Here is a 72,089-nt window from a genome sequence, read left to right on the forward strand (position 1 = left end):
GGGCGAGTCTACAGAGATGTTCAGACATTCTATCCCATGGTCATCAGAGGTCTACTCCAAAAATTCCCAGACTCAAGAGGAGAAAAGCATCTGCATCGATGCCTAAAATTTTTGTGAGTTGGATTCTGGCCTGGACAAACTAGGGTCTGAGCAGAATCCCGACCCTTGTTAACTGATATTGATCTCTAGAGGTGGAGGTTAGGGCGATGAAACTCAGATACCTGAGGTGCACACATACTGTACTGTGATGTTAGGTCAGGAAAAGGAGTGGGACAACATAGAGCACGCTAATGAAGGTTTAGATCGCACTTGGTGTGAAGCTAGAGGCATGCAGCGGAGTAGCTCAGCAGATGAGGGGGAGGAGGAAAATAAGGATGTTACATTGGCAATTTCCGCACAAACATGTAGTGATGTAACCATGAAAAGCACTGCATCCTCAGCCACAATTCTGGCTGTGGCCAGCAGTGGTTGCAGGTCTGCAGTTGGCAGGAATGGTTGCCTAGCCTGGGCTTTTGTTGAGACCACAAAGGATGACCCAAGTTTCGTTATCTACCAAAGTTGTAAACAAATCTGTGAGAGAAATTGAAATAATTTGACTACTACATGCATGAACCGGCACATGCACAACCAACATGCATTACTGTGGGAGTTCTACTGCGCTAAAATGCAGACTACCGGGCCTACCCAATCATCGGCTGCCAAATCAACCGTGTCTGCTGCCTCTTCCTTTTGCGTCACCATTGAAACTATTCTCACACATGTCTCCGACCGCAGAACTTACAGGTGTTTACCCGCTGAGTGAGAGTCCGTCAGCTGTTATGGAAGTGACCATGCCTGTTGTTTTTGAGCATACCACATGTTTCTAAATCCAGCATTAAATCTCCGCACACATCACTCTCACAGTCCACTGGTCAGTCATGTACACCTTACGCCACCCTCTCTCAATACAGCAGCCAGCCCTCAGTCCTGTAGTTTTTGTCATGTAAAATATAATTTCCTCCAACACATGCCAAAGTGAAGAGCTTGAACTTCCCCATATCTAAACCTTTGGCAACGAAAATGCTGCCTTTCCACCTGGTGGGTATAGTAGGTTTCTGAAACTGGATGGCTGTTTCAGTCTCCCAGTACCAGTTGCCCTGTTGCCATTATTTCTCTAGTAAAGCTGTGCCTCCATCCCATCAACATGTCGTAGACAACAATACCTTTTCCTTGAAAAACTCTGTGTCTCCCAGGGTACATTTCACCACTGACACCTTGACGAACAAGCATGGGTAGGGATGTTACAGCTCACGGACTGGGCACTGGGTTACTCTGGTGGCTGCCGGGGAAGGGGCTGCTTTCCACATCTTGAAATCACCAAGGCTTGCGGGACAAACCTCATACTTCATTGCTTCTGCTTTCAACACCTCCTCTAGGGCCTCCACCTGCGCCATCAACCTCTCCCTTAATTTAACATGTGTTCCAAGAGGGCAGAGAGCATCCCCCACCTCCATACAGCACAGCCAGGACTCAACGAATCAGACTATGCTGAAATTAATATGCATTGGAGAAGCAAGTCAAACAGCAGAAGACTTGTGAAGTAATATATAGGGTGAGTTTGACAAATGTCTGTCTCCATTGATCCTGGAGTAAGAGAAGGCCATGTGTGATAATGGTGTAAACCTGTTGGTGGCCCTACGCCTGAGCCATATCACACATGTGCCTTGCATGGCTCACTTCATCAACCTGGTTGTACAGAAATTTATAGCCCACTATCCCAACCTGGATGCACTTCTGCAGAAGGCACAGTTGCTGCGTGTTTACTTTCGCCATTCGCATCCCACAGCTAATTGACTTGAAATGCTGCAAATGTTTTTCGGCCTATCGGTTAACTGGTTGATATGTGATGTGGCAACATGGTGGAATTCCACTTTGCAAATATTGCAGTGACTGTGGCAGCAGCAAGTCCTGGTGCACCATACCATAAGACATAGCCTGGGAGTATGCAGTGTGAATGTGGTGCAAATCACGATTGTAGAGTGGGAACAGATGAAGGACCTCTGCACTAGAGATGAGACACCCCCTAGAGTTAGAGTTCAGTTTGGTTCATCGAACAGAGGATAAGTTCGTCGAACGTTCGACGAACCAATTCGAAACCCATTGAAAACAATGGCAGGCATACACAAACACATAAAAACACATTATACATGTACACATACAGTTAACAAACATTGCCATTACACTTGCAGGTCCCCGCGACACGTCCTGCACTCTGTCTCCCGCCGCTTTTCCTTCCGATAATCGCTGCGTCCTCCCGGTAACCAGCACTGATGATAGGACCTTCCGTGACATCAAAATAGCATGTGACCAGTCACGTGCGTATTATCTCATTGGCTACAGACTGGTCACATGGCTAGACGTCATGCTAGGTCCTATCAGTGCATCTCTCCGGTACGCGGTACTGGTCACATGGCTAGACGTCATGCTAGGTCCTGTCAGTGCATCTCTCCGGTACGCGGTGCTCATTTGTGCATCTCCGTGTATCGGCGAAATGCTCTGGCACATGGTCGCCTTCCCCGTTTCTGCATGTGGGCGCTCTTTACAGAGTCAGCCCCCATGCAAGGACTGGCTGCCACAGCTGTTGAATTGCGGCATCGGGAATCACGTGATCGGAGCACCGTTGCTATAGTAACCGCCTGTCAGCGCTGATGTCACCGCTTACAGCCCACAGCCTCTGCTCACTCACTGAGTGATTGGACTGCACAGGGAGCAGCAGCGTCTTCCTCCCATGCAGTGCTGTCTGATGTAGCAGAGCTGCATGGGTTGAAGGAGAAAGAAGACAATACCAGGATCATGGAGGGGTGACAAGGAATAATAAACATGGAGTCTCTAAGTGTGTCTGTGCATTTATTTCTATTAAAGTAGTTTTACTGTGTGGTGTTTTTTTAACCCTTTATAGGAGATTCTTAATGGCCGGGTCAAACTTGCCTGACATTAAGAATCTCTGGCTTAATACTAGCTAGTAAAACAAAGCTAGTATTAACTCATTATTACCCAGGAAGCCACCCGGCTTCAGGGCAGCTGGAAGAGTTGGATACAGCGCCACATGATGGCGCTTCTATGAACGCGCCATTTTCTGGGGCGGATGCGGACTGCAATTCGCAGCAGTGGGGCCCAGAAAGCTCAGGCCAACCTGTGCTGCGGATTCCAATCCCCATCTGCCTATTTGGACTTGGCTAGACACAAAAATGGGGCGAAGCCCATGTCGATTTTTTTTAAATTATTTTATGAAATTCATGAAATATTTAAAAAAAGGGCTTCCCTATTTTTTTAGTTCTCAGCCGGGTACAAATAGGCAGCTGGGGGTTGGTGGCAGCCGTACCTGCCTGCTGTACCTGGCTAGCATACAAAAATATGGCGAAGCCCACGTCATTTTTTTGGGGGGAAAAATACTCCTGCATACAGTCCTGGATGGAGTATGCTGAGCCTTGTAGTTCTGCAGCTGCTGTCTGCTCTCCTGCATACAGACAGACAGCAGACAGCAGCTGCAGAACTACAAGGCTCAGCATACTCCATGCAGGACTGCAGCAAAAAGAAAAAAATATCCAGCAGCAACGTCTTCATAGGGAAAATAATTTCTTAAAATTCCATTTTATTGAAAACTAATTAAAAAACATAGTGCACCAAGTTATAAACACGCGGTTGACACGTTTCAGAAGTTGGACTTCCTTAATCATAACCATAACACCATTGTTGTTATGGTTATGATTAAGGAAGTCCAACTTCTGAAACGTGTCAACCGCGTGTTTATAACTTGCTGCACTAAGTTTTTTAATTAGTTTTCAATAAAATGGAATTTTAAGTAAAATATTTTACCTATGAAGACGTTGCTGCTGGATATTTTTTTCTATTTGCTGCAATCCTGTTTGAGCTCCCTTATTCCATGCACCGTGTGACCTTCTCTACAACATGAATTTACCAGCATAATATCATACGGTGAGCTGTATTTTTTCTTTTTTTACTTGTGTCCATCCAGGACTGTATGCAGGAGTTTTCTGCCCCCCCCAAATAATTATGTGGGCTTCGCCATGTTTTTGTATGCTAACCAGGTGCAGCAGGCAGCTACGGGCTGCCCCCAACCCCCAGCTGCCTATTTGTACCCGGCTGGGAACCAAAAGTATAGGGAAGCCCTTTTTTTTTTAATTATTTCATGAATTTCATGAAATAATTAAAAAAAAAATGACTTGGGCTTCGCCTAATTTTTGTGTCCAGCCAGGTTCAACTAGGCAGCCTGGGATTGGAATCCAACTCTTCCAGCTGCCCTGTTGATGGGTGGCTCGCTGGGTAATAATGGGGTAAAGGCTAGCTGTATATTATCAAATTACCCTTAGCCCAAAATTCATGGTGTCACGCCAATATTAGACATGGGCACCATGAATTTCTAGTACAGATAAAAAAACACAACACACAGAAAAATATTTTTATTAGAAATAAAACACAACACAATTAGTGACTCCATCTTTATTGAAATAAAGAACCCCTCTCCGCAGTTATCATGGGTCAAGGGTTCCGCGCCATCCAATCTGGATCCAATATCATCTGATCGGTTTGCTTGAAAGCAAAGCGATCAGATGATGTGTCAGGTTCAAGGGCCTGAATCACATGACACAGCAGCTGATTGTATAAACGGGTTTTATATAATCAGCTGATGCATCAGTGCAAAAAAAAAAAAAATAAACTACACACTTCTGTGCAGACTCCTGTCCGACAGCATCAGCTGATAGTTTAGTCGGCCGGGCAGTAAAAAGCCGGACTCACCGCTCGACTTCTAGTGTCAGCTGATTCCGTCAGGTGACCGCATCAGCTGATCATCGCCAGGTCTGAGAGAGAAAATAGAGAAAAAAGAGAGAGGAAAGAGAAGAGAGAGAGAATAGAGAGAGAAGAGGAGAGGAGAGAAGAGAGAGAAAAGAGTAGAGAAGAGAGAGGAGAGAGAAGAGAGAGAGAGGAGAGAGAAAGAAAGAGAGAAAGAGAGAGAAAGAGAGAGAGAAAGAAAGAGAAAGAGAGAGAGAGAGACAAAGAGAGAAAGAGAGAGAGAGAAAGAGAGAACAAGAGAGAGAGAACAAGGGAGAGAGAACAAGAAAGAAAAGAGTGGAGAGGGAGAGAGAAAAGAGAGAAAAGAGAAGAGAGAGGGAGAGAGAGAAAAGAGGAGAGAAGAGGAAAGAAGAGAGAGAGAAAGAGAGAACAAGAGAGAGAGAACAAGGGAGAGAGAACAAGAAAGAAAAGAGTGGAGAGGGAGAGAGAAAAGAGAGAAAAGAGAAGAGAGAGGGAGAGAGAGAAAAGAGGAGAGAAGAGGAAAGAAGAGAGAGAGAAGAGGAGAGAAGAGGAGAGAAGAGGAGAGAAGAGGAGAGAAGAGGAGAGAAGAGGAGAGAAGACTGAGAGAAGAGGAGAGAAGAGAGAGAGGAGAGAGAAGAGAGAGGGGGAGAGAGAGAGAGAGAGAAGAGAGAGAGAAGAGAGAGGAGAAAGAGAGAGAAAGAGAGAGAGAACAAGAGAGAGAGAAAAAAATAGAGAGAACAAGAGAGAGAGAACAAGAGAGAGAAGAGAGAGAGAGAGAGAGGAGAGAGGAATGCAGCCTCATTCCATGAACTGCTCCGATTTTAGAGGTGTGGCTCGCGGCTCTCAGTTGATGTCCGGCTCCTCCCCTCAGTGCATATTTAAATTAAATTAAATTATAATTATAAATAAATAATAATTCTAATTTAAAATAAAAAAAAAATAAACATTTTTACCGGGGCAGCCGGGACTTGAACTCGTGAACTAATGCTTCTTAGGCGGTAGCTCTAACTATTGAGACACTGGCTCTAATGAGAAACATAGGAAGATTTGGTTTGCTTGACGTCTGCATTGCAGAGTGAATTCTCTGGTGACAGCGCGGCTCACTTCAGGTGCTACGCGGAGAGGAAACAGAGCGCTCGTGTTCTATGGGGCTTCCTGTCATCTTCATGTAGCAGAGCTGACTGTGTCGTGTGGATTATTTCAGACCTGGATTGTTGTTTGGGGATTAATCAAGAGGTAAATGAGGTTTTTTTTTGTCTTTTATTCCAAATAAAGGATTTTTAGCTGTGTGTGTTTCTTTACTTTCACTTACAGGTTAATCATGGAAGGTGTCTCGGGGAGACGCTTGTCATGATTAACCCCATTATTACCTCGATTGCCACCACACCAGGGAAATTTGGGATGAGTTGTGTAGAGTCCCGGAACTGCTGCATCTAATGGATGTGGCAATACCGGGCGGCTGCTGGGTGATATTGTTAGGGTGGTGGGCTCCCCATAACGTGGCGCTCCCCATCCTGGCAATACCAGCCTCCAGCTGTGTAGCTTTATCCTGGCTGGTATCAGTATTGGGGGGAACCACTTTTTTTTTAAATTATTTATTTATTTATTTTACTGCACAATATGGACCCGCCCACCAGCGGCTGTGATTGGTTGCAGTGAGACAGCTGTCACTCATCGTGGGGGCGTGTCTGACTACAACCAATCATGGGCGAAGGTGGGTGGGGAAGGCACAGAATACATGATTGAATAATGAAGCGGCAGCCATTTTCAAAAGAGGAAAAGCCGCCGGAGATTTGTGACAGCCGTGCAGCGAGGAGCCCATGATCGGTGAGTACGAAAGAGAGAGGGATTGTGCTGGGGATGCAGGACACATGCAGATATGCAACGTGCGCACATACTTACTGTGAAAAGCCACGCTTTTGGTGATCGAACCGTTTTTGAACGTAACTCGAACTGCCGAACTTTTAGCAAATCGTTCGAGTTCGTCGAACGACTCGAACACCCCCTAAAATTATTTGAACATGAAATTGGCGAACCGTTCGACTCGAACATCGCTCATCTCTACTCTGCTGCCTTCCACACAGTTTTGAAATGGCTTCAAAGACGATTAGCTCTGACTATGCCATCATCAGTATCACTATTGCGCTCCTCTACATGTTGGAGCACACTTGAATAGTCTGCAGGAGGATGTCGTGATCCCAGAGGAAGAGGAGAAAGCAGAGGAGGATTAGGAATGGATACCATTTCCTTTAAGGTCTGGTTAGTCATTGCACAGGCAGGTGTTCAGGGAGAAGCGAAGAACAAGGCAGGATCAGGCAGGTTCATGGTAGCAGACAAACTGGTAGGGAAGATGCAGAAGTAGAGGAAGAAATGGAGGAGGAAGAGGAAGAGGTGATGGGCGCATAAAACTCAGTAGACAAAGAGGATAGATCCTGTCTCTATTGTCCATGATTGGTGGGAGGGGACTGATGAGGCAAGCTTGAGCATTACCCCCCCAGCAATATAACATGGACTTGAACCTCATGGAAGCATCTGACATATTAGAGCCTTCTTGCAGCACTATCTGCAACATGATGTCCGTAATGTTAGGATTAAAAATAGTGCTGACTACTGAGTTGCCACTCTATTAGATCCATTATACAAGAGTAAATTTAGCAAAATTCTTCCCCCCTGGAAAGGGACACATGGATGCTGGATTACTGAAACAAGCCTGTAGACTATTTTAATAGTAGTTTTCCACAAGACAGCAGTGAGACACATAGCGTGGCAGTTCTAGAAATCCAACCACGGGAACATTGCGTCGACAATGCAGAAACATTAGTAGCATCAGCAGTTCAAGTACTAGAACCAATTTCTATGAGATTTGGCATACATTAGACCATTGCATGCATCTATAGAACAGAGTAGAAGTCTGACACATAGTGAATGACTGGAGAAGATGCTGCAGGAGTATCTAGAGCTCAATACCATTGCCATAAGGGGGAGACTGGACCCTTTTGCATTTTGGTCTTCAAAAATAGAAGAGTGGCCTGAGTTCACCAGTCATGCCTTTAAAGTTTTGGCCAGCCCAGCAACGAGCATTCTCTCAGAACATGTCTTCAGTAGCTCGGGTGCTCGAGGCTCGGGCCGAGCATCCCAAGATACTCGTGTACTTGGCCCGAGCACCGAGCCCAATGTTATCCTATGGGAGACCCGAGTATTTTTATGAAATGACCCCCGGCAGCATGTAGAAACCCTAAAAATGTCACAAAAGTCTCAGAAGAGTGCTCAAATGACATGGCAACAGCATGGGGAAGACCCCTTGAAGCAAGCATTTATCACTCAAAAGTCACAGCTGTGAACAATTTTGTCCGAGTTTTACGCCATTTTTACGGACTCACCAGAAAACCTCCCAAAATGACACCAAAATGAATTTTCCTGGTGGAAATGTTAAGGGCACATACCCAATAGTGAGATAGAGCTGGTGTATGTTACTTTTTGAGATTAATACATGAAAGATTTTACGTAAAACATTGTGTGGCACTCCGATGTCCAAAACGCACGTTTTGTGCTTTTTACTAGCGATGTCGGTCATTTTTTTTTTCATTCTATCTCCCGTCGGTCGGTCTCGCTCTGTCGGTCTCTCTCTGTCTTGTCTGTCCCCCTCTCACAGTCTGTCGGTCATTCTCCCCCCTCTCTCTTACTTACCGTTCCCCGATCACTGCCGCGGCGCTGCACAGCTGTTCACTAAACTCCGGTGGCTTTTCCTCTTTTGAAAAAGCCGGCCGCTCATTAATCAATCTCATATTCCCTGCTTTCCTGCTTTTCGGCGCCTATGATTGGTTGCAGTGAGACACGCCCCCACGCTGAGTGACAGGTGTCTCACTGCACCCAAACACAGCAGCCGGTGTGTGTGTGTATACTGTGCAGTGAAATAAATAATTAAATAATTAAAAAAAACGGCGTGCGGTCCCCCCAATTTTAATACCAGCCAGATAAAGCCATACGGTTGAAGGCTGGTATTCTCAGGATGGGGAGCTCCACGTTATGGGGAGCCCCCCAGCCTAACAATATCAGCCAACAGCCGCCCAGAATTGCCGCATACATTATATGCGACAGTTCTGGGACTGTACCCGGCTCTTCCCGATTTACCCTAGTGCGTTGGCAAATCGGGGTAATAAGGAGTTAATGGCAGCCCATAGCTGCCACTAAATCCTAGATTAATCATGTCAGGCGTCTATGAGACACCCTCCATGATTAATCTGTAAATTACAGTTAAAAAACACACACACCCGAAAAATCCTTTTTTAGAAATAAAAAACACTAACAAAGTCCCTCATCACCAATTTATTAACCCCGACAAACCCTCCATGTCCGGCGTAATCCACGGACCTCCAGCGTCGCGTCCAGCTGTGCTGCATGAAGGTGACAGGAGCTGCAGAATACACCGCCGCTCCGGTCACCTCCACGCAGCTAATGAGATGAGTATAGCAATTAGCTGAGCTGTCACTGAGGTTACCTGGATCCAGCGGTGGCCGCGGGTAACCTCAGTGACAGCTCAGCTGATCGCGCTACTCACCGCCGCTCCGGTCAGCTTCACACAGCAACTGAGGTGAGTATAGCAATCAGCTGAGCTGTCACTGAGGTTACCTGGATCCAGCGGTGGATGCAGCGATGGCCGCGGGTAACCTCAGTGACAGCTCAGCTGATCGCGCTACTCACCGCCGCTCCGGTCAGCTCCATGCACCAACTGAGGTGAGTATAGCGATCAGCTGAGCTGTCACTGAGGTTAATCGCGGCCACCGCTGGATCCAGCGGTGGCCGGGAGTTACCTGACTGACAGCAGCTGATCACGCTACTCACCTCAGTTGCTGTGTGAAGCTGACAGAAGCGGCGGTGTATTCTGCAGCTCCTGTCACCTGAATGTAGCAGAGCTGGACGCGACGCTGGAGGACTGTGGATTACGCCGGACATGGAGGGTTTGTCGGGGTTAATAAATTGGTGATGAGGGACTTTGTTATTGTTTTATTTCTAATAAAGGATTTTTCGGGTGTCTGTGTTTTTTAACTGTAATTTACAGATTAATCATGGACGGAATCTCGGGGAGACGCCTGACATGATTAATCTAGGATTTAGTGGCAGCTATGGGCTGCCATTAACTCCTTATTACCCCGATTTGCCAACGCACTAGGGTAAATCGGGAAGAGCCGGGTACAGTCCCAGAACTGTCGCATCTAATGTATGCGGCAATTCTGGGCGGCTGCTGACTGATATTGTTAGGGTGGGGGGCTCCCCATAACGTGGAGCTCCCCATCCTGAGAATACCAGCCTTCAGCCGTATGGCTTTATCTGGCTGGTATTAAAATTGGGGGGACCGCACGCCGGTTTTTTTAATTATTTATTTATTTATTTTACTGCACAGTATAGACACGCCCACCGGCTGCTGTGATTGGGTGCAGTGAGACACCTGTCACTCAGCGTGGGGGCGTGTCTCACTGCAACCAATCATAGGCGCCTGTGGGCGTGGAAAGCAGGGAATATGAGATGGCTGTGTACAGAGCACAGCGCGCCCGCCGGTATAAAGGCTCGGTCACGCTGTGCAGGCCGGCCAATCACTGCAATTCCACAACTAACAGGGCTGTGGCATTGCAGTGGTCTGCCAGCCAATCCCTGCATGAGGGCTGGCTCTCAAAAGAGCGCCAACATGCAAAGATGAAGACCACGAGTACAGCACGAGTATCGCGAAATTACTCGGTACCCGCCGAGCAGCCCGAGTACAGTGATACTCGTGCGAGTACCAAGTAGTAACAAGCATACTCGCTCATCACTAGTCTTCAGTGCTGCTGGTGATGTATTATTGGATAACCACATCCGGCTGTCCCCTGAAAGCCTAGACCATCTAACGTTCAAGAACAAGTCATGGATGTTCGATGACTTTTCCACCCCAGTGTCAGACTGTGCAGACTAGGCGATGGTGTAGTGGCAGGGTTCTGGGAGCACCAGCCCTATGCCTGTCTGTCATCTTGCTGTGCTAATGAAGGTAGAAATGTTGGTACAGGGCTTGTTACACAGCCAGTCCCAAGCATTCATATTGCTTTGTTGGACTATTTGTAGTTTGTGCCAATGGTTGACACCTTTCCTGTTGTCTGACCTTCATTTTTGGAAATGTAGAGACTGCAAATAGGATCATCATATTGTCTTTCATCTGTAGTACCAGGTTTCTGGGAGCAAGAGGCCTATGTCTTTCTGTCATCTTACTGTCTCTGGTGAATGTAGAAATGTTGGGTCAGGCCTTGTTACAGGGCCGGTCCAAAGTATCCATGTTGCTTTGTTGGACTATTTGAAGTCTGTACCAATTGTTGCCACTTTTCCTGTTGCCTGTCCTTAATATTTGGAAATGTGGAGACTCCAAGTAAGGTCACCAAATTGTCTTTTGGAACACCATCCTAAGTCTGAACTGGGTGCAAAAACCTAAAAAAACATCACTATGGGGAGATAAGGTATGCACACCAGTGACTATGTAAGGGGAATACATGAAATAGCAGAAATTGCTGTGTGAATACTGACTTGAAAAATCCAATAGCTATTTGTAAGAATGAAATGTGAAAAATGGAACCTGCATTACTGCCATGAACATATGAATCAAGAGAAATTTAGCTACTGAATTGATCAATGCAATAGAGCCCCAACACTACGCCAAAGTATTTCTCTACGTTGGGGTCCCTAGCTTGTGTGTGTCCTCTCATGTAGTTAAAAAACTTACCGTGTATGGGAAGCTGAGACCCAGGCTATTTATGCGTATGATATGGATTGGCAATAGGTGTGGTTGGGGAGGGTTCACAAACAAAAATTTTTCACATTTTCACTCTTACATATAGCTATTGGATTTTTCAAGTCAGTATTCACACAGCAGTTTCTGCTATTTCATGTATTCCCCTTACATAGTCACTGGTGTGCATACCTTATCTCCCCATAGTGATGTTTTTTTAGGTTTTTGCACCCAGTTCAGACTTAGAATGGTGTTCCAAACGTTATTCCTTATTGTTAGTAGTTTTTCGTTTGTGAACCCCCAACCACACCTATTGCCAATCCATATCATACGCATATATAGCCTGGGTCTCAGCTTCCCATACACGGTAAGTTTTTTAACTGCATGAGAGGACACACACAAGCTAGGGACCCCAACGTAGAGAAATACTTTGGCGTAGTGTTGGGGCTCTATTGCATTGATCAATTCAGTAGCTAAATTTCTCTTGATTCATATGTTCATGGCAGTAATGCAGATTCCATTTTTCACATTTTCACTCTTACATATAGCTATTGGATTTTTCAAGTCAGTATTCACACAGCAGTTTCTGCTATTTCATGTATTCCCCTTACATAGTCACTGGTGTGCATACCTTATCTTCCCATACCAAATTGTCTTTTGTCTGTAGTGCCAGGGTTCTGAAAGCAAGAGGCCTACTCCTATCACTTATGCATCTCTTGATTTTTAAAATTAAAAGGCCATCCCATATCCTTTGTGTTGCATGGACCAAAATTCCCTGCTGTGGAAACACACTATGAGGAAATATGTGTGTGTTTGTGGGAATAATTGACAACTGTCCTGCTGTCTGCCTGAAATGTTTTTAATCAAAGACTCCAAGATGAGTCTCCAAGTTGTGTCTTGTCTGTACTGACAGGGGTATGTGAGCACCAGCCCTACACCTGTCTCTCATCCTCCTCTATAGTTCTTAAGTCAATAGTCTATGAAGTTAATGGCTATGCTAAAACAATGGGGCTGCATTGTAAAATGTATTTTTGTTCTTTTAGAAGCTTATCAACTCCCTCAAAGGTGTTTTCTCTGCCTTAGGTTTGGCCTCCCATTGAATCCAATGAGGTTTGAAAAGGTTTGACGAATGGTTCGACAAACAGTTTGGTGAATGTAGCATTTGTTCAAAAAGGCTCGGCGAACCAAACTTTGAAAGGTTTGCTCATCTCTACTGAGCACCAGAGTCCGGTAGTGCTTGCTCATCACTAGTTATTATGATTCATTTTTTTTAGAACACCATTGATTTCATGTGGTTTCACGATTTCTCTCTTGCAAACAGATGATGCTCTGCTGCGTCTTCCTGAATTGCGGAGCTGACAGTGACATTATTACTCTGTGCGGGGCATCTTGCACACAGGTGATGCTCTGCTGCGCCTTCCTGAACTACAGAGCCAGCAGTGACATGTTTTCTTTGTGCAGAGCCTCTTGCATATTTGGAGATGTTCTACTGTGCTTCTCTGAACACTAGCTGGTGGTTTGACAGCACAGAATTACATGCAGATTCTGGGAGGTGCTTTTACTCAGGTGTTCCACCTTTCTGGTAATTGCTCTGCTTTATTACTGAGCATGCTCTCCCAGAACCTCGCCAGTTGTGCTCTCTGGTTCTGCAGTTGTGCTCTTGGCTTGTGTTTGTGCTTGTGTTCTGATCTAAGTTTCTTGATCCCGGACTGTTATTTAACTCCTCTCTGCCCGCTCTCTGATCTTGTCGTTACCTCCTGGCTTTGGACCTCGAACTGTTACCTGACCTCATCTCTGTCTGCTCCTTAAATCTGATTTGTACTCTCCTGGAGTTGTGACCCTCGGCCTGTGACTAAAGCGGGCTTTACACGCTACGAGATTGCTAAATAGATCTCGTTGGGGTCACGGAATTTGTGACGCACATCCGGCCGCTTTAGCGATGTCGTTGTGTGTGACACTTATGAGCGATTTTGAATCGTCACAAAAACGTTCAAAATCGCTCATCGGTGACATGCCCCCTCTTCCCAATTATCGTTGATGCTGCAGTAACGACGTTGTTTGTCGTTCCTGCGGCAGCACACATCGCTATGTGTGACGCCGCTGGAACAACAAACATCTCCTTACCTGTGTCCACCGGAATATGAGGAAGGAAGGAGGTGGGTGGGATGTTCCATTCTCTCATCTCCGCTCCTCCTTTTCTGTTGGGAGGCAGTTCAGTGACGCTGCTGTGATGTCGCTGTGACACTGAACGAACCGCCCCCTTAGTAAGGAGGTGGTTCACCGGTCACAGCGACGTCGCAGGGCAGGTATGTGCGTGTGACGCTGCCATAGCGATAATGTTCGCTACGGCAGCGATCACCACATATCGTTACAACGACGGGGGCGGGTGCTATCACGCTCGATATTGCTAGCAATTGCTAGCGATGTCGCAGCGTGTAAAGTGGCGTTTAACTGCGCTTCAGCTTACTCCCTGTGTCATGATGTGTCCTTCTGTTACCTGACCCAGGCCTGCCTGACAACCCTCCCGTCTTTACTATCCGTAAGTAGTGACTAGCATCACTTTTTGCAGTAATATCCATTTCCCCTTTGGTTTGTAATGTTTTATTGTTAGTCCATAAAAATGGCATAATACTCGGACAACATTGTTACCAGCAGTGAACTGGGAGTCAGTGATTTTTCCTGGCATCTTCCACATGCTGTTCACATTCTATTTCAGCCCTTTTTCCATCCAGTTCAGTGAGTTCCCTGCTCACCCGACATCCTGGGAGGGTCTGCCAGAAAACTTCTTGAGTTTCCCATAGACTTGCATTATGCTTGTTACTTGAGATGAGCACTTGAGTACTTTAAATTGCTCAACTTGATACCAAGAGCAGAAACAATTTAGAGCTCACTCATCACTATTATTAACTTATGGGAAAAAAAAAATGGGTTGCTAAACATAAGGTAAACAATGGTAACGGAAGACTGCTTGAAGGGTTTAAGCTGGAGAATCGCTGTGTAGAATTTAATAAAAATAAAAATTTAAAACACAGATTTCAAATTTAATTTTTTTACAGCTTCAATTATATTGTTATTTCTTAGACTGTATATAATGGGGTTAATAAAAGGAGTGAACACAGTATATAGCAGGGATAGGAGTTTACTGATATTCATGGTTTGCTCCTGTGTTGGGAAAACGTAAACGCTAAACATGGTCCAGAAGAAGATAATGACCACAATGAGGTGGGAGCTGCAGGTGGAGAAGGCTTTCTGTCTGCCGGTATTGGATGGGATCCTTAAGATAGCGACAATAATCCTGGCATATGATATGATTATTATTATGGTTGGGACCATTACTAATGGAGAAGCTAATAATGTGATTTCAAGGTGAATAATGGAAGTATCGGAGCAGGCGATGTCCAGTAAAGGATTCATGTCACAGAAGAAATGGTCCATGATATTGGGACCACAAAAAGTTAGCATTGCTGTTGTGGCCGCCTCAATCAATGTCGTAGAAAAGCCACAACACCAAGAGATGACGGCCAATTTCATACAACAAGTCCTTGTCATTATTGTAGCGTAACGGAGGGGATTACAGATGGCCACGTATCTGTCATAAGACATCACTGTGAGGAGAAGACATTCAAATGCTTCCGATGCACAAAAGAAATAAAGTTGGGTGATGCAACCAATAAAAGTAATTATTCCTCCATTATACACAATAATTTGAAGCATCTTGGGGACAATATTTGTGGATAACAAGATGTCACTTACAGACAATTGTGAGATGAAGAAATACATTGGAGTCTGGAGGTTCTTGTTAATGGACACCAGCATGATTATCAGGAGGTTTCCACATACCGTCCCACAATAAATTACCAAGAAAAGACAAAAGAGGAAAATTCTTAAGTATTTACTTGATTGAAATCCCAAGAGGAAAAAATCTGTAACAACAGTACGGTTCCTTTCCTGTGTATAGAAGGAAAAAAAGCCAGGAACACTATTTACACTGTATCAACATCAAGTCATAAAGCTATAAAAATATGGACCAACACTGAAGAGATATAAAATTTAGATTATAAATGACATTTCTTCACCAATATAATGAAGGTGCAGCTTGTGAGAAAAAAATTAGAAACCTGTGAACAAAACTCTTATTCAGCTAAAATCTGTAGTCCAAACTCTCCTGAAGCAGAAATGTAGAAGACAGCTGTCGATTTTTTGTAGAGAGCGGAACAAGTAGATGCAAAACTCATTTTGTAACAACTTATTTCCTAAAGGCTGCCTTACACGCAGCAATATCGCTAGCACCCACCCCCGTCGGTTGTGCGTCACAGGCAAAACGCTGTCCGTGGCGCACAAAATCGCTAGGCCCCATTACACGGACCTACCTGCCTAGCGACGTCGCTGTGGCCGGCGAACCCCCTCCTTCGGGGACGGTTCGTGTGGTGTCACAGCCACGTCACACGGCAGGCGGCTAATAGAAGCGGAGGGGCAGAGAGCAGCCGAAGGAATACCACGTCCACCTCATTGCTGGCTTGACGCAGGTACGGTGCTGTTCCTCGTTCCTGCAGTGTCACGCATAGCGATATGTGCTGCCACAGGAACAAAGAACAACCTGCGTCCTGCAACAGCAACGATATTTGGGATTAGAATGACGTATCAACGATCAACGATATGGTGAGTAATTTTGATCGTTAGCGGTCGCTCGTGCGTTTCACACGCAACGACGTCGCTAACGAGGCCGGATGTGCGTCATGAATTCCGTGACCCCAACGACATCTCGTTAGCGATGTTGTTGCGTGTAAAGCCACCTTAAGAATAGAGGTTTAGGCATTTTTCATTCTGCATTACCCAACATGTGTAAGGGAGAAGGAGAAGCAGGAAACGCATTCATCGTCTGCACGAGAACATCAGCATCTGTTGGTCAGAGAGGACACACAGGAATCAAAGGGTGAAGTGTGTGTTTCCTAGAGGAAAGAGATTAGAAGAGATGCTGCTTCAGGTGACACTTATGGAGCAGTTACTATTTATAAATGCCAAGAATGGAACAGAGAAGGCAAAGTTGGCATCACAAGGTCTTGTGAGGAGCAAAGTGGGCTTATAACCAGAGGTCCAGGAGAAGACCCCTATGATATCAGATACAGGAGAAGACCCCTTGATAGTAGATTCAGGAGAAAACCCCAATGATACCAGATCCAGGAGAAAATACCCATGACAACAGATGCAGTCAGAGCCCCTGACCAGTCCCAGAAGAAGATGACTAGTTGAAAAAGAAGATCCCAGACTACACCCTAGAGATGATCTTACCATCTTTGTTAGTCATTGCTTCCTGTCCATGCGTATGGTACTAAGTGAAGACTGGGGCCGCGCTTCAGAGGGCAAAGGCATCCAGCGTGCTAGATAGGAGAAGTTACCCATTAATTTGGACTTGTGGGCTCCCAGAATAGGATGGAACTTGTGTGCTGTTTTGTATTCTTTAGATAATTGACCACAGTGACAGAAAGAGCAGTGACACAGGAGCTCCACTGATACAAAGAATAGGAGTTAAGATAACATTGACTATGATTTATGTAGTGATAAAAGTAATAAAGTGTAAATAACACTGTGTTTATACTATTTATGTCTTTATTGATGAATTTTCCATTGTCCTATTGTCATTTCACACCTTAATATAAGAAAAAATTAAGGTTTTTAAGTATCCGAGTGTCATGAGGGCATTGTTTGTAGTAGCCTGACCGCTCTAAATAGGGCTTCAATGGACAGGCTTATCACTAACCATTTTGTCTACCAGATCTCAGGGGTTGCCCTGACCATCTAGAAAACTAGAAGATTAACAATGATGAATGCAATCTGTGCCATTTATGGGATATGCTAAAGGCCGCTTTACACTCTGTGATATCGGTACCGATATCGCTAGCGTGGATACCCGCCTCCAACTGTTGTGCGACACGGGCAAATCGCTGCCCATGCCGCACAACATCGCCCAGACATGTCACACATACTTACCTGCCCGGCAACATCGCTGTGACCAGCGAACCGCCTCCTTTCTAAGGGGGCGGTTCATTCAGCGTCACAGCGACGTCACAGCTGAGTCACTGAACCGCCGCCCAATAGAAGCGGAGGGGCGGAGATGAGCAGGACGAACATCCCGCCCACCTCCTTACTTCTGCATTGTGGCCGGGAGGCAGGTAAGGAGAGGTTCCTCGTTCCTGCGGTGTCACACGGAGCGATGTGTGCTGCCACAGGAACGAGGAACAACATCATTACTGCTGCAGTAACGATATTTGAGAAGGGACCCCCATGTCACCGATGAGTGATTTTGCACGTTTTTGCGACGATGCAAAATTGCTCATAGGTGTCACACACAACGGCATCGCTAATGCGACCGGATGTGCGTCACCAAATCCGTGACCCCAACGAGTTCGCATTAGCGATGTCATAGCGTGTAGAGCCCCCTTAAGTTTTTTGGATTCTAAAACTTTTGAAGTTCCTCCTGTACATCCACCATCTACAAAATTAATGATGAGTTAAAAAAACCTAAAAATTAGTCACCAAGATTGTCTACTCATTGTCTTTACATACTGATCTATAAAAATAATTGGAATAATATTTATTTCTATAGCGCCAGCATATTCCGCAGCGCCTTACAAAATATTTGGGACTTGTACAGACAATATGAGACATTACAGAATAACAAAATTCAGATACAAGGAGGAGTGAGGGCCGTGCTCGTAAGCTACAGTCTATAAAGAAATAGGGGGGCACAAAAGGTGAATGGGGGGGGAAGCTTGTCATATATGGTCCAGCCATCGATTTAATAGGGGATTCAAAACCAGCTGCGTGGACCGGTCATGAGCTAGATCCATGAAAATGAGGACAAATTACTAGATGAGTAAAGATTTATTCTGAATCTTATCATCACATCATGTCTTAGATAACTGTGATTACAATATATCTTTCTAATAATGGCATGTAGATAAATGAGGACATTGACAGGTTTTAGCCCCAATGTCAGTAAAGGCCACTTTACACGCTGCGACAACGCTTGCGTTAGCACTCGCTCCCGTCGTTCGTGCGTCACGGGCAAATCGCTGCTTGTGGTGAACAATATTGCTGGTACGCATCACACCAACTTACCTTCCTAACGACGTCGCTGTGCCCGTCGAACAAACTCTTTTTTAAGGGGGTAGTTTGTTCGGTGTCACAGCGTCGTCACACAGCCGGCGACCAATAGAAGCGGAGAAGCGTAGAGCAGCCGCATGAACGTCACTCCCACCTCATTGCCGGAGGACGCAGGAACGCTGTTGTTCATCGTTCACGGGGTGTCACACGTAGCGATGTGTGCTGCTTCAGGAATGACGAACAACCTGCGTCCAGCAAGAGCAACGATTTTTGGGAAACGAACGACGTGTCAACAAACAACAATTTTGGGCACTTTTCGGATCGTTAGCGGTCGCTGGTAAGTGTCACATGCAATGACGTCGCTAACAAGGCCTGATGTGCGTCACGAATTCCGTGACCTCAGCGATATCTCGTTAGCGATGTCGCTGCGTGTAAAGCGGCCTTTAGGGTCTGTGACAGTACTTACATCAGGGTTGTCCATGTTTTTCTACTGAAGAGAATAATGACTACTATATTTGCATGGTATTTCTCAAGCCATTTAGAATAAATTTTCAGAGTTAAAGGAAAACTCTCCAAATGAAGCAACATATGAGAGGATGTGCGGTTATCAGCCACAAAATGTATTAGAAGAAGAACCTCTATTTATACACAAGTGAATGGAGATGACATTGGGAATCTTTTTCTCCTGCGTCTCACTCCACTGAGAAAATATAATAGTAATTACATAATTGTCCCCAAGATCACTCAAGTCATGTACTCTCAAGAAAACAGAAATGAAGAAAAAATGCATTAGGAGCAAAAAATATGAATTTGCAAGCATCATTGTATAGGTTTATTTGGATGAGTTAATAATCAAACAAGTATTCGTAAGATCGCGTGTTCCTAATCGGTCGGTGTAAACATTCCGGCAATCACATGATGGATGAACAACACTAATTAATGTGAGTGATCAGATTATTTATGTCAACAAAAAAATAATGTTACCTTTTTTCTTTCGTCTTTCTATTTGCCAGTCAGTAGTTTTGGAGTGGTGCTGTTAAAATTGGAAGTAGATATGAAAGGATCATTTCAAATTCAAATTCACTGACTATGCCAATGTCACACAATGAGCATGATGAGCGTGTTCAGACTGAGGTGTGACACACAATAAAAAAAAACACAACTAAAAACACCAGACAAGGGGGGAACACTGGAGACACCATAAGAACTGTGGGATCTGGCACTAGTGAGAGGGTAGATGGACATAACTCGCCCACCCCAGGGCTTTGGGACACCCGGTGTCGGGCCGGACTAGTCCGGGGGTAGTCAGTGGTGGCAGGGCCCGACTCCGTGACCCAGGCAGGGTCAACTAATATGGCAGTAGTGGGGATGGTAATTAATAAAAAGTTTGTGGAAATATTCGTGACGCCACCTGTGGATTGCGGCTATGGAGCCGCCGCTGCTGGATGGGACCTCCGGGGCTGATGGATTAGCAGCTGGGATGGTTCTGCTCCTCACAGGTGGAGCGGTACCCCGGGGCAGCCGTTGGTGCTTATTAAAGTCTATGGTGCTTTTGAATGGATGTGGTGCAGGGCAAAATAAAGGAGGCAACACCAGGGGGTGCAGTTTCAGGGTGTTTACTCACTGTTCCAGGGCTGCAGCAAAATGGTTACCTTTGGAGTGCTGAAATTCACTGTCAGGGACCTCCGCTGATCCCGGGTAGTTCTTAAGGTAAATGTCGGTGCACCCTTGTTTGTGTCTCCTTCCTAGACTAACTTCAAAGCCTTGACCTTCATAGATAAACTTGTCTCGGCCTCCACCATAGGGTATGGTCAAGAAGGCTTGCCTTGATGGAATCGTGCCCTCCTCCCAGGGGATCTACGGTAGGTTGTGGCCCGGGGCACTTGCAAACACCCTGGGTCTCGGTGTTTACTTTTGGAAATGTCTTTCTTCCCTTAGTTTCTAGGGACCGTCCCTGGATGCAGCCTGATCCCTCCACCCAATGCTCTAGTGGAACAGGCCACAAGCTTGAAAGCCTTCCATGGCCCTGAAATCCGTTCTTTACTATCTGTGGTGTCACCTGGGCCTAGCTGGGCCCCAGGGTCTCCACTAGGAAGCTTCACTCTCTGTCGCTTTTCTGAGGTATCAACCTCCTTCTCCTTCCAACTCACTCCTCACTCACTGCTAGCTTTTCACTTCTCACTGCACTTGAACTTCCTGTGTCTGCTCTCCCTTCCTGTTGGCTCCTCCCACTTTCCCTGTTGCTAGGCCCCACCCTATGGGAGAAGAGATGGGTCTTATGGCCCCCAGCATGCACCATGGGGTTAGCTGCTACTATCCCCGGTCCCAAAATATGCCTGACAATAGGTGTAGTGTGAATTTGCCTGTGAACCGGCGTTTACCCTTGTCCTTACCCAGGATGGGACATCACACCTCTGGCTGAGGTGCAATGTCTCTGTGGCGACGGAAGCCTCAAGGGCGCCACACTCCCCCACAGCAAATCCCAGCACGTCCGCGGGCTGAAACAAGAAAACAGTGGAAGAAACTGCAAAATTTGTATATGCTTAAAACAATAAAACTGTAAAACATTTCATCCCTTTATGGGAGGTACTTTTTCTTGAACGTTGCAAACATGTAATTAAAATTTTAAAGTCTTTGGTACCCTTTTAATGTCCAGTGCATAAGTGCTATGGTATTCCCACCAGAATTCTGGTAGGGGGCACAACAGGTGCAACATATTTACATGAGGGGTTACTGACCACATCTAGTCCTGTGGTCCATATTTCTTTGCAACTTTTTTAACTTAGGGGAATAAAAGAACCAGCCACTAAGTCCAGTGGCCTGGTTAAACAATTACACATAAATTAACATTTAACTGTGGACCACCTTCAAATCCAGTGGCCCGGTAACATATCAATAGTGGGGGGGTGAAGTCTTCAAAAAGAACAGAGGGGCAGGAATGCAGGGATGGGTGACTTCTTCACAAAGAACAATGGGACAGTACAAAGGGGACGTCTTCAAAAAGGATAAGGGACAAAACGGGCTATTTACCGATCGGTATCTTCTTTTTTTTTTTAGTCTCTTGGGTAAATGCGTGGATCCCATTCTGGCATGGCTCCAGGCAACAGGTAGGCCGAGGAGATCATGGTCTGAGTCTCCCTGGTGTTGATCGCAGGTCTGCTGCGGGGTGCTGCGGCCTGGGCTGGAGTGGGACCACTTGCTAGAGTGGGGCTGCTTGCTGGCGTAGGACCGCTGGCTGGATTAGTACGGTGCCACTCTGGCTCCTCCGGGGCTGCTTCCTCCTGTAGCACATGCACATTCAGCGCGTACCAGCCACAGTTCCCCATCAGCCGCGTGTACTCGACCAGATCGCCGGGCTGGACGTCGCGCCCTGGGTGGCCTCTGGTCAGATGCTCTTCAATGTCCTGGCAGGAGACAAATACGTCCTTGCCCAGGCCAGGCTCCCGGATGAAGCCCCAGCCCTCCGCCAGTCTGAAGTCTATCACTTGGCCCCTCCTAACTGGGCCCTGGGACCCTTTGCGGGCTTTCCGGATGTGGGCCTTGGAGGCCAGGTTAGAGGCCTCGATTGCCCTCCGCTTTTCTTCCCGGAGTTCTCTCTCCCACTGGAACTGCGCCAACTGCTGCGTGCAGGCCATGTGGGCGGCAAGCGGGGTCGAGGCAGGGAGTATTAGCTGGGGCAGCCCCATATCGTGGACTGGTGCGGCATCCCAATTCTCCCCTGGTGAGGACGTACCAAGTAAGCCGACGGGAGGGCTCGGCAAGGGGCCCACTAGATGCTCGGGGCACGCGCTGTCTGGGGAGTCATCCTCGCTGTCGGGGTCCGCGGTGCTCGCCCTTGCCTCGCCGTGGTCAGCGGGGACCCCCTGCAGGCCTGCAAGGGGGGTGGGCGATATCGCTTCATAGTGCCCTGGGCTTGGACGGGTAGGGGCAGCGTACGGCTTACCCGGGTATAGCCTGCTTTCTGTGGCCCATGACCTCGGGTGCCGCCCGGTCCTCCTTGGCACGTGCCCCTCCAGCTTCTTCGTGCACCCGCCTCTTCACCTCCGCTTGTAAGGAGCTCAACCTCCGGGTGAGGAGCTCCACTTCTTCCCAGAGGAAGTTCAGCTCGGGGTCCAATTTGTTGGTCCCTGGGGTGCTTGGCTGCAGTTTGTCCACCATGCTTCTTGCCTGGTTACTGCTCGCTTCTGCACTACTCGAATGCTCGACCACGCCACTCGGCTGCACAATCTTCCCTTCTGGAGGCGGAGCCAGGGGCTGCACCAGCGCCTGGCGCCAGACTGGCACCCAGCCCACCACGGCCGGCATCACGACGCCTACGATCCAGTACATTCTAGCGATCTTCTGGTCTGGAATTTAGGATCACTTTGCCAGCCGTTCAGCTTCTTTTTACGCCATTGTCCATCCTCCGCTTTGCATAGCGGGCTTAGCTTTGCACTCTTCCGCAAGACAAGGGGGGCAGGGCCTATTTTTGCGCTCTTTCTTCAGGCACGCCCTTCTTCTTCCCGCGCTCAGCAGTCTCAATGGCGGCAGATTTACAGTAAAACAGTCTTTTATGCACAGTTCTTCAAGGCGCACAGTACCCGGTGGGACAGGGCACAAGATCCTGTTCATGACGCCAAAGTTGACTCGCCCACCCCAGGGCTCTGGGACACCCGGTGCCGGGCCGGACTAGTCCGGGGGTAGTCAGCGGTGGCAGGGCCCGGCTCCGTGACCCTGGTGGGGTCAACTAATATGACGGCTGTGGAGGTGGTGATTATAATTAAAGTTTGCAGAAGTATTCGTGACGCCACCTGTGGATTGTGGCTATGGAGCCGCCGCTGCTGGATGGGACCTCCGGGGCTGATGGATTAGCAGCTGGGATAGTTCTGCTCCCCACAGGTGGAGCGGTACCCCGGGGCAACCGTTGGTGCTTATTAAAGTCTATGGTGCTTTTGAATGGATGTGGTGCAGGGCTAAATAAAGGAGGCAACACCAGGGGGTGCAGTTTCAGGGTGTTTACTCACTGTTCCAGGGCTGCAGCAAACTGGTTGCCTTTGGACTGCTGAAATTCACTGTCAGGGACCTCCGCCGATCCTGGGTAGTTCTTAAGGTAAATGCCGGTGCACCCTTGTTTGTGTCTCTTTCCTAGACTGACTTCAAAGCCTTGACCTTCATAGATAAACTTGTCTCGGCCTTCACTATAGGGTCTGGTCAAGAAGGCTTGCCTGGATGGAATCGTGCCCTCCTCCCAGGGGATCTACGGTAGGTTGTGGCCTGGGGCGCTTGCAACCACCCTGGGCCTCGGTGTTTACTTTTGCAAATGTCTATCTTCCCTTAGTTTCTAGAGACCATCCCTGGATGCAGCCTGATCCCTCCACCCGATGCTCTAGTGGAACAGGCCACGAGCTTGAATGCCTTCCGTGGCCCTGGAATCCGTTCTTTACTGTCTGTGGTGTCACCTGGGCCTAGCTGGGTCCCAGGGTCTCCACTAGGAAGCTTCACTCTCCGTCACTTTTCTGAGGTATCAACCTCCTTCTCCTTCCAACTCACTCCTCGCTCACTGCTAGCTTCTCACTTATCACTGCACTTTAACTTCTTGTGTCTGCTCTTCCTTCCTGTTGGCTCCTCCCACTTTCCCTGTTGTTAGGCCCCACCCTATGGGAGAAGAGATGGGTCTTATGGCCCCCCAGCATGCAGCATGGGGTTAGCTGCCACTTTCCCCGGTCCCAAAATATGCCTGACAATAGGTGTAGTGTGTATTTGCCTGTGAACTGGTATTTACCCTTGTCCTTACCCAGGATGGGACATCACACCTCTGGCTTAGGTGCAATGTTTCTGTGGCGACGGAAGCCTCAGGGGCACCACAGACACCTCACCTGAGCTGCCCCTACTATCCTATCTAGTCCCTATACAGTCTCTACAACTGTTGCCGAGCAGCACCCTGGGTCCCTGCGAAAACGCTAGAGATGCCCTGACTAGTGAGAGGCAGGTGAGGTTTACTAGATGCACTGCTGCTCTAAAGAGATAAGAGGGTAGAAAAAGACAAACAGGGAATAAAGAACCAAAAATGGAGAGGATACGACTTCAGGACAATCCGTAGCAGCTCTTTCCACCAAGGCGGCTTTCATACAACTGGTTTATATAGTCAGCAAAGCTTGCTGGGAAAATGGAGATTTAAAAACAAAGGGGGTGTGACTACAAAGCAGGTGCAGCTGACCTCAACTGCAGGCAGGAAAACTGGCTTAACTACTTCAGTGCCAAAGGAAAAAAAACAACATATAAATGCAGAGCCCTAAATAGAGATAAGGGCCTCCAGTCCTCAAGCTGCCCATAGTCTCCAAAAACAGGGAGACAACCATGACAGACAAAATTTTCACCAGCAATTTGATTTATGGTGAATTTATTCAACACAAATCAAAATAATGAAAAGCCTTTGTCTGTAAAATTTGTGTATAACACTTTGAGGACTCCTAGCTGAGTATTGAACCTATTTTGTATTGCAAACACAGGTTAGTAGTGTCCAAGTGACCTCAATCTATCTTGTAAGAGGAAATAGATTAAATACACACTAAAGTTTCAGACTTTGTAGGCTACATAAATGAATTAAATGGTCAAGAGATTGATTCTTTGGGGCAAATGCCAGCAAAACAAAATGTGCAAAGAGAAGAAGCAGAAAAGACTTGGAGAGCTGAACTTATCCCAGAGCTTAGTTCTGTGACAAATGAAGATGCAATCGTTTTTTCGCCTTAAGTCCAAACATATTCCATTTATCTATTTAGACTATAGAGGTGTACTGTTTTGAATGTGAATAAAAATGGCTTGTTAATTAGGAGTGAAAAAAGTTAGAGCAATTACAAATGCATTTTATCGAGAAAACTAAAAATGATGCCTTTTTTAGAGAGGAGAAACAGGCCCACTGTTTTTAAAGATATGAAGGAACAGCTTGCAAAATGTCACATGGGGTCGAGCTCAGAACTCACCAAGTGTCAGGGCGGCATGTGTCCGTGTTCACACAGGCTCAGGCATCAACCAAGCAGTGTTCCCTTTGGTTCAGGCCTGCAGGAGTTAAATTCTGCTAGCCTGGTGATGGTCTCTGGAGTCACATGTTGTTAGAGACCTATCGCAGCTACTCCCTGCTCTTTTTAAGAGGGTATATTTAATTCCCCCATATCAATTATAGCTTGTAGCAATACCAGTCCTTATGCTGTGGTGTTCCAGTTGCTGCATATCTTCTGTGTGTTATCTGGTGTGTTGTGGAAACATTCTCATTGTCTTTTTATTGCCTCTGAGCACGTATTGTCTATACCTCTGTGAGTGCTTGCAGTGAGTTTGAGTTTTGGTTATTCCCTGACTGTATTTTTGTGTGTGATTACTCACTCTTTTCATGGCCCTCTCTGGGATGGGGTAGAGGGGGTGTTAGAACAGAGCTGGCCAGGATCAGGGCTAGGCTGGCGGTACAGGCCTCTTCACCATGGGAAGTACCTCTGAGATAAGGGACAACTAGGGCCTCCCTAGACTGAGGGAGGGCCAGTCTGGGAACCCCAATCCCCTTATTGTGCATGACATTATTATCGGCCATATTTAAATTTCTGCATAGAACCCATAGCTTCTCCTATGGGGCAGGTGGAGGCTCTGTCTTTCCAGGCGGCTGACTTAAAGGGGGGTATTTAGCAACAGGTTCAACCTTCTACCTCGGCGCAATCCTTGTTAGTTGCCAGACCACCAGAACCTAAACTGCCACTTCTGGAGCATTTTGATGTGGAGCACATCTGGTTTGTCTCCTTCTGGAGGCATGTAAATTATACTTTCACCTTTATCCTCATTGCACCGGGAGTGAGGTGCAGCAAGTAGGTTTTGTGGTCTCACTTCATAGTGGTTACCCACAAGCTTGACCTTTTTCTTTGCTTCCGGATTCCCCTGTGTTAAGGTCAATGGACAAATTTTTAACTGCGCTTGGTATCATCTACGACGATCCAGATAAGGTGTTTGCCGAGTCTAAAGCTGGTGTCACACATAGCGACAGCGACAACGACATCGCTGTTACGTCACCATTTTCTGTGACGTAACAGCGACCTTGTAAGTCGCTGTTATGATCGCTGCTTAGCTGTCAAACACAGCGACGCAGCAGCGATCATAACGTCGCTACATGTGCAGAGAGCAGGGAGCCGCGCACACTGCTTAGCGCTGGCTCCGTGCTCTCCTTGCTACAGTACACATCGGGTTAATTAACCCGATGTGTACTGCAGCTACATGTCACAGTGCAGAGAGCAGGGAGCCGCGCACACTGCTTAGCGCTGGCTCCTTGCTCTCCTAGCTACAGTACACATAGGGTTAATTACCCGCTGTGTACTGCAGCTACATGTGCACAGAGCAGGAGCCGGCACTAGCAGCAAGAGCGGTGGAGGCTGGTAACGAAGGTAAATATCGGGTAACCAGGGAAAGGTCTTCCCTTGGTTACCCGATGTTTACAGTGGTTACAGCTTTCCGCAGCTGCCAGACGCCGGCTCCTGCTCCCTGCTTGCTTCATTTCGTCGCTCTCTCGCTGTCACACACAGCGATGTGTGCTTCACAGCGGGAGAGCGACAACGAAAAAATGAAGCAGGACATTCAGCAACGAGCAATGACCTCACAGCAGGGGCCAGCTCGTTGCTGGATGTCACACACAGCGACAGCGACGGGACGTCGCTGCAACGTCACAGAAAATGGTGACGTAGCAGCGACGTCGATGTCGTCGTCGCTGAGTGTGACACCACCTTAAGATTCATTCAGTACAAAAGGGGAATTGGCCGTCTGGGGATTGCTGTGCTGAATTCCATCACTGGTCAGTGGAAACACAGTGGAACCACCTTGCTTTCAAGAAGCAGTGTTTTCAGAATGTGTCTGAGAGGGTAAAGCATGCATTCATCATGTATGAGACTCCCTTGAGTGTGCCATGGCCCTGGCAATCCGAATAGATCACCAGTTCCATCTGTGGTCTAATAAGACCAAGTTTATCTGGGAGGGGGCAATGATACCTTCTCCATCTCTGGAGGCCTTGTCCTAGTCCATGCAGTTTGGTAGAACATCCCAGAAGTGGAGCAAGTCACCTACTCCTAAGAGTGGAGGTGTATGATTTTTCTTGGGTATAAAGGGACATTTTATTAGTGCTTGTCCATTGGTGCTCTAAGATAGGTCAACCCTAGGAAAACTGTTAGGCTGAGGGAGATTAGGGGATTCCAACCTGGGTCTACCATCTCCTCCTCCATGGTATCACAGTGTCTATTATCTGCCAAGGTAAAAATAGAGGGCCAAGAGGTCTTGGTTAATGTGTTTCTTGCTAGTGGTTTTGGGGCCAATAAAATTGATGAACAGTTTGCTTGCTCCTTTGGGTTAAGGGTTGACGAGTTATCTAGTGTCTACTGTATATGGATCTTTGCCATTGACTCATCACATCTCCCCCAAGGGGTCTTCAAGGAGTGTGTACTGGGATTGTGACTTTGCACTGGGGTACACCATTCTAAGCGCATTACTTGTCATGTGCTTAACACTAGAATTACTGAGGTAGTCATTTTGACTACTTTGCATCATGTATTTCCATATAGGTGTCACGAGTCCAGTAGTTCTAGTGTTAAAGCCCTTCCTGCACATATTATGTTAGACTTTCCCTTGGTTCATATTACACAATCCGGTTGCTAGCTGGAAGGCCAAGGACATAGTTAAGTGGAGCTCTTTGTGTAAGCACTGTCTAGGGACCGCACTGTCTAGGGACCGCACGTAGTTTTATTAATTAATTATTTAAATAATTAAAATGTTGCATGGGGTCCGTCATATTTTGATACACAACCAAGATAAAGAGCACAGCTGATGGCTGTACCCTGTATCCATCTGCTTTATCTGTGCTGGGTATCACAATATGGAGGGACCTTATGCTATTTTTTTATTTATTTTTACTCCACTATAGTAACGCAGACAGCGTGTGCGATTCCATCCAATCACAGAAGCTGTCACACAGGGTGGAGCACACATTCTGATGGCAACGAATCCCAGACACCGGCACTGCTGGAGGGTGGGGGAAGCAATAAATATGTATGAGCTGTAATGAGCGGATCTGGACGTATTGTTACAGCCGCAGTGAAGGTTGGCTGTCCTGCTTTATTCCTGTTCCTTTTTCTTTTGCAGCCCTTTAGCCCTAATTAAGACCAACCCCCTTTGCACTTACTAAGCATAGGTTTTGTCTCCCAATGAATTCAATAGGGTTTTGATATGTTTGTTGGACTGTTCAGCAAACACAGGTCAATTCAGTGAACACAAACCTAACCAAACCTTGGGAGGTTCACTCCTCTCTATTCACAAAAGTAAAATAAATAATTGTTTGGTTCTAGAATGTCAGGACATGAAAGATTATACTCGTATAGCAGACAGTCTGCAGAAAGACTTCATCAGAATTTCCATGTCACCAGTAAGTGCAAGTACATTTTTGCTTTTAAAAATATACAGTCTCTCCTGATGTATAAATCAGAAGCTTAACAAAATCACTTTAAAGAATTAACATGTTCTGCCACTGATCCTTGATCACTACAAGGGGCTGCTGATAAGTCTGTGGCTGTACGAGAAAGAAACAAGATAGGGTGATGAAACTTTACATTTATTCCACACACTCTCTACTGATATCAACACACTTCTTACATCGGTATTACAAGTTCTGTAAGCCCAGCGAAAAGAAGGAATTCAGTTGTGCCTGAAATCAGGCATCCGTAGCAGCCATGACATCAGAAATGGTGTGAAATTTGGTACCTTGAGGTGTTTCTTCAGGTTTGGAAGCAGATGATAGTCGAAGGGAGCTAGATCTGGTGAATAAGTAGGGTGGTCACCAGCTGGAAGCCCAGCTCTGCCAGTTTTGCCGTGGTCACTTGTGCAGTGTGAGTGAAGGCGTTGTCATGCAGGAACAAGATCCCTTTGGACAGCTTGCTTCACATTTTGGACTTCAGAGCTGCCTTTAATTGGTCCAAAAGTTCAATGTAATACAGTGCATTGATAGTGGAAACCTTTTCAAGGTAGTCCACTAGCAGCACTCCCTCCTTATCCCAGAACACAGACACCATCCTCTTAGTATATGGAGAGAAGGTATGCACACCAGTGACTATGTAAGGGGAATATATGAAAAGCAGAAACTGCTGTGTGAATACTGACATGAAAAATCCAATAGCTATATGTAAGAATGAAAGTATGAAAAATGGAATCTGCATTACTGCCATGAACATATGAATAAAGAGAAATTTAGCTATTGAATTGATCAATGCAACAGACCCCAACACTACGCCAAAGTATTTCTCTACGTTGGGGTCCCTAGCTAGTGTGTGTCCTCTCATGCAGTTAAAAAACTTACCGTGTATGGGAAGCTGAGACCCAGGTATGGGTGTATATACCATCCCCTTAGTGGCTGATTTTTGCACCCTGAACTTCTTTGGATGAGGAGAACCAATGTGTCTCCACCCTTTTGACTGCTCCTTCTTTTCAGGGTCATAAAAATAAATCCAGGCCTCATCCATAGTAACCAGTCAATCCAGGAAGTTCTTATCAGTCCGGAAACACTGACAAATGGACCGGGAAGTTTTCCCTCGCTGCTTCTCTGATCTGTTGTCAGACATTTGGGGACCCACTTGGCAGATCGCTTCCTCCTGTCCAAATGTTCATGGATAATGACACAAACACGTTCACGGGAAATCCGCATGATGTCTGCTATTGCTTTAGCTGAAATTCGTGGATTCTCCAGTGTGAGGTTGTGCACAGCATCAACGCTCTCCAGAACATCAACCACTCTCGGGCGTCCAGGACGTTCCTCATCATTGGGACTGAAGTGGCCCATTTTAAATTTGGCAACCCAGTTCTTAACTGTAGAATATGAAGGGCATTGATCCCCCAATGTCTGCGACATATCACCATGAATATCCTTTGTGGATTTTCCTTGCAGAAACGAAGGGAATTTTGTTACTTACCGTAAATTCCTTTTCTTCTAGCTCTTATTGGGAGACCCAGACGATTGGAGACCCAGACGATTGGTGTATAGCACTGCCTCCGGAGGCCACACAAAGCAATTACACTAAAAAGTGTAAGGCCCCTCCCCTTCTGGCTATACACCCCCAGTGGGATCACTGGCTCACCAGTTTTAGTGCAAAAGCAAGAAGGAGGAAAGCCAATAACTGGTTTAAACAAATTCTCTCCGAGTAACATCGGAGAACTGAAAACCGTTCAACATGAACAACATGTGTACCCGCAAACAAACCAACAATCCCGAAGGACAACAGGGCGGGTGCTGGGTCTCCCAATAAGAGCTAGAAGAAAAGGAATTTACGGTAAGTAACAAAATTCCCTTCTTCTTCGTCGCTCTATTGGGAGACCCAGACGATTGGGACGTCCAAAAGCTGTCCCTGGGTGGGTAAAGAAATACCTCATGTTAGAGCTGCAAGACAGCCCTCCCCTACGGGGAGGCAACTGCCGCCTGCAGGACTCTTCTACCTAGGCTGGCGTCCGCCGAAGCATAGGTATGCACCTGATAATGTTTGGTGAAAGTGTGCAGACTCGACCAGGTAGCTGCCTGGCACACCTGTTGAGCCGTAGCCTGGTGTCGTAATGCCCAGGATGCACCCACGGCTCTGGTAGAATGGGCCTTCAGCCCTGATGGAACCGGAAGCCCAGCAGAACGGTAGGCTTCAAGAATTGGTTCTTTGATCCATCGAGCCAGGGTGGCTTTAGAAGCCTGCGACCCTTTGCGCTTACCAGCGACAAGGACAAAGAGTGCATCCGAACGGCGCAAGGGCGCCATGCGGGAAATGTAGATTCTGAGTGCTCTCACCAGATCTAACAAATGTAAATCCTTCTCATACCGATGAACTGCATGAGGACAAAACGAAGGCAAAGAGATATCCTGATTAAGATGAAAAGAGGATACCACCTTCGGGAGAAACTCCTGAATAGGACGCAGCACAACCTTGTCCTGGTGGAAGACCAGGAAGGGAGCCTTGGATGATAGTGCTGCCAGCTCAGACACTCTCCGAAGAGATGTGATCGCTACCAGAAAAGCCACTTTCTGTGATAGTCTAGAAAGTGAAAACCTCCTTCAGAGGCTCGAAAGGCGGCTTCTGGAGGGCAACTAGTACCCTGTTCAGATCCCATGGATCTAACGGCCGCTTGTACGGGGGTACGATATGGCAAACCCCCTGTAGGAACGTGCGCACCTTAGGAAGGCGTGCCAAACGCCTCTGAAAAAAGACGGATAGCGCCGAGACCTGACCTTTAAGGGAGCCGAGCGACAAACCTTTTTCTAACCCAGATTGCAGGAAAGAAAGAAAGGTAGGCAATGCAAATGGCCAGGGAGACACTCCCTGAGCAGAGCACCAGGATAAAAATATCCTCCACGTTCTGTGGTAGATCTTAGCAGACGTGGGCTTCCTAGCCTGTCTCATGGTGGCAACGACCCCTTGGGACAATCCTGAAGACGTTAGGATCCAGGACTCAATGGCCACACAGTCAGGTTCAGGGCCGCAGAATTCCGATGGAAAAACGGCCCTTGGGACAGTAAGTCTGGTCGGTCTGGGAGTGCCCACGGTTGGCCGACCGTGAGCTGCCACAGATCCGGATACCACGCCCTCCTCGGCCAGTCTGGGGCGACAAGTATGACGCGGCTGCAATCGGATCTGATTTTGCGTAGCACTCTGGGCAGGAGTGCCAGAGGTGGAAACACATAAGGGAGCCGGAACTGCGACCAATCTTGCACTAGGGCGTCTGCCGCCAGCGCTCTTTGATCGCGAGACCGTGCCATGAAGGTTGGGACCTTGTTGTTGTGCCGTGACGCCATTAGGTCGACGTCCGGCACCCCCCAGCGGCGACAGATTTCCTGAAACACGTCTGGGTGAAGGGACCATTCCCCTGCGTCCATGCCCTGGCGACTGAGGAAGTCTGCTTCCCAGTTTTCTACGCCGGGGATGTGAACCGCGGATATGGTGGAGGCTGTGGCTTCCACCCACATCAGAATCCTCCGGACTTCCTGGAAGGCTTGCCGACTGCGTGTCCCCCCTTGGTGGTTGATGTATGCCACCGCTGTGGAGTTGTCCGACTGAATTCGGATCTGCCTTCCTTCCAGCCACTGCTGGAAGGCTAGTAGGGCAAGATACACTGCTCTGATTTCCAGAACATTGATCTGAAGGGTGGACTCCTGCTGAGACCACGTACCCTGAGCCCTGTGGTGGAGAAAGACTGCTCCCCACCCTGACAGACTCGCATCTGTCGTGACCACCGCCCAAGACGGTGGTAGGAAGGATCTTCCCTGTGATAATGAGGTGGGAAGAAGCCACCACTGCAGAGAGTCTTTGGCTGTCTGGGAAAGGGAGACCTTCCTGTCCAGGGATGTTGACTTCCCGTCCCATTGGCGGAGAATGTCCCATTGAAGTGGACGCAGATGAAACTGTGCAAACGGAACCGCCTCTATTGCCGCCACCATCTTCCCGAGGAAGTGCATGAGGCGTCTTAAGGAGTGCGGCTGACTTTGAAGGAGAGCCTGCACCCCAGTCTGTAGAGACCGCTGCTTGTCCAGCGGAAGTTTCACTATCGCTGAGAGAGTATGAAACTCCATGCCAAGATACGTTAGTGATTGGGCCGGTGACAGATTTGACTTTGGGAAGTTGATGATCCACCCGAACGCCTGGAGAGTCTCCAGTGCAACATTCAGGCTGAGTCGGCATGCCTCTTGAGAGGGTGCCTTGACCAGTAGATCGTCCAAGTAAGGGATCACAGAGTGTCCCTGAGAGTGCAAGACTGCTACCACTGCCGCCATGACCTTGGTGAACACCCGAGGGGCTGTCGCCAGACCAAATGGCAGAGCTACGAACTGAAGATGGTCGTCTCCTATCACGAAGCGTAGGAAGCATTGGTGCTCTGTAGCAATCGGCACGTGGAGATAAGCATCTTTGATGTCTATTGATGCAAGGAAATCTCCTTGAGACATAGAGGCAATGACTGAGCGGAGGGATTCCATCCGGAACCGCCTGGCGTTCACATGCTTGTTGAGTAGTTTTAGGTCCAGAACAGGACGGAAGGAGCCGTCCTTTTTTGGAACCACAAAGAGATTGGAGTAAAATCCTCGCCCCCGTTCGAGAGGGGGGACAGGGATCACGACTCCTTCTGCTCTTAGAGAGTCCACCGCCTGCAGCAGGGCATCTGCTCGGTTGGGGTGTGGGGAGGTTCTGAAGAACCGAAGTGGAGGCCGAGAACTGAACTCGATTCTGTACCCGCGAGACAGAATGTCTGTTACCCACCGGTCTTTGACCTGAGACAGCCAAATGTCGCAAAAGCGGGAGAGCCTGCCACCGACCGAGGATGCGGAGGGAGGAGGCCGAAAGTCATGAGGTAGCCGCTTTGGAAGCGGTTCCTCCATTTGCTTTCCTGGGGCGTGAGTGAGCCCGCCAGGAATCTGAGTTCCCTTGTTCTTTCTGAGTCCTTTTGGACGAGGAGAATTGGGCCTTGCCCGAGCCACGAAAGGACCGAAACCTCGACTGCCACTTTTTCTGTTGAGGTTTACTTGCTCTGGGCTGTGGTAAGGACGAGTCCTTACCCTTAGACTGTTTTATGATTTCAGCCAATGGCTCACCAAACAGTCTGTCTCTAGATAATGGCAAGCTGGTTAAGCATTTTTTGGAACCAGCATCTGCTTTCCAGTCCTTTAACCACAAGGCTCTGCGCAAAACCACAGAATTGGCGGACGCCATAGCGGTACGGCTCGTAGATTCTAGGACAGCATTGATAGCATAGGTCGCAAACGCAGACATTTGCGAAGTTAGGGACGCCACTTGCGGCACTGCTGGATGTATGAAAGCATCCACCTGTGCTAAACCAGCTGAAATAGCTTGGAGTGCCCACACGGCCGCGAATGCTGGTGCAAACGACGCGCCGATAGATTCATAGACAGATTTCAACCAAAGGTCCATCTGTCTGTCGTTGGCATCTTTAAGTGAAGCGCCATCCTCTACTGCGACTATGGATCTAGCCGCAAGCTTGGAAATTGGGGGATCCACCTTTGGACACTGGGTCCAGCGTTTGGCTACCTCAGAGGGAAAAGGATAACGGGTATCCTTAGAACGTTTAGAGAAACGCTTGTCTGGATGAGCGTCGTGTTTCTGGATCGATTCTCTGAAATCAGAGTGGTCCAAAAAAGCACTTAATTTACGCTTGGGATATAGGAAATGGAACTTCTCCTGTTGTGCAGCTGCCTCCTCTGCAGAAGGGGCTGGGGGAGAAATATCCAACAGCCTATTAATTGCCGATATAAGGTCATTAACCATGGCGTCACCATCAGGGGCATCCAGATTGAGAGGGGCCTCAGGATTAGAATCCTGGTCACCTTCCTCAGTCTCATCACAGAGAGACTCTTGTCGCTGAGACCCTGAACAGTGTGAGGACGTGGAGGGTCTTTCCCAGCGAGCTCGCTTAGGCTGCCTGGGACTGTCATCTGAGTCAGAGACTTCAGCCTGTGATGCTTGAGACCCCCTTGAAGTACGGATTAGTTCCAACTGAGGGGGACCGGGGAGCATAGACACAGCAGTGTCCATGGCCTGAGCAACTGGCCTGGACTGCAAGGTCTCCAGGATTTTTGCCATAGTCACAGACATTTTATCAGCAAAAACTGCAAAGTCTGTCCCCGTCACCGGGGCAGGGTTCACAGGCGCCTCAGCCTGGGCTACCACCACATTAGGCTCTGGCTGACGAAGTGCCACTGGGATTGAACATTGAACACAATGTGAGTCTTTGGAGCCTGCTGGTAGATCAGCCCCACATGCAGTACAAACAGTGTACACAGCCTGTGCCTTGGCACCCTTGCGTTTTGCGGATGACATGTTGCTGCCTCCTCAGAGCAGTACAGGGTGTCCAGCCAAGAAGCGACCTTACAGTGCACTATATAAATATATATATATATATATATGGTACCAAGAAAAAAGTACACTAATATAACACTGAGGCACTAGAGGGGCCAGCACTACTGTGCTGCTTACCACCCGCTTAGGAGCGGTGTGTGGACGCCAGAAATCCCTCTAGTCTGGGTCTCCCAGAGCCTGCTGCCTTTCCCCAGCCAGCCGCATGTGTAATGGCTGCCGGCGTCCTTGTGGAGAGGGGGGGCGGGCCCTGGGCGTACACCGACGAAGAGCGGGAAGTCTGCTTCCCCCTGTGCCTAGTGAGAGGGCTGGAGCATGTAAATAAAGCTCCAGCCCTCGGCGCTGTTAATTGAGCAGCGTCTCTCCCCTACCCTGATTGACAGGGTGGGGGCGGGAACGAAGCGGCACTAGGCCGCAGAAGCCGGGGGCTAAAGTTAGAAGCGCCGCCGCCGTAAAAGCGCGGTCGGCGCAAAGTCCCCGGCGCACTACAAGTCGCAGCTGCGCCGCCGCTCCAGGAGCGGTCGGCGCAGTAGTTCCCAACATGAAACGTCACTCAGCAAAGCTGCAGTGACCTAACCCCGGCGCACAGCGCTACTGTCCCCGGCGCACTATAATGCTCAGCAAGCCTGAGAGTGTCCGTGCCTGCCGGGGACACAGAGTACCTGAAAGTTGCAGGGCCTTGTCCCTGAACGGCACTCCCGCTCCAAATCCAGCAGGTTCTATGGGTCTGTGGATGGATCCCGGCCCCAGGGCTTGGGGGCCGGCAAGATCCCACTTCCACAGAGCCCCAGGGGATGTGGAAGGAAAACAGCATGTGGGCTCCAGCCTCTGTACCAGCAATAGGTACCTCAACCTTACAAGCACCACCGCGGGTGAGAAGGGAGCATGCTGGGGGCCCCATATGGGCCCTCTTTTCTTCCATCCGATATAGCCAGCAGCTACTGCTGACTACAAACAGTGGAGCTATGCGTGGATGTCTGACCTCCTTCGCACAAAGCAGAAAACTGGTGAGCCAGTGATCCCACTGGGGGTGTATAGCCAGAAGGGTAGGGGCCTTACACTTTTTAGTGTAATTGCTTTGTGTGGCCTCCGGAGGCAGTGCTATACACCAATCGTCTGGGTCTCCAATCGTCTGGGTCTCCCAATAGAGCGACGAAGAAAATAATTTTATCATTCCTCTGCTCTCAGTTACTGTGAATATCGCATTAGACGCTGCCATGTTGTTTTCCCGCGTGCGTAAAACACTGTTGCTGTAAGCAACAAACAAAAAATTTTGAAAACATATATTGGACACAAGGCTTGCATGTGATGTAGCATTCATTACCATAGAAACAAAAAAAATCACAAAGCCAAGGACTTATCAGCAGCCCCTCGTATAACCAGCTGCTGGAAGCCTGTTGGTACCAAATTCGATCTCTGTGGTGCACAAAACCTGAATAATTTAAGAGAAATGAATGGCGGAGATAATTTAACATATCTGAGGGCCCCTATGAGAATCTTGTAATCCATTTTGGGCTAACTAACACACCAGCTGTTTTTTCAATTTTTTTAATGTTGTATTCAGACTTATTAGTGGTCAATATGGGGGTTGTTTATCTGGATAACATATATTGATATATTCACCTCATTACGAGGCTGAAATCTGATTTTTATTGCAAATACTCAATTATTTCCTAAATTTGAAAGATTTGTTTTTTTTTGGTCTAAGAAGTTAACTGCCTAGGAATTATCTTGTCCACTAAATCTTTCCAAAAGGACAACCATAGACATTTTAAATTATAAATAAAGAAAAAATAGAGGCCTAAACCAAAAATAATAAAAATATCCTTTTTATTAAAGATCCAGTAAAATAAAAAAATATTGGACCAAATCCATCACAATATTATAGTATACATTGTTAACAAAAGAGATTGGAGTATTAGTATAAGTAATTAGACAAAAATATTCAAATATTCAACAAGTCCAAAAATCTAAAATCACACTGAGCTCTGATGGTAGGGTAGCATGGTCGACCGGTAATGAGAATACAGACTGTATTACATATTGTATCCCTGATAAACAGGCTATTGGAAAATAACAATAAAGATGCCCTCTCTCACTGACAACAGACACCTAAGATACAGTATCTGTTCCCTACCCTAGACATATTTATAAGCATGCCCTTCAGACACTAATCTATAATTACTAGTGATGAGCGAGTACTAAAAAGCTCGGGTGCTCGAAGCTCGGGCCGAGCCTCCCAAGATACTCGTGTACTCGGGCCGAGCAACGAGCCCAATGTTATCCTATGGGAGACCCGAGTATTTTTGTGAAATGACCACCGGCAGCATGTAGAAACCCTAAAAATGGCACAAAAGTCTCCGAAGAGTGCTCAAATGACATGGCAACAGCATGGGGAAGACCCCTTGAAGCATTTAGCACTCAAAAGTCACAGCTGTGAACAATTTTGTCCGCGTTTTACGCCATTTTTACGGACTCACCAGAAAACCTTCCAAAATGACACCAAAATGATTTTTCATGGCGGAAATGTTAAGGGCACATACCCAATAGTGAGATAGAGCTAATGTATGTTACTTTTTGAGATCAATACATGAAAGATTTTACGTAAAACATTGTGTGGCACTCCGATGTCCCTGAGAAGAGACGTACATAAAGGCCTCTGAGTCTAATGTGCCCATTTTGAGGAACTGAGTCTTTGTAGTATTTTCCTTTGCCAGGGCAGTCCAAAATTGTGAGGTTCACCAATGCCCCTGCATACAGACGTGCATGATGGCCTGTAAACCTGAAGTGCCCATTGTAAGGAAGTGGGTCTATTGTAGTATAGCCCTTAGGCAGGGCAGCCAAAAATTGGGAGGCTCCACGTTGTCCCTGGATAGAGACGTGCATGAGGGCCTCAAAACATTAAGTGTCCATTGTCAGGAAGTGGGTGTATTATAGTATAGCCCTTTGGCAGGGCAGCCAAAAATTGGGAGGCTCCACGTTGTCCCTGCATAGAGACGTGCATGAGGGCCTCAAAACATTAAGTGTCCATTGTCAGGAAGTGGGTCTTTTGTAGTATAGCCCTTTGGCAGGGCAGCCAAAAATTGGGAGGCTCCACGTTGTCCCTGGATAGAGACGTGCATGAGGGCCTCAAAACATTAAGTGTCCATTGTCAGGAAGTGGGTGTATTATAGTATAGCCCTTTGGCAGGGCAGCCAAAAATTGGGAGGCTCCACGTTGTCCCTGCATAGAGACGTGCATGAGGGCCTCAAAACATTGTTCCCATTGCAAAGGAGCGGGTCTCCTGTCGTTGTAATGTCCATTCTGCAAAGAATGGGCGAAAAAATTTACCACTGGGGGTATACCTGAAACAAAGGCCTAACTCTTGTAACGGTCATCATGGTGGCGCATGAGGAGAAGGAGGAGCAGTCCAGCGATTATCCAAAGTCCAGTAGTGTGTACCCATGGGTGACTGGAGGTACATGGCAAATTCCCGTTTCAAACTTTAAATTCCGCTCTCATTTGCTGGTGGTGTGGTGAAGTCTGGCCCAATCCAACCCTTGTTCATCTTGATCAGAGTCAGCCTGTCAGCATTTTCAGTTGACAGGCGGGTGCGTTTATCTGTAATGATTCCACCTGCGGCACTAAAAACACGCTCTGACAAAACGCTAGCGGCAGGGCAGGCCAGGACTTCCAAGGCGTAGAGAGCCAATTCATGCCACGTGTCCACCTTGGATACCCAATAATTGTAAGGCACAGAGGAATGTCGGAGTACAGTTGTTCGATCTGCAAGGTACTCCTTGAGCATCTGGGCAAACTTAGGATTTCTTGTGGCACTACCCCGCACCTCAGGGGCTGTGGTACGTGAGGGGCTGAGAAAACTGTCCCACATCTTAAAGACTGTTCCCCTACCTCTGGCGGATTGGACTTGTGCCTCTCTCGGCTGTACGCCTTGGTTGTCCACTGATTCCTGACCTATGCCGCTAGCGTTTTGTGAGGGGAATGCTTTGCCTACTTCCGTGACTATGGCCTTCCGGAACTGCTGCATTTTGGTTGACCTCTCCGCCTCGGGAATAAGAGACATAAAGTTCTCCTTGTAGCGTGGGTCTAACAGTGTTACCAACCAGTAATGATTGTCGGCCAAGATGTTCTTAACGCGAGGGTCACGAAACAGGCAGCTTACCATAAAGTCAGCCATGTGCGCCAGACTCTTAACAGCCAGGACTTCAGTAGCCTGACCAACACGTTGACTGAACATGCTGTCCTCCTCCTCCTCCTCCTCATCTACCCTGTCCTCTGGCCAGCCACGCTGAACCGAGGATATGACTGGTGTGCATGTCATATCCTCAATTTGGCCGGAGATTTGCTCCATGTCTTCATCCTCCTCCTCGTCATAGTCCTCCACTGCACATTGTGATGAGACGAGGCTGGGCTGTGTGTTATCACCCACACCCACTACTGTTTCTTGCTGCAACTCATCGCGCTCCGCCTGCAATGCATCATGTTTGGTTTTGAGCAGAGACCGTTTTAGAAGGCAGAGTAGCGGTATGGTGACGCTAATAATGGCATCATCACCACTCACCATCTTGGTGGAGTCCTCAAAGTTTTGGAGGATGGTACATAGGTCGGACATCCATCTCCACTCCTCAGGTGTTATGTGTGGAGTTTGACCCATTTCCCGACGGCTTAGGTGATGCAGGTACTCAACAACTGCCCTCTTCTGCTCACATATCCTGACCAACATGTGCAGAGTTGAATTCCAACGCGTGGGGACATCACACACCAGTCTGTGAGCCGGAAGATGCAAACTGCGCTGAAAGCCGGCAAGGCCGGCTGAAGCAGTAGGTGACTTTCGAAAATGTACAGACAGGCGGCGAACTTTTACCAGCAGATCAGACAGCTCTGGGTATGACTTTAGAAACCGCTGAACCACGAGGTTGAGCACATGGGCCACGCATGGAACATGTGTCAGCTGGCCTCACCTCAAAGCCGCCACCAGGTTCCGGCCATTGTCACACACGACCTTTCCTGGCTTTAGGTTCAGAGGTGTGAGCCAGTGATCTGCCTGCTGTTTCAGAGCTGTCCACAGCTCTTCTGCATTGTGGGGTTTGTCACCTATGCAGATTAGCTTCAGCACAGCCTGTTGCCGCTTCGCCGAGGCAGTGCTGCAGTGCTTCCAGCTTGGGACTGGTGTGGAGGGTACAGTGGATGAGGATGCGCAGGAGGAGGAGGAGGCTGAAGAGCATGACATTCCGGAGCTGTAGAGTGTGGGTGAAACACTGACTGAGGTAGGGCCTGCAAACCTTGGTGTGGGAAGGACGTGTTCCGTCCCTCGCTCAGACTGGGTCCCAGCTTCCACAATATTAACCCAGTGTGCCGTCAACGAGATGTAGCGGCCTTGCCCACAAGCACTTGTCCACGTGTCTGTAGTTAGGTGGACTTTGGGTGAAACAGCGTTGTTCAGGGCACGTGTGATGTTTTGTGACACGTGGTTATGCAACGCGGGGACGGCACACCGGGAGAAATAGTGGCGGCTGGGGACCGAGTAACGTGGGACAGCTGCCGCCATCAGGTCGCGGAATGCTTCTGTCTCCACCAGCCTAAAAGGCAACATTTCCAGCGCAAGCAGTCGCGAAATGTTAGCATTTAGAACTGTGGCATGTGGGGAGTTGGCAGTGTATTTGCGCCTGCGTTCAAAGGTTTGCTGAATGGATAACTGAACGCTGCGCTGGGACAAGGACGTGCTTGATGATGGTGTTATTTCTGCGTAGGCAACTGCAGGTGCAGGACCGGAGGAGGCTTGTTCGCAGGCAGCATGGACAGGGGATTGGCTCGCATGCACAACCAGCGAAGACATAGCAGTGACATTAGCAAGCACTGCTCCTCGACTCTGTTGTACTTCCCACAAAGTCGGGTGCTTGGCTGACATGTGCCTGATCATGCTGGTGGTGGTCAGGCTGCTAGTTTTGGTACCCCTGCTGATGCTGGCACGGCAGGTGTTGCAAATGGCCTTTTTAGAATCATCTGGATCCAACTTAAAAAACTGCCAGACTCGGGAAGACCTAACATTTGTACAGGCACCTTGTGTCGTGTTGTTGTTCCGGGGAACGGTTGCCTGACTTCTGCCTGGAGCCACCACCCTGCTTCTTACTGCCTGTTGGGATGCTACGCCTCCCTTCCCCTGTGCACTGCTGTCCTCGCTCTGCATATCCTCCTGCCAGGTTGGGTCAGTTACTGGATCATCCACCACGTCGTCTTCCTCTTCCGCACCCTGCTCCTCCTCCTGACTTCCTGACAATTGTGTCTCATCATCGTCCACCCCTTGTTGAGACACGTTGCCAACTTCGTGAGAACGTGGCTGCTCAAATATTTGGCCATCTGTACATACGATCTCCTCATGACCCACTTCAACATGAGCAGGCAAGAGGCCAGAATGTGCGAATGGAAACGTGAACAGCTCTTCCGAGTGTCCAAGTGTGGGATCATTAATGTCCGAGGACGTGTACTCAGCCTTGTGGTAGGAAGGAGGATCAGGTTCTGAAATGTGCGGTGCAGTATCACGGCTACTGACACTTGACCGTGTGGAAGACAGAGTGTTTGTGGTGGTGCCAATCTGACTGGAAGCATTATCCGCTATCCAACTAACAACCTGTTGACACTGGTCTTGGTTCAAGAGCGGTGTACTGCTGCGGTCCCCAAGAATTTGGGACAGGACGTGCGAGCGACTAGATGTGGCCCTTTGTTGTGGCAAAATTAGAGCTTGCCCACGACCTCGGTCTCTGCCTGCACCACCATCACGTCCACTTCCTTGTTCCTTGCCAACGCCCTTGCGCATTTTGCAATGCTGTGCTGACGTGTATTAACTAGACTTGGGCGTTATATCAAAGTTTGTGCAAATCGTGCACCTGTACGCTGCCACCGACAGGCACACACGTGCGGTTTTTAAATGCAAGCACGGACGCACTAAGAACCTAACACAGGTTTTAGGAGCAAAAATTAATCACGAGAACTCTGACACTATCAGCCACTGCTGACTGACGTGTATTATACACTACACTTGTGCGTTATATAATAGTTTGGTAAAAACGCACACAAGTGCACCTGTACGCTGCCACCGACAGGCACACACGTGCGGTTTTTAAATGCAAGCACGGACGCACTAAGAACCTAACAGGTTTTAGGAGCAAAAATTAATGACGAGAACTCTGACACTATCAGCCACTGCTGACTGACGTGTATTATACACTACACTTGTGCGTTATATAATAGTTTGGTAAAAACGCACACAAGTGCACCTGTACGCTGCCACCGACAGGCACACACGTGCGGTTTTTAAATGCAAGCACAGACGCACTAAGAACCTAACAGGTTTTTAGGAGCAACAATTGCTGAGAAGTCTGACACTATCAGGACTGTTTTAGACTGTGTACACCAGCCCCAGATATGATGAAGGCTGGTATACGGTCACCACTAGGAATGGCTATATACCCTGCCTGCCTGCCTGCCTGCCTGTATACTGCTACAATAGTCCTGACAAGGACTCTTTTGGTCACTAGCCTGTATTCCAACCTGGCTATACCCTGCCTGTATACAGCAACAATAGTCCTGAGAAGGACTCTGCTACTGTACTCCGACCTGGCTATACCCTGCCTGCCTGTATACAACTAGAATAGTCCTGAGAAGGACTTTTGGTCACACTGTTTGCAGCCCTGCTACAGAAATAGCTATAAAGGGCCGCAAACCTTTCCCTGAAGCAGCGACCCTCTCCCTGCACTGACTGTCTGGATAGCTGTGAGCAGAGCACAGCGCGCCCGCCGGTATAAAGGCTCAGTCACGCTGTGCAGGCCGGCCAATCACTGCAATTCCACAACTAACAGGGCTGTGGCATTGCAGTGGTCTGCCAGCCAATCCCTGCATGAGGGCTGGCTCTCAAAAGAGCGCCAACATGCAGAAATGAAGACCACGAGTACAGCACGAGTATCGCGAGATTACTCGGTCCCCGCCGAGTAGACCGAGTACAGTGATACTCGTGCGAGTACCGAGTAGTAACAAGCATGCTCGCTCATCAGTAATAATTACATTAGTTTAGTGCCAGCAAAAAATGTGCAGATATGGAAGATAATGTATTCCAAGCACACAAAGCAGATAAAGTCAAAAACAGTAGGTCCATTGAATTTATGTAAGCTCTACCTCTACTGTTCAATAAGGGGCACTTTGCACACTACGACATCGCAGGTGCAATGTCGGTGGGGTCATGTTGAAAGTGACGCACTTCCGGCATAGTAGGCGACATCGTAGTGTGTAAATCCTAGATGATACGATTAACGAGCGCAAAATTGTTGTAATCGTATCATCGGTGCAGTGTCTGGGAATTCCATAATTATGCTGCTACGATGTTGTTCCTCATTCCTGTGGCAGCACACATTGCTGTGTGTGAAGCCGCAGTAACGAGGAACATCTCTTACCTGCATCCTGCGGCTCCCGTAGGATATGCAGAAGGACAGAGGTGGACGGGATGTTTACGTCCCACTCATCTCCGCCCCTCCGCTTCTATTGGCTGGCTGCCGTGTGACGTCGCTAGGACGCCGCACAACCCGCCCCCTTAATAAGGAAGCAGGTCACCCGCCAGAGCGACGTCACATGGCAGGTGAGTGCATGTGAAGCTGCCGTAGCGATAATGTTCGCTACGGCAGCTATCACAAGAAATCGCAGCTGCGACGGGGGCGGGGACTGTAGTGCTCAACATCGCAAGCATCGGCTAGCGATGTCGTAGTGTGCAAAGTGCCCCTAAGTCTATTCTTGCTACATGTTTCTCTTATGCATCAGTGGAACATCAAGTCCATGTTGAAGTTTCCTTCAACCTCTCAACTGATCAACCTTCAATGGAATCCATGCCTACAACTACACTGAAATTGTCCAAACCAGAATTACTAATGACTTACCCCAAAAGCTTACAGACAAGTCTCAATACTCCTAGTTCTAAGCCTGTCCTCTGATTTTGACACAGTTGATCACTCCCTCTTTCTACAGATTCTCTGCTCCCTTGGCATAAAAGATCATAACCTCTCCTCGATCGTCATACATTACTGGCTGGTTATTTATTGTCTCCCCTTGCCGTACTGCTTCCTCATCTTGCCCTATCTCTGATGGTGCACATCAATACTCTATGTTGGGACCGCTACTCTTCTTTATTTATACCTTTAGCCTCAGACAGCTTGCGGCTCACGCAGGTCACGTGTGTCTAGTGTGAAAGACGAAGAGAGCTCATTTCTATAGAATGCAAACGGTAATCCTAAAAACTGCATCCCCGATTATAACAAAGGAGGAGGCAGAAGGACTGCTAAATTCCTCCAGAATAGAGTAGAGCGAACACCAACTTAAAAAACACAGGACTCGTGTTCGGCGTTCAAATGCTTTACATGCAAACTTAACTCGCACGAGCAACACTGTGCTCAGGTACGCTTGGTGCTGAACAATTTTTTGCCAAAAATCTCAAATTTTAATAATAAGTACCATTTGGAATTTTAAGTGCAGTAGTGCACATTTAGTGCTGGCTATCTTGTTTTTTCTTCGTTGAATTGGTTGGTGGCTGAACCCACCTTGCCGTGCACCCCAATTTGGGTTGTATTCCACCTGTCTTGATTTTGGCAATTGGTGGCTGTTCACATTCAGTCATCAGGCCCTGTCCACAGGCTATTTACTTCAAGCAGCATTTGCTTGGGCCTGTCCCGGCCACAGCCATGATTCAGTTATGGGTATGGGATTGAAAAACACCAAATAAGTAGAAAAGTCCTACTTTTCACATGTGAGGCCGTATGGCACATTTTATATAAAAATATTTTAAAGTAGGACTGCCCAAAAGAGATTTGCCGTGACATGGCAGGGTAGCTCAAGAATTTGCATTTTTTTGCCAAAAATCTCAAATTTTAATAATAGGTGCAGTTTGGAGCTTTTAGTGCTGTAGTGCACATTTCGTGCTGGCTTTCTTGTTTTTTCTACGCTTGGTGCTCATCCCAGTGCGAGCCTTTTGCAGTGTTTGAACGGCTCGCACTGGGGGTAACAACAGCATGATCACATGTAGTGTGCACCCCCCATACAAAAATTTTAAAATGCTCACCCTCCCTGGAAGTGAGCTACTTATGGCTGGCTCCTTGTGGGAGGAGACTCAAACTGCCAATTAGTGTTTCCGAACCTCCTCGGGCAAAGTTTGGACACTTGGAGATTTGGTTCATTTGCTGCCAGCGAACCAAACCTACAAAGGTTCGCTCATCTTTACTGCAGATGCAGACACAAGTTATGCATATGCTCCAGCCCAGGTGTCTCCTATGTATTGTATATGCTCCAGCCCAGGCTCCTTTGTGATGAATATGCTCCACTCCAAGTCTCTCCTGTGTAATGTATATGCTCCAGCCACAGTGCCTTGTATGTGATGTATATAGTCCAGCCTCCGTGTCTCCTATTTGACGTAGATGCTTCAGCCGCGGTCACTACTATGCGATGTATATACAGCAGCTGTAGGTTCTCCTATGTGATGTATATGCTTCAGCCCCAGTGTCTCCTATGTGATGTACATACTCTAGCCCCAGTCTCTCTTATGTGCTCTATATGCTCCAGCCCCAGTGTCTCCTATTTGATGCATATGCTACAGCCTCAATGTCTCCTATTGTCACGTCCCCACCGGAGTCCGCTCCTGCGACTTCTGCTCCCATCGCCAGACAACGCCATGTTCCCACCATGGATAGTGCTGGTGATGGGAGAGGAGTTGTTGCCTGTGGCTCTGCGGAGCACAGGCTCCGCTCATCCACTAGGCTGGGTTTCCCTGGAACCTGCAGTACCACTGGCTGACTGTAGGTGGCATGTGTCTTTCAGCTGAAGTTGCCAACATTCACCTGCAGCCAATGGGAAGACACCACACCCTTCTTATTCCCCCTCCTGTCACATGACCACTGCCAGAGATAGTTCTGTACTCCTGGATCATGTGCTGTTTGAATTTTGATTCCTGTGCGCTGACCTTTGCTTGTTTTTTGACTACCCTCCTGCCTGTTGTTTTTGTACCTTGCTGCCAGTTCCAGATTTGACCTCTGCTTTGTCTCCTCACTACGCCCTTGCCTGCCGATTCTGTTCCTGTTTAGTATCTCCTGTTTTTTTTGCCCCTGCCTGATGACCACGGACTACAGCCTACCACATGTAATGATCTCTGGGGCTCTGTGTAATTTCAAATCCCTGTATAGTAGTTAAGGGTTGCAGAGTTCTTGGGGTCCTGCTTTGTGAGCGGCTTTTGTCTAGACTCCCCTTACAGCCAGTCTGAGTCTGTGGCTCCAATCAGGCATTACATTATCTCTGGCCCAGTAACAAAAAAAAAAAAAATGGATCCTCTCAAAACTGTGATGGACCAGGTGCTGACCCTGTCTGGCTTGATTCAAGGACTTGCACAGCAAGTGCAAGAGCTCCAGTCTGCCCAGGTTCAAGCTCCTGCAGCACCTCCCTCATCATGTCCAGAGTCCCGTCGACGTCAAGGGAGCAGATCACGGTGGGGAGACCATCATGGAGAGCCTGGATCTCAGAGGCAATTGCTTCCAGAGCAGGAACCGCACCTGAGTGAGCCCCAGGATACTCAGGTGCCCAGGTACTTCCTGCAGACCCTAGAAAGTTAATGTTACCTGTCTCATTGTCTCACCAGGGAAAAGCTGTGTGGCTACAGGCTTTTATTGATTGTGGGTCTACGGCTAATTTCATAAACTCTGATGTAGCAAAAGAGCTGGGTTTGCCTTTGCTGAGACTGAATTCTCCCATTAAACTCTCTGCAATTGATAATACCCCTCTCACTCAGGGTGTGGTTAACCTTGTAACCCCAGAGATCTCCATGCTTGGTGGGGGCTCTGCATGTAAAATCAGTCTCATTTCTTGTTCTTGAGAACCAGACAGCAGCAGTAGTATTGCATATGCCATGGCTGCGCAAACATAACCCGGTCATAGACTGGCACCAGGGTGAGATTGTGCGCTGGAGCCCTGAGTGTCAGGAGACATGCATGTCTTTATCTGTGAACCTGACTAGAGCTGAACCTGTCTTCATACTTTATGCATTCAAGGATTTTGCTGACGTGTTTTCTGTTTCTGACTCTGAAAAATTACCTCCGCACAGAGATTATGACTGCCCCAATGATTTGGTCCCCAATTCCCGACTTCCCAAGGGTAGGATTTATAATCTTTCTGGTCCAGAACGTCAAGCCATATTATATAGCAGACAGTCTGCAGAGAGGGTTTATCAGACCATCCCGGTCACCAGTCGGCGCTGGATTCTTTTTTGTGGAGAAAAAAAGATGGTGGCCTCAGACCTTGTATTGACTACTATGAACTTAATGCCATTACCGTAAAGAATCAGTACCCTCTGCCACTCATCCCCGATCTGTTTACCCAGCTCATAGGAGCCCGGTGGTTCACCAAGCTGGATCTCAGAGGAGCATATAACCTAATCCGCATCAGAGAAGGAGATGAGTGGAAAACAGCATTTAACACTCCAGAGGGACACTATGAATACCTGGTAATGCCTTTTGGGTTAAGTAATGCGCCGGCGGTCTTTCAGAACTTTGTTAATGACACTTTCAGAGATATACGTGGTCAATATGTGGTGGTCTATATGGATGACATCCTGATTTATTCTCCTGATGCTAAGTCACATGTTAAACATGTCCGCACTGTACTGCAGAGACTCAGGGAGAATTCCCTATTTGCGAAGTATGAAAAATGTGTTTTTTTTTTTGTTGATGAGGTTAATTTCCTGTGTTATATATTGTCTGCAGAAGGCTTCCGCATGGATCCCTCTAAGCTACAGCCGATTAAGGAGTGGGTGCAACCCAGGTCTCTGAAAGCCTTGCAGCGTTTCCTTGGGTTTGCAAATTATTATCGCAAATTTATTAGGGATTTTTCCAAGATTGCCAAACCCCTCACTGATTTGACTAAAAAGGGGACCCCTGTGTGCTTAATTGGAAGCCAGAGGCGATCCATGCCTTCTCTACATTAAAAGAATGTTTTTCCTCAGACCCCATTCTGGTTCAGCCTGACCTTATGCATCCGTTTACTGTAGAAGTTGATGCATCTGAGGTTGGAGTGGGAGCGGTGCTATCACAAGGTACTCCGTCTCTCACTCAACTTCATCCTTGTGCCTTCTTTTCCCGTAAATTTTCTCCCACAGAGACAAACTATGATATTGGTAATTGTGAGCTGTTGGCCATTAAATGGGCCTTCGAGGAATGGTGCCACTTCCTCAAGGGTGCCAAACATAAGGTCACAGTCATCACAGACCATAAGAACCTCACTTATCTGGAATCTGCTAAGAGACTCAATCCTAGGCAAGCTAGGTGGGCATTGTTCTTCTCCAGATTTGATTTCGTGCTGCGTTTCGGCCCAGTACCAAGAACACAAGAGCTGATGCACTTTCCCGTAGTTTCTGTCATTCTCAGTCAGAAAACATCGAACCAGTCCCTATTTTAGGTAAGGGCATTGTTGTATCATCGGTATCCATAGATTTGATAGAACTCACCCGACCACCGTGTGGAGCTGCCGCTCGACCACCGTGTGGAGCTGCCGCTCGACCACCGTGCGGAGCTGCCGCCCGACCACCATGCGGAGCTGCCGCCCAACCGCCGTGCGGAGCTGCCGCCCGACCACCGTGCGGAGCTGCCGCTCAATCTACACCCCACCTACTGTCTCCTCACCATAATCCTATAGAATGTAAGCCTGCAAGGGTAGGGCCCTCTTCCCGCTGTACTAGTCTGTCTACCATAACTTGTATATGTATTCTGTATGTAACCCCCTTCTCATGTACAGCACCATGGAATCAATGGTGCTCTGTAAATAAATAATAATAATAATAAAACAAATCCATGATGCCCAAGACCAGGCCCCTGAAACCACTCCTGACCGTAAACTGTTTGTTGCTCCCCCACTTCGTCTACACATACTTCAGGAGTCCCATAATTCTGTCCTTGCAGGTCACCCTGGTATAGGCAATACCCTCCGACTTGTAACTAGGAGTTTTTGGTGGCCAAACATAGCAAAGGACTGTAAGGAATACGTAGTGGCCTGTGAAACTTGTGCTCGAGCCAAGACACCCCGTACCCGTACCGCTGGATTTCTCCAGTCCCTACCTATTCCAGAAAGTCCTTGGACCCACCTCTCCATGGACTTCATCACTGACCTTCCACCCTGAGAAGGGAAGACTTGTATCTGGGTAGTAGTGGATAGATTCAGTAAACAGTGTCATTTTGTTCCATTGTCCGATTTACCCAATTCTGAAACGCTTAGCAGGTTGTTCATTAGGCATATTTTGCGGTTACACGGGGTTCCTGTAAATAATGTTTCTGACAGAGGAATGCAGTTCATCTCAAAATTCTGGAGGGCTTTTTGTAAAAAGATTAATATAGAGTTATCTTTTTCTTCCGCCTACCACTCAGAGACCAATGGCCAGACTGAATGTTCTAGTCAAATCTTAGAACAATATCTCTTGTGTTACAGTTAGGTCCAGAAATATTTGGACAGTGACACAATTTTCGCGAGTTGGGCTCTGCATGCCACCACTTTGGATTTGAAATGAAATCTCTACAACAGAATTCAAGTGCAGATTGTAACGTTTAATTTGAAGGTTTGAACAAAAATATCTGATACAAATTGTAGGAATTGTACACATTTCTTTACAAACACTCCACATTTTAGGAGGTCAAAAGTAATTGGACAAATAAACCAAACCCAAACAAAATATTTTTATTTTCAATATTTTGTTGCGAATCCTTTGGAGGCAATCACTGCCTTAAGTCTGGAACCCATGGACATCACCAAACGCTGGGTTTCCTCCTTCTTAATGCTTTGCCAGGCCTTTACAGCCGCAGCCTTCAGGTCTTGCTTGTTTGTGGGTCTTTCCGTCTTAAGTCTGGATTTGAGCAAGTGAAATGCATGCTCAATTGGGTTAAGATCTGGTGATTGACTTGGCCATTGCAGAATGTTCCACTCTTTTGCGCTCATGAACTCCTGGGTAGCTTTGGCTGTATGCTTGGGGTCATTGTCCATCTGTACTATGAAACGCCGTCCGATCAACTTTGCGGCATTTGGCTGAATCTGGGCTGAAAGTATATCCCGGTACACTTCAGAATTCATTCGGCTACTCTTGTCTGCTGTTATGTCATCAATAAACACAAGTGACCCAGTGCCATTGAAAGCCATGCATGCCCATGCCATCACGTTGCCTCCACCATGTTTTACAGAGGATGTGATGTGCATTGGATCATGTGCCGTTCCCTTTCTTCTCCAAACTTTTTTCTTCCCATCATTCTGGTACAGGTTGATCTTTGTCTCATCTGTCTATAGAATACTTTTCCAGAACTGAGCTGGCTTCATGAGGTGTTTTTCAGCAAATTTAACTCTGGCCTGTCTATTTTTGGAATTGATGAATGGTTTGCATCTAGATGTGAACCCTTTGTATTTACTTTCATGGAGTCTTCTCTTTACTGTTGACTTAGAGACAGATACACCTACTTCACTGAGAGTGTTCTGGACTTCAGTTGATGTTGTGAACGGGTTCTTCTTCACCAAAGAAAGTATGCGGCGATCATCCACCACTGTTGTCATCCGTGGACGCCCAGGCCGTTTTGAGTTCCCAAGCTTACCAGTCAATTCCTTTTTTCTCAGAATGTACCTGACTGTTGATTTTGCTACTCCAAGCATGTCTGCTATCTCTCTGATGGATTTTTTCTTTTTTTTCAGCCTCAGGATGTTCTGCTTCACCTCAATTGAGAGTTCCTTAGACCGCAAGTTGTCTGGTCACAGCAAAAGCTTCCAAATGCAAAACCACACACCTGTAATCAACCCCAGACCTATTAACTACTTCATTGATTACAGGTTAACGAGGGAGACGCCTTCAGAGTTAATTGCAGCCTTTAGAGTCCCTTGTCCAATTACTTTTGGTCCCTTGAAAAAGAGGAGGCTATGCATTACAGAGCTATGATTCCTAAACCCTTTCTCCGATTTGGATGTGAAAACTCTCATATTGCAGCTGGGAGTGTGCACTTTCATCCCATATTATATATATATATAATTGTATTTCTGAACATGCTTTTGTAAACAGCTAAAATAACAAAACTTGTGTCACTGTCCAAATATTTCTGGCCCTGACTGTATGTGTCTGATCATCAGTCTGACTGGGTGGAATATCTACCACTAGCTGAGTTTGCCATTAATAACCAGTATCAGGAGTCTATCCAGACTACCCCTTTTTTCTGCAATTTCGGGTTGCATCCACGTTTTGGGTCCTTTTCTTCCGCTATGGTGGATACTCCTGAGGCTGAAAGCACTGTGAACAAACTGAAGGCTATTTGGTCTGAGGTGAAAGAGAACTTGAAGAGGGCACAGGGTGGTCAAGCCTACTCTGCTAATAAGAGGCATTCCAAGGACCCAAGCCTTGGAGTTGGGGATAAGGTATGGTTGTCCACCCGTCATATTAAACTCAAGGTCCCTTCTGCTAAGCTGGGTCCCAGATTTATTGGACCTTACGAGATAGTCGAGATCATCAATCCCACAGCTTTCCGCCTGAACCTCCCTCAGTCCTTCAAAATATTGAACGTGTTCCACAAATCCCTCCTCAAGTTGTATCGTGTTCCCATTCACTCATTCAGGCCCCCCCCTCCTCCTGTTTTGGTCAAGGGTAACCTGGAGTATGAAGTACAGAGAATCCTTAACTCCCGTATTGTTAGAGGGGCGGTGCAGTATCTTGTACATTGGAAGGGTTATGGCCGTGAGGAGCCGGGTTTTGAGGGTCCGGTGGCCCCTCGTGGAGGGGGGGTACTGTCACGTCCCCACCGGAGTCCGCTCCTGCGACTTCTGCTCTGATCGCCAGACGACACCATGTTCCCACCATGGATAGTGCTGGGGATGGGAGAGGAGTCGGTGCACGTGGCTCTGCGAAGCACAGGCTCCGCTCATCCACTAGGCTGGGTTTCCCTGGAACCTGAAGTACCACTGGCTGACTGTAGGTGGCGTGTGTCTTCCAGCTGAATTTGCCAACATTCACCTGCAGCCAATGGGAAGACACCACACCCTTCTTATTCCCCCTCCTGTCACTTGACCACTGCCAGAGATAGTTCTGTACTCCTGCCTCATGTGCTGTTTGTATTTTGATTCCTGTGCACTGACCTTTGCTTTTTGTTTCACTACCTTCCTGCCTGTCGTTTTTGTATCTTTCTACAAGTTCCGGATTTGACCTTTGCTTTGTCTCCTCACTATGCCCTTGCCTGCTGATTCTGTTCCTGTTTAGTATCTCCTGGTTTTGACCCTGCCTGACGACCACGGACTACAGCCTACCACAGGTAATGATCTCTGGGGCTCTGTGTAATTCCAAATCCCTGTATAGGGGATAAAGGGTTGCAGAGTTCTTGGGGTCCTGCTTTGTGAGTGGCTTTTCTCTAGACTCCCCTTACAGCCAGTCTGAGTCTGTGGCTCCAATCAGTCATTACACCTATTTGATGTATATGCTCCAGCCTAAGTGTCTCCTATATGATGTATATGCTCCAGCCCTAGTGTCTCTTTTGTGATTTAGATGCTTCAACTCCAGCATATCCTATGTGTTGCATATATTCCAGCCTCAATAGAATTTGTAAGTACTTAATTAAACCTTACTAGGGTCGCTGGAGTGCACTTTTAGCCACTAATGAATATGAATGATACCCTCATTGCTGCTTTATGATCCTGTAAAGACACATCTACTTTGTTGAGTAGCATCAGAAGTGCATAGTTTGGGTCAGCAGACTGACAATCTATCATGGGCTGGAGGGTAACACACAGGAATGCCTTCTATGTGCTGGAGTTGTACGGCATGAGGCATGAAATCCTTGACTGTAAGGCCAGCTGAAGAGTTTTGAATGTAGGAAAAACAAAGTCCCATAACATTATTATTCACTTGCATTAGTCTATTGAGACAGTTACTCCCAGTGATCATTTCAGGACATTCACGGAGTTGCCGATATTCCATGACACTGTTCAAGCTACCTACAAACATTAGTATTTTTCAAAATGAGCGAACCAAGGCTTATAGTAGTCAGAGCCATAGACATGACTCATAAATGATTGAATCACACCAAACCTTCTTGCAAAAAATAGAAAAAGTTTTATTAGAGAATTTTTTTTTTAATTACAGCAAGAGGTAAAATACAATAAATAAAATCCACTCAATAACACTAGATGTAAAACATGACAAATATGAGTGATATTTCGTTAGTTGACAAAGTGGGTACATCATATGCTGGATCATAGAGAATCATATATGTTCCAATACAACAGGATGAATCCTATGTATGGTCCAAAATCCCAATCATATAATGATTAAATGACCACACATAGTGTGTAAAAGTCATCCCACAAGAATATGATTAAAAATATCTCTCAGTATATTGTAACAATAAGCCCATTAATAAAGCACAATCAGGAGGTGAAACCTCTAAACAACTGAGTATACATCTAAAATAACTCACGAATGTCAGATTAGACACCCTGTGTAACGTGCCCCGACGTGCACGTTTCGTGTTTCTTCCTCAGGGGGCCATGGTCAAGCTACCTACAAACATTAGTATAGCATTTATAGTCAGAGATCTAAAGACTGTTCAGTTACATGTCCATCCCATTGAGAAAATGTATTTGTCACAATTCAGGTTTAAAAGTGTATGATTTTATAGATTGTGGCAAAGTGTATGCAAAAACAATGTTTTCTGTGCAGCTTTAGAAATATCTTTATTTCTCAGACTGTATATAATAGGATTGACCAAAGGAGTAAACACAGTATATAGCAGAGATAGGATCTTACTCATGGCCAGATTTTCCCCTTTCGATGGGAAAACATAAACACTGAACAGAGTCCAGTAGAATATGGAGACCACAATGAGGTGGGAGCTGCAGGTGGAGAAGGCTTTCTTTCTACTGATATTAGATGGCATCCTTAATATAGTGAAGATAATTTTAACATAAGATGGAATTATTATCATCATTGGTATGATAACTGATGGGATGCTAAGTAACATAACTTCTAATTCAACAACAAAGGTTTTGGAACAGGAAAGTTCAAGTAAGGGAAGAAGATCACAAAACAAATGGTCTATAACATTCGGTCCACAAAAATGTAGCCTTGATACAGTTGAAACATTAATTATTATTAAGGAAAAGCCAACCAACCAGCAGAAAATGGCCAATTTTACACATGTTGCTCTTGTCATTATAGAAGCATAACGTAGAGGATTACAAATGGCCACATATCTGTCATAGGACATAACTGTGAGGAGGAAACATTCTGATGCTACGGAGGTGCTGAAGAAATAAAACTGAGTCATACAACCAAAAAAAGTAATGGATCCTCCATTGCTTAGAAGAACATAAAGCATGTTGGGAACAATATTTGTGGTCAACAAGATGTCACTGATGGACAGTTGTGAGATGAAGAAGTACATCGGAGTGTGGAGGATTTTACTGGTGGACACCAGGATGATGATTAGGAAATTCCCACATATTGTCCCACAGTATACAACCAGGAGAACACAGAACAAGAAAGGTCTTATATTTTGGCTGCATTGAAATCCTAAGAGGAAAAATTCTGTAACCACGGTTAGATTGTTCTCCTGCATAAATGGTAAAAGAGTATTTCAAATTTAATTTGAATGTACTTTATTTAAATTACATGAACGCAATATTAAACATAGGATTCTTTCTAAAAATGTTACTCACCTTCATAGAATCATAGAATGGTGGAGTTGGAAGGGACCTCATGGGCCATCGGGTCCAACCCCCTGCGAGTGCAGACTTTCCTAAATCATAACAGATCTATATGTTTATCCATTTTTTGCTTGAAGATTTCCATTGATGGAGAGCTTACCACCTCCTGTGATAGCCTCTTCCACTCCTTGACTGCCCTCACTACCTCCCGTGGTAGCCTGCTCCACTCTCTGTCTGCCCTCACCATCAGAAAGTTTTTCCTAATGTCTAATCTGAATCTCCTTCCTTTTAGGGATACTTTGCACACTACGACATCACAGCTACGATGTCGGTGGGGTCAAATCGAAAGTGACGCCATCCGGCGTCGCTGTCGACATCGGAGTACGTGAATCCTTTTTGATACGATTAACGAGTGCAAAAGCGTCGTAATCGTATCATCGGTGTAGTGTCCGACATTTTCATAATTTCACTGCAGCGACGGTATGATGTTGTTCCTCGTTCCCCTATGACAGCACACATTGCTGTGTGAGAAGCCGCAGGAGCAAGGAACATCCGCGTACCTGCATCACCGCGGATCACGCCGGCTATGCAGATGGACGGAGGTGAGCGGGATTTTTATGTCCCGCTCATCTCCGCCCCTCCGCTTCTATTGGCCACCTGCCGTGTGACGTTGCTGTGATGTTGAGTGACCCGCCCCCTTAGGAAGGAGGTGGCTCGCCGGCCAGAGCGACGTCGCAGGGCAGGTGAGTGCATGTGAAGCTGCCGTAGCAATAATGTTCGCTACGGTAGCTATCACAAGATATCGCTGCTGCGACGGGGGTGGGGACTATCGCGCTCGGCATCGCTGCCATCGGCTTGCGATGTCGTAGTGTGCAAAGTACCCCTTAGTTTTATCCCATTGCTTCTTGGACTTCCTTGTGCTAATGAGAATAGGGTAGTTCCCTCTGGACTGTGACTACCTTTCAGATATTTGTAGACCACAATTGAGTCTCCTCTCAGCCTTCTCTCTCCTTGTTCTTTTAGCCGTTCTTCATATGACATAGTTTGCAGACCTTCTACCAGCTTGGTGGCTCTTCTCTGGACTTGCTCCAATATATCGATGTCTTTCTTGAATTGGGGGCCCAGAACTGTACCCAGTATTCCAGGTGGGGTCTGACCAGGGCAGAGTATAGTGGAATGATTACGTCTCTTGATCTAGATTCAATGCTTGTCTTGATACATCCCAGAATGTTGTTGGCCTTTTTAGCTGCAGCTCCGCACTGTTGGCTCATGTTGAATCTAGGATCTACTATTATGCCCAAGTCCATTTCCCTGATGCTATCACCTAGTTCTATTCCTCCCATACTAGATTTTCTTTTTACATTTCTTTTACCCTGATGTAGGACTCTGCATTTGTCCTTGTTAAACACCATTCTGTTCTAATCGGCCCATTGTTCGAGTGTGTCTAGATCCTGTCGAATATGATCTCCTTCCTTCATGATGACCTTTGTGAATCAATATTACCAAATGGTGTCACAATTCTAAGAATGGGAATGAAAAGGGAGTTTGATAGCAGCACGTAAAATAAATTAATAAATACGGCAAAAAGATGTGCCCTTTAAAAGGCCATTTACACACTGCAACATCGCTAACGATATATCGTCGGGGTCACGGTCGTTAGTGACATCGCAGTGTGTGACAGCTAGGAGCGACGTTCAACGATCGCGAAAACGTCAAAAATCATGGATCGTTGAAACGTCGCTCCTTTACCAAATATCGTTGGTGGTGCTTGCTGCTGGTTGTTCCTCATTTCTGCGGCATCACACATCGCTATGTGTGACACCGCAGGAGCGACGAACATCTGCTTACTTGCGTACACCGGCAATGAGGAAGGAAGGAGGTAGGCAGCATGTTCCGGCCGCTCATCTCCGCCCCTCCTCTGCTATTGGATAGCTGTCGTGAACCGCCCCCTTAGAAAGGAGGCGGATCTTCGGCCACAGCGACATCACTAGGCAGGTAAGTCCGTGTGACGGGTGTAAGCAATGTTGTGCGCCACAGGCAGCGATTTGCCCATGACGCACAACCGGCGGGGGTGGGTACGCTCACTAGCGATATCGATACCGATATCCCAGCATGTAAAGTACCCTTAACACTCAGCTTCCAAAACATTTTTACATATTCATACATCTGTTGCCTTGAATTATTTCTGACCTTTCATCAAATCTTATTATGATATAAAGGAATCTAGATGCGGAGCTAAAATCATAAAGATGATATTTATTGGTGGACGAGCAGTACAGCATTGGGTGCACAGTACTCGTAATGATAAGTGAACACTATAATGCTCGAGTGCTCTTTACTCGAGTTGAGCAGGTCAGACATTCGGTTGGGTTCAATGCGAGTCTAGAGAAAAATTGAATTCAATGATTGGCCAGTTTGGTTCTCTGCCCACATACAGCCAGCCATAAACAGAGCTTTTCCCGTGTGAGGGAGGGTGATTTTTGGGGGGAATACACTACATCGAAATATTTTGCTAATACTGCCATTGAGAGCCATTCACAGAATGCAGTTGGCTCTCACTGGGGTGTCGGCTGCAATCATTCACTGAAAGGAGCCAGCACTTTGTGTTGAATGTTTCATGAATGACACATCCAAGCACCCATGATACTAGACCAAGCACCGTGTCTAACTGAGCACACTGATGCTTAATCGATTAGTGCGCAGTGCAAAACATTCTCGCCTATAATTACTATTCTTGTATTGAATAGTGATGAGCGAGCTCTACCATCTACTTGTAACGAGCAGAACAGACGCTCCGATGGGCTCAACTCGAGGACTGAGTATAATTGAAGTCAAAGGGAAACGCCAGAATTTTTCCAAAATATCTTCCAAAATTGTTTTTGACATTCCTATTGACTTCTGTTATGCTTTGTACTCAAATTGAGCCCATTGGAGCATCCGTCCTGCTCGTTACGAGTACTGAGTACCCGGGCATGGTAGTGCTTGCTTATCCCTAGCATCCAGTAATATTATCCCCTGTCTCCTCAGTCAGTGCATGATTCTTAGGGGTACTTTGCACGCCGCGACATCGCTAGCCGATGATAGCGATGTCAAGCGTGATAGTACCCGCCCCCGTCGCACATGCGATATCTTCTGATAGCTGCCGTAGCGAACATTATCACTACGGCAGCTTCACACGCACTTACCTGCCCTGCGACATCTCTCTGGCTGGCGATCCGCCTCCTTCCTAAAGGGGCGGGTCGTGCGGCGTCACTGTGACGTCACACGGCAGGCGGCGAATAGAAGCGGAGGGGCAGAGATGAGCGGGACGTAAACATCCCGCCCACCTCCTTCCTTCCGCATAGCCGGTGGAGGCAGGTAGGAGATGTTCCTCGCTCCTGCGGCTTCATACACAGCGATGTGTGCTGCTGCAGGAACGAGGAACAACATCGTACCTGTCGCTGCAGCAAAATTATGAAAATGACCGACACTACACAGATCACCGATTTACGACGCTTTTGCGATCACTTATCGGTGCTTCTAGGCTTTACACGTTGTGACGTCGTTACTGGCACCGGATTTGCGTCACTTTCGATTTGACCCCGACAACATCGCAGAATCCTGTAATCAGCTGCTGCAGAGTCGACGCGCTTATCAAGCCGAAGCGGGTTTGGTGCTAAACAACATGGAGTCGGATAGGGGTTTCCCTTCCACAGAAGCAATCACAAGGGGTTTTGCAAGTGGAACGACAGGTACCTGATACTTGTCCACCGTAGCATGTTGGAAGAAGTTGCCCGCTGCCCCCAAATCAAGATATGCCTCTGCCGTGAACCGGGTTTCCTCCGTCGCCACTTGGACGGTCCATATAACTGGGTCTGAAAGGGTTTCGGTACCTATGGTGGCCTCCCCTACCAATCCTAGGATTTGGAGTTTCCCGGCTTCTCGGGGCAGGAACGAAGCAGGTGGGTACCGCTTTCACAATAGAAACACAGACCCTTGGCGCTCCGTTCTGCTCGGCGTTGCTCGGTTTGTCCTACTCAATCTATTTTCATCGGCTCGTTAGTAGAGGTGCCGGACGGCACTTACTGAGGCGCGGTGGACCTCTGCGGAGGGGAGATGTGACGTGTCGGTCGCCTCTCCCGGGATACTTCCTTGGACCGTTCCTGGAAACGGAGATCAATCCGGGTTGCTAAATAGACCAGGGCATCCAAGGTAGGAGGAACATCACGACCGGCCAACTCATCCTTGATGCGACCGAAGAGCCCCTCCCAGATGGCTGCTGTCAATGCCTCGTTGTTCCACCCTAGCTCAGAGGCAAGCATACGGAACCGGATGGTGTACTGGCCAACCGTTAAAGTCCTTTGGCGTAGCCGGAGAAGTGAAGAGGCGGACGTGGAGGTGCGTCCTGGTTCATCAAAGGTGTTACGGAAGGCCTCCAGGAAATCCCGGATGTCGGTAGTCACAGGATCCTCCTTCTCCCACAAGGGATTTATCCAGGCAAATGCTTCACCCTCCAGATGGGACATCAGAAAGGCCACCTTTGCTTGGTCAGAGGCAAAGAGGTGCGGAAGCAACTTGAAGTGCAGCGAGCATTGATTCAAAAAACCTCTGCAGGTCTTGGGGTCCCCGGCATACCGGGGCAGAGAGGCTAAGCAAAGTTTCAAGGTCGTAAAGGAAGCCCCTACGGAAGCCGCTGCCGTGGTCTGAGTTGACAGGGATGTGGCTATTGCTTGAAGAGTATTCAGGCGGGTGTTCACTGAAGACATAAAGGCCAGCATGCGAGATTGGGTCTTTCGTTGTCGTACCAGTTCTTGCCGTAATCCGGCCAGCTGGGATGCTAGTGCTTCGGCGGAATCCATGGCCTGATCAATCTGTTACATCCTGGTGGTGGATTCACTGGACCGTGCACTGGACTTCCCCACTAAGGCAACCTGGAGCTAACCCCTATACAGGGACTGTCCGATCACCCCACCAGAGAGCCTAGATGCACGTTAGCCGGAACACTAGGGATACGGGATAAGAGTCCTTTAGGGATCTGCACAGGAATGTCTCTGAGTCCAACGAGCACCGTAGGCAGGACGGATGATGGGAACCGGGTACAGGTGCCGAGTAGTCACAACCGACGGGGTCCGGATCCAGCGGGACGTGCAGGCTGGAGCTTCCAGGAAAAGTCCAGGTGACAGGTTCAGGCTGACGGGAGATGGCTGGATCCTCAGCAAACAGTCACTGGGACACCTCCTGAGTAATCGGCACTCTGGGACCAGGTCAGGACAGCAGACGGACTCTGCGTACAAGACACAGAGGGACCTGAACACCTAGCTATGGGAACATGTTGATCAGGCACCGGTTACATGGAAAGGAAGTCCTAAAATACCCTGTACCTGAATTTGACCATATCCTGTTTCCGGGACGCTGGCCCTTTAAGAAGAGGTGAGTGAAGGCGTGTGTGACGCCCTGGGCAAGCCAGGGGTCACAGGTCATAACACCACATGCACCCCACATTCCCTGCAGGTACACCAAGCTAACCCAAAATCCTTGTTGCCTTCCTCCAGGGGCTGATGTCCACACCAGGGGGTGGGCCAGGCGGTTGGCTCCGCCCACCGAGGAGTTCACAGCCCTGGAGGCGGGAAGAACCAGGCAGTTGAGCTCAGGCAGAGCTTGAGTGAGAACAGAGAACAGCTAGGGAAGTGAAAGTAGAAGGAGGTGAAGTGGTAGAGGAGCTTAGGAGAGAAGCTGAAGTAAAGTGAAGAGAAACAGTTTTGTAAAGCCTGAAGTTGGTCTGGGTGTGTGCCCCGGACAGTGACAGCAAGGTCAGCAGACGGCGGTGATAGTCTGCAGGGGGACTGCTCGGAGGTTGCTGGAAGGACCGCGGACGGGTGGTGACCCGGCAGTACCGGAGCAGTATACGAAGAACAGTCAGCACCAGGGCAGGGGCTTTTCGGATCCCGGCAAGGCTAGGAGTCGCCATAATTTGCCAAATCCATCAGTGAAGGGGACGTCTGTCTCCTAACAACCAAGTCCCGATTGAAGGCAACAGCCCAACCGTGAAGGGGAGACACCGCCACCGCCAGGGCACCAGTTTCCCAGGGCCAGCGCCTGCGGGCAAGAGTAGAGCTCCTTCGGCCCAGCTTGAAGCCGAGGAGTGGGTAACCGGTGGGAACCCATCGCTACCAAAAGGACTTTACATAGGTGCAGGGAAGAGACCATCACCGCTAACTGCAGGGAACATCAGCACCGTGAACCGTCCGAGGGACCCGTCCAACCAGCCGTTTGTTTACCGAGAACTGTGTCGTGTTTACTGGCTGAGTGAGTACCTCCGTGCCGTGCGGCACAGCGCTGTCCCTGCGCCCCTGCACCTCCACAGGCCCCATCCCCGCCTGTCCACCATCCCAACTCCATCACTGGGCCCCGGGATCACCAACCCCTACCCACGGAGGGGTAATACAACAACTGGCTGCTCTGTACCATCACTCCCGGGATCCCCAGCCAGAGCAGCGGTGGTGTACACTCAATCACCACAACCGTGGGTGGCGTCACGGACAATAAACAATCCCCACACCCAAACCCCCCTTTCACTCACGGGCGAGGAGCGCCGCTCGAGTCCCCGGGATCCGGCCCATCGCTCGAGCCACACCGAGCAGCAGCACCAGACCACGGCGGCCGCGGCAGCCGGACCCGAGCAGTGGGAGAGCGCGGCGTCCCCTCCTCCGCCCGCGACAACTTGGCGCTGTGAACAGGATCTTACCGCTCTGCCGTTGGGTAGACGTGCGCCTTGTGACCGCCGGAGGTATCTGGCTGAAAAATTTCAGAAGTCGCCATCTTTGGCGCGAAAAGTTCCAGCTCAAGCGTCTTCTCGAGTAGCAGAGGCGCGAAGGCCAAAACCCCGCCCCAATAGAGTAGGGGCCGGAAAGAGGCTAAGGGGGACGGAAACAAGATGTCTGCGCCCGACGGAGCCGCTGGAGGAGCGGTGGTCGCAGCCACAGTTGCACCCGCGGATGGGAATGGGCCTGCCCAGGCCCCGGCCGCACTAGCGGGAGGTGCCGCGGCCCCCGCGCTCGCTCAGGTGATGCCGTTCTCCTTGCCCTATGCGCCCGGAGCTACCTGGCTACCGCAGTATGACGGAAAACCTGATGCTTTACAGGTCTTCCGGAAAAAGCTTAACCCGTTGCTAGAACTGTACCCCCTGACCGATAAGCAACGTGCGGCGGTAGTGCTGGGCCAGTTAACCGGTGCGGCTGAGCAGAAGACGGAGACCTGGGCCGAGGGGGACCGGCTCTCTGTAGCCACCATCTTTGAGAAGCTACAGACTGCCTTTGAGACCCGGACTGAAGCTGAGCTGAGGATGCAGTTTTACCAGTGCCGGCAAGGGGCTGTGGATAGCATCCGGGACTATGCTTTACGTCTGCAAACCGCCCTCCGCACGCTAAAGCGGGTGAATCCTATCAATGAGGCGGACAACAATAAGATGTTAGTAGAGCAATTTGTGCAGGGGATGAGGTCCCCTGAGGATCGCAAACAACTCCGGCTCTGGGCCCTAGAACACCCTGATGTGGACTTTGCCGTGTTAAAGGAACGGGCCATTAAAGCACTACAGCCCCCAGCTTCAGAAATCTTGGAGCCAGCCCCGTGGCCCATTGAGACGGCCCCCGTTGTGGTGGCCCCTGCCCTACCAACCTCTCCAATACCTGCAGCCCCAAGCAGCACGATGGAGGAACTGGCATCCCAGGTCCGTCGCATGGACGGAGACCTCGCCAAGATTCTTGCTGCACTCCAACCTTTGACCAGATCTCAGCCTCCAGCACAGATACAGCTTGCCGACAGCCCTGAGGATGTCCCCTGGATGCAGCGGAGAAGTGCTAACAACCCGCGGAGCAGACCTCCAACCTGCTACAAGTGGCGTAAGCCTGGGCATTACTTCCGACAGTGCCCGTTAAACGAGCAACCCCTGGGGCCCCGGGCCAATCCTCAGGAGTAGAACCCCGTGGCCCCCCAGACTGGCGGGACCGGTATATCGGGGCCCGGCCCATCATCCCCGTGGCTGTGGACGGCATACCGGTGATGGCTCTCTTGGACACTGGATCACAGGTAACCACCATACCATACACATTGTACCAGCGGTATTGGGGGATAGACGAGCTGGCACCCCCAGATACTAGTATAACGCTAATTGCTGCTAATGGACTCCCATTGACCCAAGTGGGGTATAAACAGGTGGCTATGACAGTGGGGCAAACTGAACTGCAACACCAGGGTATGATTGTGATCATGATTGAACCTAGTGATCATAACCCGAAGATAGTGCTAGGAACCAATGTGATGGAGCACTGTATGGGTGATGTGTTGGCCCTACTGCAACAGCTGGCCGCCACGGCGGCGGGGAGCCGACAGAGAGCTGTGCAGCGTGAGATCCGAGCCTTGATGTACCGCCAGTATGTAAACTCAACAGGAGGAGAGATTGGTGGAGTGAGAGTGATGGATGTTGCTCCGTTGATTGTGCCCCCTAGGAGTGAGATGATAATTTGGTGTAGGGCAGCAGTAGGGCCTCAGGGGTGTGACTACCCTGCCATGATGGAGCCCATACCCTCCGAGCACTGGCCCACTGTAATGGCCGCCCGAGGAGTGGTGGACGTAAAGAAGGGGAGAGTGCCCGTGAGGGTGCTGAACTGTGGGGAGGAAGAAGTCAGGCTTCCCCGGTATGCCACCATTGCCAAGCTGCTCACCCTGGATCCCCACACCATCCACGAAGCCATTCCCTCAGTCTCCCCACCTACTACCAGCACTTCCCCGCCTCAAGGGGAGGTAAGTGAGTGGCACCAACAGCTACACGTGGGCACTGATGATACCCCTACACATCACAAAGCAGGGGTATACAGGGTGGTGCGGGAGTATGAACAGGTTTTCAGCAAACATCCACTAGACTTTGGGCAGATCAAAGGGGTCCAACACCATATCCCCACCGGTGAACACCCCCCTATCAAAGAGAGGTACAGGCCTATTCCCCTTGCACATTACCAGTGTGCCAAAGATATGTTGAGGAATATGAAGGAGGCAGGGGTTATTCGGGACAGCTGTAGTCCCTGGGCCGCTCCGTTGGTACTGGTCAAGAAGAAGGATGGTACCATGCGGATGTGTGTGGACTACCGGAAGATTAATCAGATAACCCATAAAGATGCCTACCCACTGCCCCATATTGAAGAGTCTTTGGCCGCACTGAGAACCACAAATTACTTCTCTACCCTTGACCTCACCAGTGGGTACTGGCAAGTGGCCGTGGCCCCGGAAGACCGGGAGAAAACCGCCTTCACCACCCCAATGGGGCTCTGTGAATTCAATAGTATGCCGTTTGGGCTGTGCAATGCCCCTGGAACCTTCCAACGGCTGATGGAGTGCTGCCTGGGACATCTAAAATTCGAGACTGTCCTGTTATACCTGGATGATGTGATTGTGTACTCTCAGACGTATGAAGCCCATCTGGAGCACCTAGCCGAGGTGTTCGCGTCCCTGGCCAAATACGGGATGAAGTTGAAGCCCTCCAAGTGCCACCTGCTGAAACCCAGAGTGCAGTACCTGGGGCATGTGGTGAGTGCGGAAGGTGTTGCCCCCGACCCTGAGAAGATCACTGCCATCCAGGACTGGCCAAGACCAACCACCGTGAGGGAAGTAAGGCAGTTTTTGGGTCTGGTGGGGTACTACCGGCGCTTCATCAAGGGGTACACGAAGATGGCTGCTCCCATGCAAGACCTCCTCGTGGGACAGACCAAAGGTGGTAGACCCATCGGAGCCCCACTGGTGTGGGAGGACAGGCATGAGGAATCCTTCCGTCAGCTGAAAGCGGCCTTGACTGGAGAAGAGGTCCTAGCGTACCCTGACTACGGCTGCCCATTCATCCTCTACACAGATGCCAGTAATGTGGGTTTGGGGGCAGTCCTGTCCCAGGTCCAGGAAGGAAAGGAGAAGGTGATTGCCTATGCTAGTCGAAAACTCCGGCCGACTGAAAGGAACCCTGAGAACTACAGCTCCTTCAAGCTCGAGCTCCTGGCACTGGTGTGGGCTATCACCGAGCGGTTCCGCCACTACTTGGCCGCAGCAAAATTCACCGCTTTCACGGATAACAATCCATTGACTCACCTGGACACGGCCAAGCTGGGCGCGTTGGAGCAGCGGTGGGTGGCCAGACTATCTAACTATGACTTCACCATCAAATACAGGGCCGGTCGTGTCAACATTAATGCTGATGCCCTCTCTCGGATGCCCCACTTGTCAGAAGGTGGGTGCGAGGATGATGACCTCGAGGAGATCGAGTTGCCTGCATTCCACCGGCCACCAACTGAGAAGGTACATGTCCACCAATAACGGGTGAACCTGGATCCGCTGCCCAGTCAGGAGTGGCAGGAAGCTCAAAATCAGGCGCCCGCTGTCCGCCTAGTCAAGACCCTGGTGGAGCGAGGCGCTGCTGGGATGAACCCTGCCGCCCCAGCTGAAGCCCAACGCTTGTGGAAGGAACGGACCCGGCTTTGTCTACATCAGGGGAGGTTGTACCGTGAGCTGATCAACCCGAAGACCCATGAGAAAATCCGCCAGTTGGTTATTCCCCAAGTTGATGTACCCACTCTTCTGCAGGCGTACCATGATGGTGCCGGCCACTTCGGGTGGAAGAAGCTGGAGATGCTGTTGAGGGAGCGGTACTATTGGAGTGGGATGCGGGAGTCTGTGGAGGCCTGGTGTCGAGAGTGCGGTCCTTGTACGTTGAGGAGGAAGGATGAAGCCAGCCAGAAGGCTCCACTATGCCCGATCGTTACACACCAACCGCTGGAGCTGGTCGCCATGTAAAGCTCATCCCCAGCCGAAGTGGGTACACTTACGGTCTGACCATAGTAGATCATTACTCCCGGTTCATGGTGGTTGTCCCGGTCAAGGACTTAACCGGCCGTACCGCCGCTAGAGCGTTCCAAGCTTACTTTTGTCGACCCCATGGATACCCTGAGAAGGTGCTTACCGACCAAGGTCCAGCCTCTGAGGCGGAGGTGTTCCATGAGTTCTGTCAGCTGTACGGCTGCAAGAAGATCCGGACCACACCTTACCATGCCCAAACCAACGGCATGTGTGAGAAGATGAACCATCTGGTCCTTGGCCTCCTCAAAACGTTGCCGTTGGAGGAGCGGAACCTGTGGCCGGAGAAGCTGCCTGACTTGGTCGATATGTACAACAATATCCCGTCTAGCTCAACGAAGTGCACCCCAGCGTATCTGATGAGGGCTCGGCCTGGCCGACTGCCGGTGGACCTGGAAATGGGACTGGAAGCCCCAGAGACACTCCCCTCAACGGCTGAATGTGACACCCGGCGGAGGGTGCAGTACCGACAGATTCAGGAGTATGTGGAGAAGAACCTAAGTCGGAGTCGAGAACAGCAGGAGCAGCGCTTCAATCAGAAAGCGTCTGCGGGCCCTTTCCAGCCTGGAGATGTGGTGCTAAAGCGGAAGAGGAAAACCCACAAGCTGGATGATCAATGGGAACAAATCCCGTACGTCATCCAACCCACAGGATGGGAAGATGGAAAGGCCTACCAGATCAGTCGTGACCAAGGGGGCACCTTGGCCACAGTTTTCCGGGACCATCTGAAAAGGTGCCCACCAGCATTGAGGGCGATGGCTGAAGTACCAGTTCCTCCACCAGCAGAGAAGGCAAAAGAGGTGATCCACACTGTGATGGGTGACTTCCCAGCAGACTGGCCTACACAAAACGGCGCGGTGATTCTTCCAGTGATACTGTTCCCACAACCTGTGGATGAAGAAGTGGTGGAAGCGGTCAACCGTGAGCCAGAACCAGTGCCAGTGCCCAGGGATGAACCTGTGCCCAGCTCCCCTATGCCTCCTCCTGCCCCACACGATAGCAGGGAGGAAGAACCGATTGTTCCCTCTGCCCCACTGACACCGGACCCCGGAGGTCCACCCGTCCCAACCTAGGTAGGCCCCCACTTAGGTATAGGGAAACCGTTCTTTAAAAGGGGGAGGGGAAAGAAAACAGGTGTGTTTTAAGTGTGTTTGTTGAAAAGTTTGAAAAATGATGATAAGCAAAATGATTACCGAACAGTCATCTGATTTACCGTAATTTGCAACCGGCCGTTGCCGGCATCGTTGTCCCCGTGGGGACCGTTTGAAAAGTTTTGCATGAGTAACTGCTCATGGACAAGCCCGTGAACTTGCAGGGCAACCACAAACGTTAAGTGGCTTGTAAATAAGTTGTTTTATCGTTACCGTTTCTGCAGTTGCCGCCTCCAGAGAGGCAGGTTGGAGGGAGGGCCCGCAGCAGAGCAGGCTGGGGCCCAGCCACCACAGGAACCGGTGGCTACCCTCTGGAGGGGAAGGACAGATCACGCTCGGGTAACTTGTGCTGGACTGGGGTCAAGGGATGCTGCCTGGGTTTTAAGGGCAGCATCAGGGCCAGGTTGCTTGGGTGGGAGAGAGCGGAGACCGTAACCGTAAACCGTTTGCAACGTTTAAGAATTGAACCTCCCGATGTGGGATGATGCCATAAATTGTATATATGTTACCGTTTTATCTTTACAGAAAAAAACAAAAGGAAAATAAAACCGGTGTTGGACGGGCAGCCCGAGGACGGTCTGCGTTTTGCTAAGGGGGAATGTGACGCCCTGGGCAAGCCAGGGGTCACAGGTCATAACACCACATGCACCCCACATTCCCTGCAGGTACACCAAGCTAACCCAAAATCCTTGTTGCCTTCCTCCAGGGGCTGATGTCCACACCAGGGGGTGGGCCAGGCGGTTGGCTCCGCCCACCGAGGAGTTCACAGCCCTGGAGGCGGGAAGAACCAGGAAGTTGAGCTCAGGCAGAGCTTGAGTGAGAACAGAGAACAGCTAGGGAAGTGAAAGTAGAAGGAGGTGAAGTGGTAGAGGAGCTTAGGAGAGAAGCTGAAGTAAAGTGAAGAGAAACAGTTTTGTAAAGCCTGAAGTTGGTCCGGGTGTGTGCCCCGGACAGTGACAGCAAGGTCAGCAGACGGCGGTGATAGTCTGCAGGGGGACTGCTCGGAGGTTGCTGGAAGGACCGCGGACGGGTGGTGACCCGGCGGTACCGGAGCAGTATACGAAGAACAGTCAGCACCAGGGCAGGGGCCTTTCGGATCCCGGCAAGGCTAGGAGTCGCCATAATTTGCCAAATCCGTCAGTGAAGGGGACGTCTGTCTCCTAACAACCAAGTCCCGATTGAAGGCAACAGCCCGACCGTGAAGGGGAGACACCGCCACCGCCAGGGCACCAGTTTCCCAGGGCCAGCGCCTGCGGGCAAGAGTAGAGCTCCTTCGGCCCAGCTTGAAGCCGAGGAGTGGGTAACCGGTGGGAACCCATCGCTACCAAAAGGACTTTACATAGGTGCAGGGAAGAGATCGTCACCGCTAACTGCAGGGAACATCAGCACCGTGAACCGTCCGAGGGACCCGTCCAACCAGCCGTTTGTTTACCGAGAACTGTGTCGTGTTTACTGGCTGAGTGAGTACCTCCGTGCCATGCAGCACAGCGCTGTCCCTGCACCCCTGCACCTCCACAGGCCCCATCCCCACCTGTCCACCATCCCAACTCCATCACTGGGCCCCGGGATCACCAACCCCTACCCACGGAGGGGTAATACAACAACTGGCTGCTCCGTACCATCACTCCCGGGATCCCCAGCCAGAGCAGCGGTGGTGTACACTCAATCACCACAACCGTGGGTGGCGTCACGGACAATAAACAATCCCCACACCCAAACCCTCCTTTCACTCACGGGCGAGGAGCGCCGCTCGAGTCCCCGGGATCCGGCCCATCGCTCGAGCCACCGAGCAGCAGCAGCAGGCCGCGGCAGCCGGACCCGAGCAGTGGGAGAGCGCGGCGTCCCCTCCTCCGCCCGCGACACGTGCGCACCCTAATGCGCATGCGCAAGGCTCGCGTGTCGGAGACCAGGGCAGGAAGCAGTGCAGGAGATGCAGGGGGACCACACAGAGCATCCTGGGTCACAGGGAGATGCCGGGACTGTGGGCAGGAGGCACGGAGGACGCAGAGGAGGGAGAGTGAGGAGGGCAGCCGTGGGCAGAAGAAACGGGAACCGGAGTGGTGAGTGACAGGCGGCGCCGGGACCCAGGGAGCGTGACACATCCCCGAGAGTATGAGTTCTCTGTAGTGCCCTGTGTGGCTCAGGGGCGCTACACATACTATTAATCATACATTGTTCCATCACCTCTGATATTTAAGCTTGCTAATTCACTTATTCTATTTCTTCTGTTTTTCACATTTGTGTTTAGTGGTAAGCATGCATGTCCTGCCCCGCGCTCGACTGCAGCCGAGCCGCTCGGATCCTGGCTCGTTGGTGGGTGGTTCGAGCGCCTCCGGACCTGGGGTCACTTCGCTCTGAAAGGATGCTGACGCTACATAGGGGGGTGGTAGGTAGGTGTTCGGCCGGAGCCGTGTTTGAGTTCGTGACGCCACCCACGGGATGTGGTGAAGGTGTAGACACCACCGCTGCAGTTACAGGGCACCCGGGGGAGATGGTTATGCAGCAAGATGTTAACTTGGGCAGGGATGATGGCCCCGGGACCCGTTGGGGAGAAGTAGCTGGGCGGTGCATGGTGGTGCGCGGCCGGATGGCACTGTGGTACTCACTGTTATTGACACACACAAGTCTCTGGTAAACCAAGTTGATGGTGGTCAGTGCCCTCAGCCGGCTGCCTCTGGTCCCTCACCCGGTGCGGTGGTCTTTGCCTCTCTCCTGCACCATGTAGTGTGTATGTAGACTGCCTTCACTTCAGCGACGGGAGTCTGCTCCCCAGCGGTATGCGTGTCGGGAAAGCGCGTTTGCCCGCAGACGCTGGCCAGTGGGATCTCTCTGCCTGTGCAGTGGCTTTCTATCCCCTTCGGTGGGCTGTTGTCTTCAGTCGGGACTTGGGTGGGAAAGGACCTATAGTCCAGACCTCAATCAGTAAATTAACTCAGTCCAGTGGCTTCTGGACCTCGTTTCAGGGTCTAAGTACCCCCCTGTGTGCTCCGGTTTCCAGTTGGTTCCCCAGGTCGGTACTGGTGGGCCACTACCCTGTCCCAGTCCACCACAGTTCCACCTGGTCGTCTTCCCGACTCCTGCAGGCTAGGCCACCGTATGCCTCCTAGCCGAGGTACCAGGGCTATGACCCTGGCACCTGTCAGTTCCCGCTGCAGACCTGTCACCACAGGCCTGCTGCACTTGAACTCTCCAACTCCTCACTCGACTGACTGAACTGAACTCCCAAACTCAACTGAACTGTTTGTTTCCTGCCTCAGGCCCTCTGAACTCCTCGGTGGGCGTGCCGACTGCCTAGCTTCGCCCCCCTGGTGTGTCCTTTAAGCACTGAGGGAGGTGACTAGGGTTTATAGTTTGGCTGGTGTTACCTGTGTGGGACTGGTGTTGTGCGGGGCGCTATTCGTGACTACCTGGCTAGTCCAGGGCGTCACATGCACGCTTGTTATAAAATTTTTCATACACCATTTTTAATCCTTTTCATTGGTCTATTTACTGAAATGACACAAATACCATTTAATTTTCACTCTTTTTATATATTTTTAGTGAATTATTGTAATAACACATATATATTTTTTTTACATTCTTTTTACAGAATTCTATTTTAAATATAATTTTATGAGTCTTACACTGTCATTTGATCTTTCAAAACACAGGCCTTTTCATGTTTCCTGAATAGCGCACACTGCAAGCGCTCGCCTTTCCTGCACATGTGTCATGGCCATGAATTGGTTCTGGTCCACTTTAGTGATTCCAAACTATTTTAAAAATTATTTTTTTCTTTTACCTGCCTTCACCATATTTCTCATTTTTCTATTTTGTAATTTTTTATCCCTATTTTTCCTTTTTTCTTGTTTTTTTATATAATAAATTAAATTAGGATAGTTTTATTTGTATAACAGACTATGGACGCCCTAAGCGCCTACTTTGTACAATGACTCACTGTCATGTGTCTTCCTTGGCGCTCTTTTTGAAAACCTGCTGCTGTTTATGGACCGCATTACTGGTTTAGCCTGTTATGTTGGTGGATTTCCTGATAAAGAGTAGGGAGACACTTCAAAACCACCTTCATTTCATCCTCTTTGGATGTATGTCATATCTTCAGCAGCGCAGTGATACCTCCACATCTCCTTTGTTCCTGATGTGCCTCATCAAAAGAGCAGAGTGGAAAAGAAGCTGCTGCTGTGTCGATGTGACATCATTTTGTTTAAAATTTGAAAAGGCTGCCTAAACATATGATAATATTGCCCAATTTATAGGAGAGGTCATTAAATTAAGATTGTTGAGGCATTAATGCTAGGCACCACAGAATCATATGTTATCACCAGCCACTGAATACATGTCCAGAGGAGAGAGAGAGAAAGAAAGAGAGAGAGAAGAGAGAGGAGAGAGAGAGAGAAGAGAGAGAGAAGAGAGAGAAAGAGGGGAGAGAGAGAGGAAAGAGGAGAGAGAGAGAAAGAGGGGAGAGAGAGAGAGGAAAGAGGAGAGAGAGAGAGAAGAGAGGAGAGAGAGAAGACAGAGGGGAGAGAGAAGAGAAAGGGGAGAGAGAGAGAGAGGAGAGAGGAGAGAGGAGAGAGGGGAGAGAGGAGAGAGAGGAGAGAGAGGATAGCGAGAGAAAGAGGGGAGAGAGAGAGGAGAGAGGAGACAGAGAGGAGAGAGAGAGAGAGAAGAGAGGAGAGAGAGAAGAGAGAGGGGAGAGAGGGGAGGGAGAGAGTGAGAGAGAGAAGAGAGAGGAGAGAGGGAGAGAGATGAGAGAGAGGGGGGAGAGGAGAGAGAGAGGAGAGAGGAGAGAGAGAGAATAGAGAGAGA

The 72,089-nt window shown here is 48.8% G+C and overlaps 2 protein-coding genes across 2 annotated transcripts; both read right to left on the reverse strand.

The window, feature by feature from the left end:
- Window positions 1–14,581: 14,581 nt before the first annotated feature.
- Window positions 14,582–22,299, reverse strand: LOC142302871 (olfactory receptor 10A7-like). Its single transcript, XM_075343977.1, has 2 exons — window positions 21,974–22,299; window positions 14,582–15,548 (listed from the first exon to the last, which is right to left on the reverse strand). The coding sequence occupies exons 1-2, from the start codon at window positions 22,297–22,299 to the stop codon at window positions 14,582–14,584; spliced, it is 1,293 nt and encodes a 430-aa protein (XP_075200092.1).
- A 31,934-nt stretch (window positions 22,300–54,233) lies between these two features.
- On the reverse strand, window positions 54,234–55,178 carry LOC142302872 (olfactory receptor 11L1-like). Its single transcript, XM_075343978.1, has one exon. It carries the CDS (start codon window positions 55,176–55,178, stop codon window positions 54,234–54,236), a length of 945 nt encoding a protein of 314 aa, XP_075200093.1.
- Between the last annotated feature and the right edge of the window lie 16,911 nt (window positions 55,179–72,089).

Source organism: Anomaloglossus baeobatrachus, chromosome 4, assembly GCF_048569485.1.
Source record: "Anomaloglossus baeobatrachus isolate aAnoBae1 chromosome 4, aAnoBae1.hap1, whole genome shotgun sequence".
NCBI lineage: Eukaryota > Metazoa > Chordata > Amphibia > Anura > Aromobatidae > Anomaloglossus > Anomaloglossus baeobatrachus.

What these genes read in the sequence shown, in the direction of transcription:
- LOC142302872 (XM_075343978.1), bottom strand. Translation starts at nt 55,178, where the DNA reads ATGCAGGAGAACAATCTAACCGTGGTTACAGAATTTTTCCTCTTAGGA.
- LOC142302871 (XM_075343977.1), bottom strand. Translation starts at nt 22,299, where the DNA reads ATGGCCTGCACGCAGCAGTTGGCGCAGTTCCAGTGGGAGAGAGAACTC. An exon ending in CTGATGGGGAACTGTGGCTG is followed by an intron (nt 15,549 to 21,973) that starts GTACGCGCTGAA and finishes ATGTTGATACAG; the next exon opens with TGTAAATAGTGTTCCTGGCT.